At 38.0% G+C, this 72089-nt stretch overlaps 1 protein-coding gene across 2 annotated transcripts; it reads left to right on the top strand.

Moving 5' to 3' along the window:
- Positions 1-22878: 22878 nt before the first annotated feature.
- On the top strand, positions 22879-47596 carry LOC131560431 (desmocollin-2-like). 2 transcript variants are annotated; one of them, XM_058809148.1, is made up of 17 exons: positions 22879-23101; positions 25541-25625; positions 28146-28348; positions 28824-28943; positions 30129-30284; positions 31177-31321; positions 31591-31757; positions 33993-34127; positions 34981-35166; positions 36408-36667; positions 36874-37016; positions 38193-38408; positions 39854-40087; positions 42293-42414; positions 43516-43752; positions 44375-44420; positions 44506-47596. In XM_058809148.1, the coding sequence occupies exons 1-16, from the start codon at positions 23063-23065 to the stop codon at positions 44411-44413; spliced, it is 2487 nt and encodes an 828-aa protein (XP_058665131.1). In that variant the 5' UTR covers positions 22879-23062; the 3' UTR covers positions 44414-44420; positions 44506-47596. The 2 variants fall into 2 exon arrangements, with proteins under 2 accessions (XP_058665131.1, XP_058665123.1); XM_058809140.1 differs by lacking the exon at positions 44375-44420.
- The last annotated feature ends 24493 nt before the right edge of the window (positions 47597-72089 follow it).

Genomic DNA, 72089 nt, shown 5'->3' with positions numbered 1-72089 from the left:
TTCCTCTTGGAATGATGGCTTTGGGCATCTCTAGAAAAGAACAAGCTCAGTGTTCCTCAGAATAGCAAAAAGTGGTATTTAAATATGTTATAAATCAACATTAATATTTCAAATGCTCCATGGCAAATAATTGTAGTATTTTTGATACAAGAGTGGAAAACATTGCCTTGTAAAAATTAAAGTTGCATATCACCCTTGAAGGCTAGAGTGTGACTTCAGAGGGCTATTTGTTTATACACAGCCATGTATTTATCACATAGCCAGCAACTTTAGCTGTGGCTTGTTATGAATGTTTTGAACTGGTGACTGTGCCCAATTATAGAAATTCATCATTTTGTTTTCAGAAAATACTCAATATAAGAAACAGTATTAAAAAAAAAAAAAAAGTATTTTGTACAAATAGAAAAGTCTCCTAAGGGCATACATAAGTACCAATTTCGTACTCATATAAATTATTTTCAAGACACTAATATTAATGGTACATCACCTAATTTACAGGCATAAATGGAAGCTGATACTGAACTATCTATTAATGCAATAAAAAACAAGTTAGAAGTATGCATTAAGTGTTGAAATAATATAAACTGATGTATTTTTTCTCATCTCCCCTTTAATCATGCAATATTACAGCACACAGGTTTCTGTGCAGATGTATAATCTTTATTACCATATTTACAACATAATTTTAAAATTATGCACATCTCATAAGAGACAATAACAAGAATGATAATGTTGGCTTTTCTTTATTTGTGAAAAAACCCGATACTAAATGTGTTTAATATGCTTTTCTGCTTTATTACTCTGACAATATAAATGCACAATTTAAAAACTGAACACTTCCAAATGACTTCATTTCTCCTAAGGAAAGTGTGGTTTTCAAAGGGTGCTATTGTTATTATTCTGATCTTCAGGCATTTGCATATACCTGCAATTAGAACCATGGCAATAATCCATTATTTTGAAGTGACATTTGAGATTCTTCTGTGTAACTGTACTCAAACAGTTTGTGTTTTTAACTCATGTAACAATACTATGAGACTCAATATTGCTCATGTTAGAAAGGCCTTGAAATGAACCTATATTGAGCAGTTTCACCCTTCACAGGAATTTGATTTATTTTAAGTCTTAAGGAATGTTTCTCATTGCATAGAATGAATTTATTTTCAGACATATATGTCTTAATAACACTTTTTGACATGGAAAACATGAAAGAAAAGATGATGACCCAAAGATGTGAAAAATGATCCAAAAAAAAGAGAAATTTTAGAGAGTTTTGTAAATTAAATATGCACTGAGACAAATCTTCTAATTCTGTCCACTCTTCTTAATTATAGAATTTTAAATCATAACTTATGTGCTCTTCTTTTTCTTATTACCATTGCTTGACTACTTTGTTGGTGCTGACCTGTAAATACTTCTCCACATGGCTGCTCTGGCAGAGCCAAGTATGTTACAGGTGTTTAGGCATTTCTCACAAAAATTCTGGCTGCACCTGGAAGGAGGAACTTAGATCATAGTAGGTAATAACTCAGTTGTTAATCACTGGAAACGTGGCAGGCCTCAAAGATATGTTTTTGTCACATTATTCTGCCTTTGCAGAAAGTCTCTGCTGAAAGTTACTTCTAAGTGCCATAAACACTAGCACTGGAAGTTTCATCTTTTCCTCTGAAGGACTCCTTTACCAGCGGATTGCATCAGAGTCAGCCTTGAAAACAGGGAAACTTGGCAGCTCTGCCTTCTCACTGCTTTTGTAGAAGTCTAGCTCTTAAAGCTGAGTGGTGCAGACTTTTACATGCAGGATAGGATCTCTTGTAAGCAGTTGGTGCTGTTCTTGCACCTGGGTTGTGTTTGTCTCCACTTGCCACAAGCCAGGCTGGCCTCCCCTGCTGCCCCCAGCCCCTCTTGCAGACCCATGCGAAGGCTGGGCATGTTTCATGTACACAGAAATAACTCGTTCTGGGTAAAAAAATAACCACAACACCTAAGCTAACTTTAGGCAGATTGCTTTTTCACCCTGACCAAGTATTTTGCTGCTTTAGATACAATGACTGCCCACATTCAAGCATAATTGCTCATGATGCTTTGAGGTTCTAGTGCAAAATCTCACAGCTGGGTGAGGTTCAGCTTTCTCACCAAGCTGGCATGACTGAGCTTGCCTTGCTGAACTCATCAGAAATTATATCTCTTGCTGCAACTCTCTTAAATTTGTTCAAAACATCTCTTCATCAACTGAATGTGTTTGTTTTAAAACTATATATTTTAGATTTTATTAGAATAAATAATACCATACACTTATAAAATCTCACCGTGTTCTGTTAATGGTTAGACTATTCAGATGTGATATATCACATTCAAAAAGAAAATAAGCTTGTGGGAACCACCTATGCATTTGTCCAGTTCTAGTAAGTGTGAGATAGTTTCACTTGCATACACATGCCTGAGGTACATGGGGAGTTTGACAGTCTTTGACTAAACATGTTCACATGAAGAACAAGCAAAGAAAAAGAGAAAACCCTTATAGTATCATGTTGCTTGTTTGTTTGTTTTTGTGCTTTTTGGTTTTTTTTTACCTAATCAAAGTCATAAGAATATATGCACATGCTAATGAGGGTACAGACCCTTGAATTTCCCTTCTGTAGACAAGACAAGTTTAACCTGAACATTGTTTTCCTTACAGTCTACTTGCCTGCTTACAGACTGGAAACTACTTAAACTAAATTGGTTGGACTGCTGAATAATGCACAAACCACTGTGTTGGCCTAGCTCTGCAGTGCCCTGTAAGGCAACAGAGGGCATTAATAGAGGTGAAAATGCAGTTGCTACCACGAAGCCATTGGTTTTATACCACTGAAAATAGCACAGGTGATGAAGAAAACTGGTCCTCCCCATCCCATCTATAAAAACGCTTCAGGGGTCTACATTATCAAACACAGGGGAGAAGTGCTGAGAGCTTTTTGAACTCTACCACCCACACTAAGCCACCTTCTTTTTCTTCTATTTAGAGGAGGGGGGCAAGAATTTTGGTATGGAGGTGTTCACCTCTCCTTGCTGGCATGTGCTGGGATTCTCCTGCAGTCTCTTTCGAGCCTGTGAACATCACTCCTGAAATGGGGAGAGGTACTTGCTACCAGGTGAGCTGAGGCACTCCTATCTGCCCTGGGGCTGAGATTCCATTAGGCAAACACTCCCTGCTCATTACTAAGGAAAGGAGGCAGAACAAACATGAAAAAGGCCTTCACTACTCCTCCTCTACCTTCCATTCTTACCTTGCTATTTTTTCCCTTATCAACTTTCCGTCTTGTTTTTTTTTTGCAACTTTCCTCCTTGTTTTCATATCTCAGTTTTTGTGACTCATACCCCTAGCTTATGCTGAGATACTCAAAGGAGTATTTATTTCTTCTCCACTACTGAAAAGTATTTTTTTTGAAGCTGGCTTTTCAATGGAGCTTTATGTTACTTTGGTACAACTTTTCTTGCTTCCTAATTATTTTCATATTTCCATATTCTTTGATTCATCTATTTTATTTTGTTTCTTGTCCAATCTTGTTACCTCACTTTCTCTAGTCATTCATTCCTTTTGTCTTTCTGAATATCTTCCCCACCTGTTCATTCAGCTCTCCTCTCATATTCCCCTTTTATCCTTATCCCTCCTCTAATTTCTCTGTAGTTATTTTTTTCATAATTTTCAAGCAGTGTCCTGTATGGCTTGCTCAGCCTTTCAGTCCCCGGGGATGGGAAGGGAGAGAACTGTGAGGAGAGAAAATGAGGAAGGAATTTGACTTGAGCACACTGTTGTCCTACAGGAAAAAGAAATGCTATCTTTGCAAAGTCCGTAAGCACAGTTTGACTGACTCACTGTACGCCATACTGAGCAGCAACATCCTTTCCTAGGATAATGAGAGCCTCGGAGGGATGGTGGTTCCCTGAAGTATGAAAACATGAAAGAGGACTTCCCCAAAGCCATTGGGTGGAGCACAAAGGATGTGGAAAGACTGGAGGGCTGGAGAGTAAAGATGATGATAGATAAAGGCGAGGAATTCAAGCACCATGAATATCAACAATTGAATAAGGTGGCACTATAAATGTTTTGGCTTCCATTGACCATCAGCTGGTGAGGCTGGGGGAGTTTTGTGTCTGTGAGTCTGAATAAGTCCAATGCTATGAATTCTGTCATGAATTCCTATATCAGTATACAATAACCAAGCAAAAAATGCGTATATTACAAACTCAGTTCATATACATTTAACTGGAAAAGAAAGGACATTTTTGTTTTTAAATGTCTGAGATATAAACTTCTTTACTGCAGGTACAGGCTTAGTTATTACAGATGCATAAACAATATTGTATCAAAATCCTTAGGAATACTGATGAGTCATTTCAGGGATCTCTACTTGTGTGTTTGAACATCACCAGTAATGTCAATAATATCTGATTTCTGTATCCATCCTTTTTTCTTCCTTTTTTTCCTTCCTGCATCCTGATTAGTACATTTTCATTGTAGTTCCCTGTAACAGAAAAATATGAAAAAATGTCTTTCCCCATAAAAACTTTTCCCTAATTTTTTATGTGAAAGAGACATGTGACATGAGTGTGTTCTTTTGCAACCATCTTCATGCTTTTACATTGTTTTCTAAAAAGTGAAGACAAAGTCTTAAAACAAGAACATCTAATTTGCATTTATTTTACAAAGATTTTAATTTCTATTAAAAGCTCCAAGAAGTGTCGGACCCATAAGGAGGACTGTCATCACCGTATCTCTGATACTGAAAACCAGCAAAACAGTGGTTTATGATATCACCTGAAATCTGAAGGATCGACACTTTGTTCTAATGCTCCGTTTAATTCTTCATGCAAAAATTCTACAACAAGTTTCAAGGTGGAAAATCCAAAAATACTTGTCCTGTAATGGACAGTTCATGCTGTCCATACAGTCGTGCACTCTCAAAATGCAGGTCTGCTGGATTTGTGTCGGTCAATTAGGAGAGTTACGAACAGACAGTATTATCAATAGTATATGATATTCTAATATAATTTGAACACAGGTCTGCTTAATTTTCTCATAATTAGCTAAAGCTCTTTTATTCTTTGGTAGTCAACAATGCAACAATGTAAAGATAAAAGCTTTTCAACATCCTTTGCTTGTAGCAACACAATGAAAAAGGAAATTAAAACAGTTTTATTTTTTTAATAAGATGTTCATTCTTTTGATTATCAGACAAAAGTAGAGATCAAATGAAAGAGAAAAAAGATACATAAACCAAAACGATTACAAGAAAGGGTATAAATTAATTAGACTGAAAAGTGTTTTGGTTTTGCAGCCATCTTTCTCTATAATCTCAAGAAACATCTAAAATAATAAATGTTAAATGTGTGCTGAAACTAACGCGCATGTATCAACTTGTCTGTGCTTACAAATGGAATAATTTAAACAGACCATGGCAAGGGAATTAGAGAAATAAAGGAACAACCACGCCTATCCTTGTAAAGCATGTAGAACTGAATAGCATGAAAGAGCGTGAGTGAGTGAAAGAAAATTGTATGTGCGTGTGTATAAGCTACTTAAGGTGATGATATTAAATTAATGTATCACTAATGCAGGGTGGATGAGGTGGACCTGGTCAGCTTCCTCTTTCCATGACAAAATAAGATCTGATCAACGCATTAATTAAAAAAGTGTTTCATCTGTTAATTACTCTGTTATTGTCAGAGTTTTAACAATTCTTGTGAATGTAAGCCACAATGCTGAGATTTGACAGGAGAGATCCATATGACATTAAACTGACATAGCTGCAAGATTTTAATATGGGATGGAGTCAGCATGAAGAAATAAGTGACTACTTCTGGAATTATAAATTTATCCAAGATGTATTCCACATAATGTAGAAGTCACAATGGATCTTTTGTGGTTCTTATAGCCACCAAACCAGAATATCATAACAAAATTCTATAGAACATGAAAATTATCACAGTAGGAAGAGTATCTCTTCATGAATGCCAAAGCATCGAGTAGAGACTGAGATATCTAATTCCATGTTCAAAGTTTTGCCCTAGTAAAGCAAGGCAATGTTGTTGCATTTTTTTAAGTTGGACACATAATTGGAGATTCTTTTTGTGCATTATGAAGCAGATGGGAAAAAAATTACCAAATATAAGTCATCTGGAAGTCATAGTCAATGTGAAACATGTGAAGTTATCAATAAGTATATACTTGTTATGCAATTTGAAAACAGATTTTCGAGTACAAAAATTCTATCTATATTCTAGCATATATAGTAAGACTTAAGAGTGCTCCAACATCAGAGAACCCCTATCATGTCCTGTGGAAAAAAAAAGAAATCATCCCACCTCTCCATCTCCTCTGTGTCCTGATTTCCACTGGATGAGAACTTGTGCATGTGGAAAGCCCTTTGTATGACAGTAGGTCACAATAGATTTCTCAGGACAAGAATAAGGTCAAGACTGCAGGAAGCACTGTGGACACCCAGGCTCACTATTTAAAACATAGAACCACAGAATGGCATCATTAAAGATCCTCTAGTTCTAAGCCTCCTGCCATGGAAAGGGACACCTTCACTAGACCTGGTTGCTCAGAGCCCCATCCAGCCTGACCTTGAACTCTTCCAGGGATGGAGCCATTCACAACTTCTCTGGACAACCTGTCAAGTGCCTCAGCACCTGCACAGTAAAGAAGTTTTTCCTAAAATTTAATCTAAACCTATTCTCTTTCAGATGGAAGCAATTTTCCCTTGTCCTGTCACTATGTGCCCTTGTAAAAAGTCTCTCTCCACCTTTCTTGTAGCCTCCCTTCAGGCACTGAAAGGATGCAATTAGGTCACCCCAAAGGCTTCTCTTTTTCAAGCTGAATATCCCAGAGAATGTATTGTTATCTAATACTAAAATTATGCCAAGCATAAGAATGTTTCTTCTTCAATTGTCATTAGACATTTCAGTGGGGGTCAATGTCTTGGGTTAGGGTTAATACACAGAATGTACACTAAAAATGCACATAATATACAGAATGTAACAGTTAATCTCCACTGGAAATTATGAGAACTTTAACAGAAAAAAATGCTTCCTGAGCTTTTGTCTTTTCCCACATTTGGGTCAACTCCTCTACCAATAGGCTCAGTAATTTGTGCTTGAGTAATACTTTAAGGCTTAGGAAGTAATTATTAAAGGTTTCTGGTCTTGGTTTAAGGTCTTCAGCAGCATGAGTCTCCAACTCCTTCGCCCCTCTTTTTTTAGCATGTTGAGCTTTTATAATCTCTCACCATACATAGTATCTACCAATTTTCAAATCCTAAGTGCAGCTTTTTAGATGTTGCTTTAAAATTCTTTACCATTAGTATTAGGTGCTTTGTTCTAGTAGTGTTCTTACCAGAATTGGATACAGATGTAAACTCTCCGTCTCTTTCTCCCAATCTCCATATCCTATCTGAGGGCCCTACTAACTCTGCTTTGTGGACTGCTAGCATCGGAAACTTGTGTTCAATTGTTGCTCCTGTATAATTCCTCTACTACAACGTGAAAAAGGCCAAGGTACGCCACACTTTGTCACTGTCTTTATTGGTAAGACCTGCCTTCAGCAATCCCATGTCCCTGAGACGAGAGGGAAAGTCTGGAGCCAGGAAGGCTTACCTTCAATGGAGGATCAGGTCAAGGAACATTTAAACGCACTGAACATAAAAAGATCCATGGCACCAAGTGCTGAGGGAGCTGGCTGATGACATTCCAAAGCCACTCTTGATAATCTTTGAAAGGTTGTGGGTATTGTGGGAGGTTTCCAAGGCTTGGAAGAAAGCAAATGTTATTCCTATCTTCAAGAAGGTCAAGCAGGAGGATTACAGGCTGGTAAGGCTCACCTTAATCCCATGGAAGGTGATTGACCATGTAATCCTGGAAGCCATACCCAAACATATTAAAGATAAGAATGTGACTGGAAGGAGTCAGCATGGATTTATGAGAGACATCCTGTCTGACCTACCTGATGAAGTGACTACCCTAGTGGACAGGAAAAAAAACCAGTGAAATATTTTTTGCTTTAACTTTAGCAAGGTTTTTGACACTGTTTGCCATAACATCGTTAGATGAAACATTGAAGTATGGGCTAGATAAGTAGACAGTGAGGTAGATTAAAAACTAGCTCAACTTCTGGGCTCAAAGGGATGCAATCAGGTGCCAAAGCCAGCTGAAGGCCAGGCAGTACTGGAATACCTCAGGCTGGCACTGAGGGATCTGGTACTGCTAAACATCTTCGTTAGTGACCTGGACAGTGGGACAAAGTCATAGGTAAGACAGAGTGTGGATTCTCTGAAAATTTACAGATGATCCAAAACAGATGAGGAGCTGATACACAAGAGAGTCCTGTCACCATCCAGATGGAATGTGGCCAGGGGCAGAGAGTCCAGCAAAGGGCTACAAAAGTGATTAATATCTGGGAGCGTCTGACTCTGACATGCACTCAGAGGGTGGGAGTTGTGGCTTCTAAGTCTGGAGGAGTCTCAAGTGGGATTTTGTCAATGTGCATAAACACCTAATGGTTGGAACAAAGGCAATGGGCCCAGGCTGTTCTCAGTGATACAAGGGACAATGAAACACAGGAAATTTCACTTAAGTGAAAGAAAAAGCTTTTTTACTTTGAGAGTACTCAAACACTGGCAGAGGTTGCCCAGAGAGTCGGTAGAGTCTCCTTCATTGGAAATATTCAAAATCCATCTGGCCACAGTCCTGCAAAACCTGCTCCAGCTGACCCTGCTCTGAATACAAGGTTTGGATAAAATGATCTCCAGAGGTATCTCCCAACCTCAGTCATTCTGTGATTTTGTGGTTCTGTAAATGACAGGATACAGGTTCAGTAATTGACATGATATAGCATTACACTGTTAGGTGCAGCCTAACGCTGCTTTTCCTACAAATAGGCACCTTTTATTTTAATGTGATTTTTTTTTTAATTATTTTCAAGATATTGTACATAAAGAAGAAAACTTGAAAAGCCTTCAGGGGTGATTTCCCTAGTCTTTATTAATTGAAAGTTGCTCTCAGATGCCACAACTAATTTTATAAAGGTATTCCATTCCTGGAAAAATTGATACAGAAATGCATGAAGCACTTAAAACCAAACATGTTAGGGCCAGGAAAAAACCCCAGGACAATAATAAAAATTGAAGTAGAAGGTTAAAGAATTTTAAAGCTGGGTACAAGATACTTTCCTGTAAAGTGACAGGGAAAGTAGGAGTGATAAATTACTAAAAAGGAAAAATAAAAGTTTATGTGTTCATTTTTTAAGACTCTATTATTTTATATACTGCCTCCCCCTCCCCCAAATAATAAAGGACTTATTTGCTTGATTTTACAGTTCTTAATATGGGACAATAAGCTGGGATCCCGAGACAAGTAGTGACTGAGAGTAGAGGTGAGCATCTCCCAGAGGTGAATCCCCCCCCAGCATCAACCATTTTTACAGAGGGACCATCTTACCCTACAGAGGAGCGAGGGAACTTATGAGAGTCTGTTCATGACCTGCAGTGAAATCAGTATCTAAACTTCACAAGAAAGACTCTTGGACAGTCTTTCAAACCAACACAGACCAGAGTTAAAAGCTTCTAATATTTTCAGTGAATTTCAATTTCAGGTGCCTGGGAACAAAATAAATGATTCATAGTTTTATGAAAGCTGTTTTGACATAATTATTTGTCTGAGTTATGGTAGGATAAAGACTGGGTAGCAAAGAGTTTCTGGGCATGTATATCTCAAAAATAATCTCAGAAGTGTCTTAAGGCACCTCAACAATGTAGGCAAAACTAGGTGGTGGCAAAGGGCATTTCTCATGCAGGTGAGTTGAGATGGAGGAATCTGGGAGCTGAAATAGGCAGTGTATATCTGCTGAGGTAGGAAGGTTTAGAGGGCTTCAGGAAACCCTAGGGAAGCAGCATAGGAGGAAACAGGAAAGGCCTGTGGGGATTACGGGGGCTGTGAGAGCTCAGCGACTTTCCAGGCTTTCCTCTCCCAGAAGAAGGGGAGAGGCCTTAGACAGGCCATGGATGTTTCAGAAGGCCATGGAGGTTTCACAAGGCCATAGTGTCAAAAGGGTCCAGAATTCATTTCCCACTTTTTTCCTTGAAAAAAATTCCACTTACAAGCTGATTTGATTTAATAATCACAGGGGCCAACACAACCTCCCATACAGAGTTTTATTGAAGGGTTAAAGGCATTATCCTCTCACACTGGCGCCATGCTGTGTCATGGGAAAGAGGAAAGGATGAAGCTGGGCTGGGGGCTCAGGGGCACAAAGGGGCTGCTGACCTTCAAATAAAGCCTGAGAGATGGGCAGAGCAAAATGCAACAGCTATTGCAAGAAGGAGCTAAAACCAGCTGCTAGAACCAGTTCATTGATTTGAGCTGCTTCTTTGGAGACAACAGCCACCAAATTTAGTGTAGGTAGACAGGCCTGTATAGTCATCCACTTCCTCTGGCTCTTGCAAAGAGTTTATCAGTGTCCCAGAAGATTGCCACCTTATGTACCGGCTTATTTTGCTCTATTCTAAAGCCAGCTGTGCAATAAACATTTGTAAAACTTAGGAATAAATGTAATTTGAAACAAAATCAGTGGAGTAAGAAGTGTGCTAGATGTATTCCTGTGTGTAGCAAAATTTGGCAGAACAATATTCCCTAACCACGAGTGAAGTCACCCACCCAATTGCAGGTATGTCAGTGAGGACATTACATGATTTTCAATGTAAGCTACAGAACACAATAAATCTTTACATAAATCTCTAAGAATGTACACTCAAGACTCCAGTTTATTGATTCTGAATACCAATGCCAGTGTTGTCTTAGCTTCTGAATAATCTATATTTCCTTAAACAATGTTTAAAACATATACATAAGGATAAAGAATTTTACATTTTGATAAAATTCAGCTAAACAGTTTTCAGTTTCCTGGTCTTCCTGAAGGATGATTTTGAATGGTCTTGCTTAAGGTTACATCTGGTCTTGCAGAATGCATGGTATGTGGAAGGTATACATCCATCTTGGTTTTTTTCAGACTGTACCCTTTGTCAGACTAGTGTTGATCACATATACGGGACTAGTACCAGTTCTGGCAAACCCTGCTTTGCAGTGCTGAAGTCAACTAAAGAGTTAGGTAAACATATAGAGAAATAACCTTAAAGAATTAAGCTAATTCTAAAAGTACAGATGTTACTGGTTAGAAGTAATCTCTCTAAATATTTTAATTGCTTTTGTTCGTTACTAGCCACAGAAAATTGAGAAGGATCCAAATGTAAACAAACTTACTGGCCACAGAGAACTGAGGAGAATCCAAATGTAAACAATCTAATTGGGAAATTTTCTTTTAGAAACATTAGCTAATCAGATATACAACTTTTTCGTATGTTGTGGATAGCGCAGTAGCATTAGCGAGATCACAGACTAAATTTTCTCTTAAAATGTTAATTTCAGAGCACAGAAAGAAACTATCCATAGCACCATTTAAAGAGGATATTTTTTAATATTATGGAGTTAAATTAAGAAGGTAATGAAGAAAAACTCTCTGAAGCACTTTCCACTTAAACTTGTCACACTGGTACATGAGTTTGATCAGGAGTGTATACTTTAGAACAGAAATAAAGAAATGAAGAGAGTGTTCATCTCATCTAGTCATCATCTAATTGATACTCCAGGAAAGCCCTCATTATTTCATCCCATATTTAGTGAAACAGCATCTTTTCTGCAAACCTTTTCCACTAATTTTGATAAAATTTCTAGATGCACAGAGAACAGTAACAGTAAGAATGTCAAAGTACTGCCTGTATTTTAACCTGTCACATGTATTGGTACCATTGTGTCTTTTAATTGTACTCACAGAAGCACCATTTGATTAAAACAAATATGTCATTGGCATTTCATCAACATTCCTATTTACACTAACTGAATTTGCCTTATGACAGTAACCCACATTTACAGAAGTTCACATGAGCTTAAAGAAAAAGAAAATTAATAAGGAAGGAACATTTTGCAATATGTCAAAACTGTGAAATAAAGGATCATTCTTTTTACTCCAGTAGCACAACACTGGAAACTGAGTTTTAAATTTTTCTGTTCCCTTCTTTTCTTCTCCTTGAGATTAACAATTACCTTTTCCTCATTCACAAGAGACATTATTGCCCTTTTGCAATTCCCATTGCCCTGCACAGAGGTTTATAAAATGTTGTAATTCTCAAAAATCATTCATATCTGCAAATTTTACCAATCCTCAGGGAAGGAAAAAAAAAAAGGGTAAGCCCTTGGGGTTTGAGTTGTTCTCAGAGAAGGCCACATTCAAGGACTCTTGGGAGATGTGTGCGAGGAAACTCTTTTAAATGCAATTATTTGTGTGAGAGGAAAATGAAGAAGTAAGTTAGAGCTGCACAAATTTCTGTGTCAAGAGAAGCCAAAAAAAGCACTTGGGCTTAGTTATTTTCTTATAAAAAAGGTGAAATGCTGTAAAACAATACCCTGCAAATATGTCAATTTTCTACCTTTATCTACATATGGGAAAGCAATACTCAACAGTTAATGAAATTGAATAAAAATGTCTATACACAGCTGTTAAAAGAGACCTTTTTGGCAAATGACTGTTTAAGATTCTCAAGGTTATTTAGATGCATGCCATTCATTAGCTGAAGATTACATTTCTGTACACATTTTTAATTTTCTTTATGCTATTTGCATATTTCCTCAAACCCTATTTCCTATTACCCTTGCCTAGGATATTTATATTCAGCAGAGCAAGGAAGCAGACCAGACACAGCAGTACTAGATGTAGCAGTAGAAGATGTGGTAACAGAATTACAAAACAATAAAGCTACAAAACTAGTATCAGCTGTAGTGATATTTACAAAACCTGTTTAGTCATTCTACTTTCCCCCTTGTGTCTCTAACATTATTTTTTTTTCTGACATGTACAATATATAAACATCACCAAAATACTGTTTTCTCTAGAGTATTAAAGATTTTCTTATTGATTATAAGAAAATTAAGGTTTGCAAGCATACCTACATTTTGTTGAATTCATACTTCTATTTGTTAAAATAACTATTTTTCTTAATTAGATGAACCTAAATAATAAATTTGTACAGAAAAAGAAAGGAAAGACATCCTTGGTCTATTCTGTGTTTTCACACAGAATCCAGAATTATTATGACTAATTTTTGTTCTGGCTTTTATTCTCATTGGCAATCCCTGAGTTTTTCCTTATGCTACTGTTTTATATAAAAATACACAAAATTGTCTCAAGGGGTTCCCCTTCTATGAAGATTCATCTTGCAGAAAAAGTTCTCATCTGACGCTGTAGGAAAGAGAGGAGAGAGAAGAGAGGAACATGTCTACAGTTCCATGAAGCGCACATAAACTACAGCTCTGTTTTCAACAGAAACCTGTCTAAATGATAGAGTAATGTATTAGGAACTTAGCCAAATCTTTCACCAGAAAAAAATAATAACATGCAATTTTGAACCGGTGTCCTCATTTGCCTTAACAAATAGTGTTTGATTCATTAATTGGAGCTAAAGAATAGTTATTTTGGCTAATTGGAGCTAAAGAATAGTTATTTTGGCCAGCATTCAACATCAGACTGTCACTTTTTCCTTTTGCTGTGTTCCAGCAAGGATACTTAATTACTTTTAAAATAGTTGTCACATATATTGTGATCAGAACTATTAAAATAGATGCTTATATTTAGATTCTTCATATTATATCCTCTTAAAATGTAACTACATGGTCTTAGGCTCTGCCACAGCAAAAATTGCTTAGCAAATACCTGGGTATCTCAAAATTACTCCTGCAAAACTCAAATGACTTTTAGAAACAGTATTCATGAGGAAGTTGCAGTACAGAACTGAGATTAAGACTCCTTTTGTAAACTCTAGCTAGCTCTCAGTATCACAGTAGAGAATGGCATTAGGGTCTATAATCAACGTTAATTCCAGAAGCATCCATTAGAAAATCTTGTTCATTTACATATCCTTTGTACATTAACTCCAGATTGTGACTGAGACTTCTTGGCTTTTACTAAAAAAAGGTTTAGATCTTTAATAAAAATCTCTATCTTGGGGCATGCTCTCTCTCCCTGGGGAGAGAAGGAATGTTGCTTCAGTCTGTGTCACCAAAAAAATTGAGAGTGCAAAATATTATTAAATAATCTGATCCAAAGAATTAAAATATCAGGCATTCTAGAGAAAACAAAGCCAAAAAACAAAAAACAAAACAAAAAAAAAGGAAGGGCTTTCCAAAACAAGGGCTTATGATACTTGGATCTGAGGAGAAGTTACTTTCTGATTCTAAGTCCGTGATTGATGATATCTTATCCCTTGCTGTTGCCTGTCTTTGATACATTCCAATCTTGGAGGAAAAGGAATTAAAATTTCCCTAGAGTCTATGCTGTGCATCAAAACTTGTAAAAATTCTTTCCTGGCTTATATACAAACAAAGTGAATCCATTATCCATGGGATAAGCTGAATTCAATAAAAGACACTGCAATAAATATTTCCCACATTTTAAAAGCAAGTATGAGTCTGTAAAACTCTCATAAACTTCACAGGTATAATTTTCAAACAGTGAGGATTTCTTGCCTACCATTTCGTTTGAAAAGCACATACAGGGTTTCCCTCTTTAAATAGTTACAGACTTTAAATATACAATGCCTTTTGTAAGATCATTATGCCTAAAAAAACTACACTTCTTTATCTACCTTGATAGCTTAAATAGCCTTCTAAACTTTCTAAAATACCTCTTTCTATTATTATATTAGTATTTCTTTATTTTGATCCAAATTTATATTATTTTATAAACACGGAACATCTTGCTAATACTGTGCACTGTAATGCTAAAATTCCTCAATTTTACTTCTCTTCAGCTACCACATTAATCATTCCATAGTCCTTGTTTTAACTTCCACTTTCATTTCCTTTCCTTTGATATCAATTTTGATTCCTTTGAGTCACTGCTTAAATGAAACATAAATTATTGAATTGAATTCATTGATCCCACCTGAAGGATATAAAAGAAAGATGCACTATAACATGACACAACCTACTTTTGCCAAAACCATATTGAATTTATCTTATTTAAACTTCATGTTCTTGGTTACTCTTCCATATAAAATCTGCATATTTTATTAAATATAAATGAGAATTCTTTTGGATATTTCACTCTTCCTTATCAGATACATGTATCACACTTACTTGCTTCTAATGGGAAGCAATAAAGTACCGTGACCAAAACTGCAGCTTCTTTTAAAACAACTCACTGGACATTATCCAGGCTGTTCAGATTTCACACAATACCTGCTTATTTTTGAATTCACCATGGATGTTATCATTTCCATTTCCTATTCCTGCATAATCTTTTCTTAGTCATTTATATAATTTTTTCAATTAAAACTGGGGCAAAGTATTAAGATGTGTGACATTCAATGTCCCCTAATCTCCGTCTGATTCTCAGGATATGATGCCACTTGTGCTTTTCATATTATTTCTATAGTACTGTGGTTAGAAACCTTACACTTTTACACTTTTGTTTTGTTTCTTTGAAGGATCTAGCTCAGATAGATATTTTGACCTTTTGACTCTATTTTTCAGACCTACACACTGATAGACAATCTCATTTCAGTAAATTCCCTGATCACCTACTATGTCCAGTTTGAGGTGTTTAGTGGTCCAGACAGGCCCATAGTTCTTTCTTTTCTACATACTGCTGCTTAAAACTCAACCCCAGATTACTGAAATTTTCTCTTCATGTGATTCCATGGGTCATTTGTATTTTAGTCCATGAGTGCCTCTTTGTTGCCTTTATTGCCTCAAAACGTGGAAGTTTTAACTATTACTAATCTTTGCCTAACCTGTGCTTGAGCCTATTGTGGGAGTTTTGAACCTATTTGTGCTTGCTCATTCCAAGAATACTGTCTCAAACTACATTTCTCTAAGCTCAGTCCCAACTCTTGAATTAAGATTCATGGCTTTTAAAGTAAATGTAACATGGTAGTTATAATTCTTTTCTTATTAAAGAAATTTGTCTGGTATTTTCTCCAAGAACATCTAAGCTGCTGTCACGGTATAATTAATACTGTAATATATTAGCTATTTCTTTTTTGTCAAAACCATTTCTAGGAAAACTATGTATTTCTCTCATAGTTTCGAAGAGTCTTCTAGCACATATAAAACTCTTTTTTGCAGATTATAAAATGTGTTAGGGAATGCTCTTGGCTCCTTTAAGGACAACATCTTCTTTCAGTTCATTCTCTAATTTTTCTCTTACATGCTCGGAGTATGACTATGGGAAGTTTCAGCTTTGACACCTGTCGTGAGTAAAAAGGAGTCATAGGACTAATAAAGATAGTACATGAAAAGAAGCATGATGAGTAACACTCAAGCAACTCCTGTATCAGCCCCTCCTATGCAATTTTATTATGCATCTTTGATGTGAGAAAAAATAAAGCTGTGCAGAACAAACACATCCGGTTTCAAAGTATTTGACAAGCTGCTGTCATTCTGTTCTTGATTTATATGTATGTAACTAGAAAAAATTGAGATGAAAGTGTGATACAGAACTAATTCAAGATTTTAAATGTACCGAATGTGTTTTATAAGAGGCACAAAAGCATTTGTCTCATAACACTTAATGCCCTCCCCTCTGCTAGATGTCTAGGAAAATACAACAGGCAGACATTATGAGAGAAAAATAAAATTAACCTGCTTTACCACCCTTTTGAAGGTCCATTACATTCATACTATCACAGAATAAAAGTAGAAAACTGATAGTATAAGAAACAAAGCATGTGTGCATTGTCTTTTCCCAGTATACTCTTCAACTCTGCCAATCAGTGTTTAGGGATTTCCAAAGTCAAGACACACTCAGGAATGTGTCTCTAGCAATCACTGATGAGCACACCTTGTGCTATTTTTTGTGATCCTTTTTCTGACATATTTATGCTTCTTTCCTCTATAACAAGATAGTACTAAGGTGCACCATATGATTATTTACTATAAAGATAAACATGCCTGCTTTTACTTGTTTTTATCTTATTGCCCTGGCATTCCCGTTGAGATCTTTAAATTCTCAGCTTGCAAGAAACTGTGATTAAATATTCCCTATTATTGTCCACATGTCATTTGTTACATTGCAATTCCCTGTCATAGTCCTTTTCCTCACCTATCTAACCTACTACCCACTGCCTTCCATAGTTGATTCTGGATCTAGTTTCCTTGTAAGAAAACCACTTTTTAGTTCTTTTCTTGGTAGATTCTCTGCCTCCTGTAGGTGCTTTCTGAGATACCTGGACTAGCATGCAGAATTTTCAGTGTATATTTCTTCATTCACACAGTGGCGGGATTCTGCTTTCAATTATGCATCCCCCTTCTTCCTTTTCTAATAAGTTTTGATATTCCAGTTGCTTTTCAAATGCCCCTGAGTAATGACCTGAGGTTTTCTGAGAAACAAAAACTCCTTTACCATGAGGGGTTTCTGCAATGGAAAGCTGTTCATGCTTTTTCCTGCAACTCAGGACCAAGTGTGTACACTTGCAGAAAACAATCACTTATATTTTGGTAATCGTGAAGATCAGTTGGCTAAATACTTGTTAGACACAGAAAAAAAGCTGCCCTACTTTCTTACCTATAAGACATATTTTGCCTTCTACTGCTCAATTTTTTTAATTAGTTGAGCTTATGACATTTCACCACCAACCACTTCCTTTTAAAATCTCTTGATTTGGACAAAGTTTTTGAACTAGTTTTGAAAAAAATTGGTTTTAAATGAGCTTTTTACTTCCTTTTGCTCTTGGTTTTGGCAAAGTCCCTTCCCTATAATACTTCCTTCACTGTCACTTGGAGGTAGAAAATTCTGGATCTTCACTTCCAGCTAAACTGATATAGCAGCAACAATTTTCCTGGATTTTTACTGGGAGACACAGTTTTCAACCAAGTGTTAAAAATGCCCATGCAGTTTTAAATAAACTATTTCAGTCTAATTTAAAGATTCATTATCTGTATTTCAAATTATTTTATTAAAACAAGAACTATTTAATAAAATAAAAATGTTTAAATTCATAAAAGTTTTTTATATAAAGATCTGGAGGTATATATACTTAAATGGCAAAGAAAGAAATTACCTAGCATTTGTTTGAAATTACTCTATGAAATACCTGATTATTTCCCCTTTGAAAAAAGCACATGAAAATCAAGATCTGCTGTGACAACAGGTATACTCAGATCATGAAAAGTACACCTTTTGCTAGACAAATAGTGGTTTTCATATAAGAATAGTAATGAGAATGAATAAGTGCAAACAAGAAAAGCTGGCTTAAGCACAGAGAGTGCATTTTATTAGTCTGTAATGTAAAACTGATATAAATAAAAATTTGGATAAGCATTTAAATGAAAACAGCTTCAAAATTGGGGATTTTATCTTAAATTTCAGAGTATGCTTGTATTTTAATATGAGAAAAACAGAAGTGCAAAAGTATGAGGCTATAGGCTCCAGTGCCTTATTCAATCCAACCCCCTATATGGGAATGAGTAATGTGGAAAGCTTCAGACCACTGATAATAATTATTCTCTAAATTAAAGATGAGCTTTAACCCATCTTCTTTGATGATTAAGAAAGCCAAATTTTCAAAGCTAATTAGTTTCTCAGTAAGGGTCATTGTTGTTTATTGTTCAGGAACTCTTAAGGTAATTAGTATGCCTGACCTAAATTAGGCACATTTTGCACATTTTATTAACAATGCACAGTAGAAGACACCCGTGACCAAAATATATGCTGTGCCTCTCTCTTCTGAGGTGGCCTACCAAGGAAGCAAATTTCACATCCAAGGATGTGATCCAACATAAACATCTGGCTGCAGGTTCTTGGTTACTCGACCAACAAAGGTTGCACCATCCTGCTGCTCAGGGAAAAGTGGCTTCCATGTTTTCCAAACTTTTTATTGGTGCTATGTTGCTTCATGTGTAGTGAGCACAGCCAGACAGAAAAGCACTCTGAGCTATCAAAGGAAGCAGTAAGGACTGGTTTGCCATTCTATCTCAATAGCTTGCTATCTCAGCAGTAGAAAGTAGCTGATTTTACAGAAAAAGAGTAGAAATAGAAATAATAAATTATTGAATTATCCCTCCTACCTATAAAAAATATACATAATCTCTTCCAGCTTCCAACCATTAGCATTTTAGAACTTTCTGAATGAAAGGTGAAACTGCTTTTAATATCCAAGATCTAATTATTCTGATATTTAGACTATGAGAAAGTATGCAGTCCTTCCCAGCTTGTCTTCTCTATTGTTACCAATTGTGTATCCCTCTAACACACTCCTTCTTTTTTCCAAGCTTGAGAATCCAGTCCACTTGGTCTTCACAGCTACAATCTTTTCTTGTTGCTTTTCTTGGTACTGTTTTTGTTTCTACTACCCCTTTTATGAAATAGCTTAACAGAATTGCAAATATATACTTTTCAATATATGGAGGTACCTGTGGCTACAGAGAATATAACATTAAACATTAAGAGGTTCATGTTGTTTCTTTCAAAAGAATTATGCTGGTTTATTTCCCTTTGATTGACATTAGCCACTGAGCTCAAGATATTTGCAGAGAAACTGTTCTCAGCAAAGTAGCAGCAAGGCTAGAGTCTGCCATTCTATTCACATTCCATTAAGTCCATTACTATATTAACTTGAAATTTCAGTTATCAATTTAGCAACTTTATCTCCCCTTTGATGAAACATGGTAACATTTTTGTTTTACTTTGGGTAGCCAGCCTTAAATATGGCTGCCATGAATACAACAAATTCTCCATTGTTGCTGTGTTAATACTAATCTCCATTCACACATCCTTTATGAAAAGATGGTCATGTCCAGCTGCCAACCTCCCCTACAACACAACTTACATAATTCTTCTTTTCCCTATTTAAAACCATTTATGATCACAGAAAAACCTCTAGTCCTATTGCAATTTTAATTTAGGATCGTTTTTGGTGATAGGCTTTATCAAGCTCTTGGATAAAACTACTGCACTGAACAGGTGAAACTTAGCAATTTATGTATTGAGTCCAGTCTTACACTCTGGTTGATTTTTGAGATGAAACAGCCCTCTATGACAGTAATGCTAACTCTTCTCCAATATTTCATATGACTTCATATGCTTACCAAGCCCACCCTTTGAAAATTCCTTATATTAACTGGTCTCCAAGATAATCAAATTACAAGTAAATTTTTTTTTGTCAAAGATTTTCCCCCAAGACTATCACATGTAGCAGTGATGTCAAAGTTTTAAATAAAACTGCTGGAGGATTTATTCTGCAATTATGTGATTCTGTTGTGGAAATTGGTAGGGGGTCTATGCCCAAAGTAGCATGGAAATAAAGGGATGTTTCCCCCCCACATTCTTGTTGCTTGACTAGACCTAAGAAAGCACTCGCAGGAACTTAAAACATAAATATATCCATGCACACTTATGGTCAAAAGCATGGTGTGGGAAGAAGGTTAATTCAGAGCTCCAGCTATGAGAGATTGCTCATGATCAAACCAAAGCCTTGAAATCGGTGTATAAGCTCACGGACACACAGCTCATAGGGCAGGGATTTACTACAGTTACACAATACTGCTCTTCCTATGGGCAGGACAGCCCATTGTCAAATACCTCTCTGCTGTACAAATGCTTCCTGGTGATGAGGAAGGCGTGAATGACTCTAAAAAAGTGCTGTGACTAAAAGGCATTTGCTCAGGTGGAACTTCCAACTGTATTTTTGAACAGCTGAGTGACTTTGATGCAACTGACATTAAGGAAGATTCAAGATTTTCTGTGAGGAACTCATGGTAGCACAGGAGCACATGACAGACCAGCCAAGCTGTGTCAAAGTCAATGGCCTCTCTAGCCCAGTGTGCTTTCTCCAGCTCTGGCTGTAAGCCAACAGCCAGAAAAAGGCAGCCTTGGGCTGAGGGTACCACAATCCCATCTCATTACTATTCCTATCTACATCTTTCCTTCCAGCATTTGCCCTGTCTTCTCTTAATTCCTGCTTTCTCAAACACAGCAGCAGCATCACATGCAGTGTAGGGGTCCAGTCTGTTACTGCAAGTACAAAACAGCATGTAGGAGGAGGAAAACACTAGTGGTACGAGGCCAGGCCAGAATTTTAAGATTGTTAATTAAGGCTTTGGAATAGACAGTCTGGGTCAACCCAATCTAGGCACCTATTCTGACAGATGTGGGTTTGCCCCACACTGACACTAAGCAAAGAATTCAAAAGCTCAAAAATGAAGTTTTGACCACAAGGTAAATATTCTGAGTTATTAGGTTTGGATGGAAATTATTGCAGGTCCAGACAATTCATTCCCTTTCTATGTCCACAAGTGCTTGAATGGAGCATAATGAATTAAAATAGAAATTTGGCTCTGCGCTTCCCACCAGGCTGGAAACCTCACTAAGGCAAAGAGGAGAGTCTGATGCAGCTGCAGGGGGCTGCAGGGGACTGAGGGCTCTTATTTTGTGCTTACCTGAACACTTCAAGTGGGACAGCCACTGTGAGTTGCTTCTTAAGACAAATCATGCTTTACCCGTTCAAACAAAAAAAAAGCAAAAAAAAAAAGCAAAAGAAGTGATACAGCCTTTTTTTGTCTGCTCCCTCTGAGTCTGCATGATGTTATTCGGTGCAATGTTTAGGCTGCAACCATCGGCAGAGCCATCCTACAACACCAACATGCCATGGAGTACTGCAGCACATAGTTGTGACTGTTATCATAGGTTTTCACAGGTTACCACAGGTTACCCACAGAGTGCCCCGTGCCCACAGTGCACTGCTATGTAACCAGCTGCTCACACACCTCTGTGAATGACTAGAGGGGGGCACATGGCCATGCTTTTGGGCATTCCAGCATTCTCATGCCCATACAAACATGCACATCCTACTGCCACTGCCCGATGGTTTTACCCTTCCCTACCTTCTTGCCACCTACAGTCACTACTGGTGACCTCCAGCAGTGAAAGTCTCATGCTGACAGATTCAACTGATCTGTCCTTATTAGCAAAAAATTGTACAAAACAGGTTTATTTTTCAGAATTTTTGCTCCTGAACTGTGAATTTCAATGTACACGAATGTAAACAAATAGTGCAATCTACTTGGTCTCCTTTTTGGCGTGCTTTGGGACTGGCTACAATAATTGACTGGCTACAGTACTAATTGTTTCTAAAGCAAAACGTGGATAAAGTGTAGCCGGCAATAGAAACACCATTCCTTGCTTCAGGCTGAAAGGTCATTTGAGCTCAGGCCGTTCCCATGGGAAGCCCACCTCCTGCGTGCGCAGCCCGCGTCTCCGGGTTTGTCACTGTCATTTCGGCTTTTATTCACCTGAAGCCACTTCGAAACTCAGAAGCCACAGGCGAGCACGCGCGGCCTCACACAGATCAGCACAATCCTCCCGAAAAGAAGAAACCCGGCCGAAAATCCCAAACTTTGAGCGCAGGGCACCATGTCCCGCCATGGCGGCCGCCGGCCGGCACCGCCCCGACGGGACGGGACGGGACGGGACCCGCCCGTGCGGAACCTGCGCCCCGCGGAGCGCGGCCCGCAGGGAAAGGGAAGGCGAGGGAAGGGCAGGGAGAAGGGAGGGGAGGCAGGCGAGGGAGCCGCGCCCGGGAGCGGCACGCCGGGGCGGGGGCAGCGCTGTCCCGGGCGCGGCTCCGCTCGGCTCTGCGCGCAGCCGGCGCCGCGGCGGGGCGGGGCAGCGCAGGGAGGGCGCGGGCAGCGCCCGGCCGCGGAGGTGGGCGGCGAACGGGCGGGGTGTTCCAGCGCCGGGCCCGGGACGGGCATTACCCAAAAGGCGGAAAAAAAAAAAGGCAGTAATTAAAGTCGCCGCTGCTGCGCGCGGTCCCACCCTCCCACCGGCCGGCTCCCGTGGCAGACGGGAGGGGACAGCAGAGCCGCGCTCCCGCCGAGTCGCGCCGCCACCTCCGCCGCCACTTCGCGCTCGCTCCCTCGCCCGCCGTGGCAGCACCGACGGCGGCGGCTCCCCCCTTCCCGCCCGGCCCCGCGCACCATGGCCCCCGCAGCCCCCCGCCTGGTCCTCGGCCTCCTGGTGAGTGAGGGAGGGGGCGAGCGGGATCGCTGGCATGAGTGGGATGAGTGGGTGGGCGCCGGCGCCGAGGGGAGCGCACCTGGCCGCGCCTTTCCGCCGCGCTGTTCCTGCTGCTCCGCGGGTGCGCAGCGCTCAGGGGAGGCATCCGAGCGGTGATCTCTGCCTGGCTCTTGGCTCCAAGTCGGGTTCCTGCTCGGCGGGGCCCTTGCGAGGGGCGCGGAGGCTGCGCGGCCGCGGGGCGCTCTCGGGGGGCTTCGGCGCGGGCAGGAACCCAGCGGGATGCGCGGCTCGCCTTGGGACAGGCGGTCCGGTGGCTTTTGGGGCCTCCCGCGAGGTTACGGGACGGGCACACGCTCGGGTCGCTGATGCTGCTGCTGGATATTCATAGGAAAAAAAATACCGCAGTTGATTTTATTTAAATCTCGCACTCTGCCTCTCCCCACCTGGTTCACCTTTTTCCGTGGGAAGGATTGTTACACAGTGTGGAGCGTGTTGAGCTGCCCTAAAAGAGTTGGTTGTGCATGAAACACTTTTCAGCGATTTTCTTTGCATTCAGTTTCTTGTATTTGTACATAATTATCAGCTCCAGAAAGGCCTTTGGCAGGCAGAGCAGGGTAGTTCTCTCTCACGTTTTTATTTTTTTCAATTTATAGTAGACGAGTAAAAGTGATTTTTCTATTGTTTCCTAGCCCCTTTCCTCTCTATTAACATTGCATTCACAAAAAGAGGGCAGATGGTCGGTTGAGCCTGTGAAAGAAAAATACTTGGTGGTGTTGAAGCACTGAATTTATTATTTTAGTATTAATTATATATGCACATTTTAATGATAATGTTACTATTTCAGACACTGTGTGCCTGCCTTTGCCAAGATATTAAAGTAAAACTGAAAGAAATGCAAGCACCTTTATTCATATATCTAATTAAAAAAAAAGAAAGAATTCTTCTGTCAAGCAGAAAAAACCAAAGCACTCAAAGGAAAAAAATCCTGAGGTCTCTTCTTTGTGTAAAGTGAAAGGACATTGCAACTTTTTTTTACCTGATGTCTTGATGTCCATGAATAACTACCACTTACTTTTGTTTAACTCCTCAATAGTTTTTTGTGCTGACATCAGACTGGGCTTGGCATTACTATTTTAAAATTAGATGTCACATTGACTCTTAAAATATTTCAGAACGGTGTAAAAATATGTTGTGATTCCAATAACTTAAAAAAATTAGTGCAATGACTTTCAGGAGAGAGTTTTTTATTGTCTGTTAATAAGGAAAGCCTACTAATACATAAGCAGGGATGTTTAAATTATTTGTATATAAGCAATTTTTATAGCTGCATGTATATATATATAAGGAACTATATGAAGAACTTTTATGATGCAGACACAGCATTTTTTTTCTAAAGGGTCCTAATGTCTTTCAGAGTTTAAAGTATTTTTATTTAAATATTTTCTTAATAAGCATCAGAAGTAATTTTCAGGATTTCCATTAGCTATTTACTTCGTTATGCCTTTAATCCTTAAGGTATGTGCAAAATAAAAATGCTTTTCCTTTTTTGCTAGACTTTCATCCTGAAAGAGTAAATGCACATAAAAGGGTGGATAGATTTGTTTACATTTTTCTATGGCTTTGTTTAATTGTCTGTGTGATTTTTGGATTACAATTTTAAACACAGAGATAGAAACTAGGCAAAAACACATACATGTAATCTGAGATCAGGATTCACTCTCTTGTGCTGAGGAAAATCTTTGTACCTCTATGTAATTCTTTTTAGAAAAAGGTCTGGTTATCTACTACTCATCTGAATTTTAGGAGGACCCTATTTTGTAACTGGTTATATGGGAGTGGACTGCTGTGATGCACGACGTTTTATTTATGTCATATCTAATTGCTGAAGCTATGTTTAATTAGTTTGTTGAGAATGCACTTTTAAGATGCAAAGTGATACATAAGTGCAAGTGTCGTCATGTGATTTAAGGAGACACTTGTCCCTTTAATGTTCAGCATCGCCACAATTCTCATAAACTGAGTGTTGGTGCATTAAACCCTAATACTTAGAGACCTGGGATCTAAACTGGCCAGGAATGCTGTTAGAGGGAGTGCGCAGCGAAGTTGTATTTTATCGAATCTCTACTGAAGTAGGACTGTAGGCAAAATCCTCTAGTCAAAGGGAAATCTTACTGTTAATGCCAGTGATTTTAGAAAAAAAAACCTAAACACGACCCTTGGACAAATACAGGAGCCCTAGTCAGATCTTGTTTCCAGTTTGAAACTTTGTATGCTGTGCTGCCCAGTACCTGAATTTTTAGGGAGGAGTTCTCTCAGTGCTGTTTCACTTGCTTGTCATAACAAACAAACAAACCAACCAAAGTCAGCATCAGTGTCTAGTTCAAAATACCATGTAATTATGCGGGGTTTTTTTTCCTGATTTCTTCATTTGTTTTCTAGGTGCTGAGTTTGTGCTGTGAAGCTTGCAAGAAAGTAATTTTTCACGTTCCTTCTGAGCTAGAAGCTGACAAGTTAGTTGGCAGAGGTGAGAGAAACTATGAAATTCCCAGCTTAGCAACACAGCATTGCACCTTTGCTGGAGATGCTGTTAACAGTGGAGGAGACTTTATTTTTAATGGAATGAATGGATGACTGGAGAGCCAGCTAAACAGCTGGATCAGCTTTTTGTGGAGGATACGCCCTGTGTTTGTTACGGATTTGAACACCAGCTCCATGCATCTCTTCACCTTTTGCATAAAGAGCTATTGTCAGATTACAGGATTTAATTTAAAACTAAAATTCCAGAATTTAATATTTTCAAAATTTGGAGTCTAAGGCTTACTATTTAAATAAATGCTTGATATTCCAAACTGCACCCATAACCCATGGTCATATGAAGAAGAGAATAAGTCATTTGGACGAAGGAAATGATTTAAAAAAAGAAGACAAAACCTGCTTAACCAGGCAGCAAGAGGCTGCTTCTGTGTGAAACACGGATGTGACTGCTCAGCAGTGCTGGGGCATTCAGAGCACACGAGGGGATGTGGTGCAGAGGTGTCCTGCATGCACATTCTCTTGGGAGAGTGCTCCTGTCTGACTGGACAGTCTGCCTCGCTTCAGGGCACCTTGCAGGTGACTGGGAGGAATAGAGGAGACCAGAAAACATCCCACTCCTATTTTTTTTTCAGACCAGTCTTTCAAAGGCAGCTTTGAAAGGTGTGGCATAGGAGGTGCTGAAGGATTCTGTGCTGCCTCAGACTGAATTTGAGATTCAGGGGTGCCCTTTGTGAGTCCTGTGACAACAGAGAATTGTGCTCCAAGTCTGGTCTGCAGTCCTAACCCATATTTCTGTAGAAAGAACTAATAAAGTGAATTGGTAGTTTATCACAATTGCTCAGAAAATCTAGCTTTATAGTGAAAATTCCTTGATCTTACATTTAAATTTTAAAACAAAGAAAGCTGCTACAGCTGTGTGAGTTTTCATAGACTTTAATATTTCTCTATGTAAATAAGCTTCATTTATATAAAAATAGAACTTCATGTTATTGCAGTGCTTTGGAAGAACTTGTATAATACGGAACTCAAATTTTTTTCCCCCCAAAACTTTAAACAAAACCATTATAGCTCAAAAGACATTACTTAAGCATTTATGGAGAAATATTTTGAATTGATAAAAGGACCATACCTTGACAGTGAAATTAGTCATGATTTTCCTGCTTATCATTAGGGTGCTTTATATCTTATACTACAGTTTTTAAAGAAAAATGCCCCACAAAACTGTAACTAATGGACCATAGAGCTGACTCATATAACCATCAGAAACAATATCTCCAGTCTGGTATTTTTGGAAATGCAGTGCTGTAATAGGCAGCAGTATAAGGCACATTTAAGTGAGGCAGTGATATTCTTTTCAATACTCTGTTTGCACTGTACAGATGAAAAAAGGATAAGCGTCACTGCTGCAGTACCATAGAAAGTCTAGGAAATCTTCATTTGTGCATTTAAAGGACAGACTTAAGAGGAAGAAGAAATCACATAGCATTTTAAATTATGGTTCCCATCTGTTTTTGCAGTTTTGAAAGCGGAATGAAATTTAGTTTATTGGAAATGTCATTTACATATACAGGATGTAATTCTGAGTCTTCATGAATTGTGCAATCAGCTTTCATACAGCAGTGTCCCACCCACTATGATACCATTGAAAGAGTATTGAAAAGTTTTGGTTTTGAGACCATGACACACCTCTTGTGCTCTGCAATGATCATTTGTATGGGGTTTGAGTCTCGGACCTTCATCCTTTTCAGCGTGCCAAATCATCCTCTTTTAGGGCTGATTTTGCTTTTTCTCCAGGTGTGGTACTAAACTACTTGCTGGTGAACTGAGTTTATTGAAGTCAAAAAATAAGTGACAGCAAATACAATGAAAAATACCTGGGAAGTATGCTGAAATTGCCTGTATGGGATTCTATTACATGCATATTAAAAAATGGCTAATTGTTTGTTCTAGGGTTACTCTTTATCTCTTCCATCTGTCTGCCTCATAATTTAAAGGCCTTTGTCCTCCCAAGAGTATGAAATCACATAGTACCAGTCAGTGCTTTCCTCCTGAGGGCAAAACTTCCAAGATGTAACATCTCCATTGGGCATTTGCATTAATTAATCGTCTTCACCGATATTGTAGGGCATGGAGCACGAGGCAAATGCAATAGCTACTGCTCCAATAATGGGCATGTCTGCAAGGATTTTTGTATTTAAATGTACATAATTGCATCTCTGATGCTTCAATAATTTTACCAGTGTAATAGTGTTTTGTTGAACGATATCCTTATAGCACCCATGTTGTTTAGGAAGCACTAATGAATACAAGAGTGGAAATTAATGAAAACATCAAATTTAAGTGCATAAGTGGGTTTTAAAATCAATATTGGTGTTGCTTAAATACTGAGTGACAAGCTGTTGAAGATTCTGTCTGTCAGTAAATACAATTTTTACTTGGGGTTTAGGGTTTGTTTTATGAGGGATATTGGTTTTTGCTGTTTGAGTTATTGTTTTAATATTTTTTACAGTTGATTTGAAAGAATGCCTTCAGTCTGCAGACTTTATCAGTTCCAGTGATGGGAACTTCAAGGTTCTAGAGGATGGTTCTGTGTATACAACATCTGCTCTTTCTTTGTCTGCTGAGAAAAAGACTTTTACCATAATACTTAAGGACATTCAAGAACAAGTTGAAAAGAAAATACATGTTGACTTGGTGGAAGAAGAAAAAAAGGTTAGGTTCTAATTTCAAGATATCTTACTTATTTGAAATACTTTTTCACAGAATACAGCTTTATACTAAGTATCTGTAGTTAAGTTTTAGAATTGAAATAATCAGGCAAAATACTGGTGTAGTGTGTATTTTTATTTAGCAATTTTTGATTACTGTGTTGCTTTAGTCAGCAGATTTCCTTTCTCAGATGGGAGATGCTAGCAAGTAGCATAATCAGGAATATCAAGAATCTTAAAAGCCATGTTTGAGGAATTAAAGCAGATCTTATTCATGCAAAGTATCACAAGAAATGAAAAAGCTTGGAATATTATCACAGATATAATCAGAAATGAAGACCTTGGAAAAACAAATTGTCAGTAGGAAGACTGGAATGGGGAGTAAAAGATGGAAATGCAGGATGGCATTTAAGCAAAAATATATGCAGTTAAGAATATATGGATGTATTCTCATCTGTCTTTCTGTCTTCTTGACCCAGACACCGAATACCAGGCATGCTAGGGATACAGTTCTGAAGAGAACCAAAAGAAGGTGGGGCCCTATTCCATCTGTCATGATAGAGAACTCACTGGGACCTTTTCCACTGCAAATACAGCAGGTACATTTTATATAAACCTTAATTTTATGACCCATGCTAGTTTTTATGTGACTTTTATGATAAATAAGATGAGCTGTCTTGTATTATGTACCAGTGACATTCCTGCTATTATTCCTCTGTCTTGTTCTGTCCTGTTCATTGTATATCTCGTGATCTTGTACCTGAAATAACTTGTGATCTTAGTTGTCGGAGTGAAATGGCATTGTGCAAAAGTTGAAAAAAGAAAGGAGACATACTATCAAAGAGAGCTCTTTGGCCTGGAAATCAGTATGTGTAATTAAAAGAAAAGCAGCAGCAAATAACCATCCACTAAACATTGCTTAGAAAAGGATTTTGTAAACACAGACTGGAGTAAATTTTGCCCGCTTGTCTACATCCTTTCTGGAGCTCGAGGTGTGCACCTTCAGCCTTGAAGACTGAGTATGGCCTGTGTTATTCAGAAAAGTAGTTAGTGGGAGAAAACAAGTAGGCGTGAAAAAGAAATGCAAGAATTAAAGTTATCATAGATCCATCTAGCCTTCACTAGATTACAGACTAGCTGGTAGCAGATGTGTAGAGACAAGTGTAATAACAGAGTCTGTGCAGAGCAATCCTTCTTCTACTAATCTTACCCTCCTAACTTCTGGCATTCAGTAAATAAGGAAAGTATTTTGGGAGATAAGTGTTTATAAATAGATAAGTCTAATGTTGCCTCCTTGGTGCTTGTAATGAGATGCGGATGCTATCTGAATTGGCATATCTCTGAACTGTACTCTATGTGGTCTTTATTCCTTCTTGCCTTCCTTCACTTCTTCTTTAGGTGCAAACCACATTCTCAGTGAATGCACTAAAACTAAAGTCTCTTGAACAGGTCCAGAAATAAGCCATGTCTATTTGAATATGCCTTGTGTGTGTGAGATATTCTACAGATTGGATTTCAAATTTTTTTTCCCTTATAAAGTCATCTCTCTAATTTGATAATTCTAAATATTTATGAGTTGAACTAACTCCCCTTCTCATGTACACACATTATAAAGGAAGGCAGTCACATGTCAGGCTGTTCTCCTACTGTTCTGTGAACAGTAAATCAAGTTTGGTTTTTTCATTTTAGGAGTTTTTGTTTGTGCTAAGTATGATCATGAAAAGGTAGAAATGTATTGACATCTGTTGATGTTTTTCCTTGGGCTTAAAAATGTCTTCTTATAGGTCCAGTCAGACACAGCTCAGAACTACACTATTTATTATTCTGCAAGTGGACCAGGAATTGATCAAGATCCAAAGGGTTTGTTTTACATAGAAAGAGAAACTGGAAATATCTTTGCTACTCGTGCGGTAGACCGTGAACAGTATCCAAGTTTTCAGGTACAGGCCTATGTTGTGTAAATATAATTAAATATATATATATATATATATATATATATATATAATTTTAAATCTCTCAGTTGGGTTGCAGGGGGAATGGTAGCAAACAAGATCTGAAATCACCTGTCTATTCTGAGTAATATCCTTGGTGCTGAAGAGATAAAATCAGCAGCAAATAAATAAATAGCTGGCCATCTAGATCTTGAGAGTAGTTTTGCTTTTCACTGCTTAATCTCTAATTGCAGCATAAATATATTGAGCTATTGGATTTGCATCACTTCTAGAAAGAAATTTTTAGAGAAGGTTGAAAAGATCTGCAGAAAACAGAAGTAATGGTAAAGTCTAGATGACTATGGTTTTTTGAGTCTCTCAAGTTGTTCAGATCTGTTAACAAGGTACACTGCTCTCTCTACTGGCTGAGAAGTGTAAGAAGTCAGCCAGTAGAAACAGTTTCTAAAACGTAATTATCAGTACCTATTGCTGCATTTTATTAGGTTATGTTATAATGGGGCAAATAGTTTTGCTCTCGTTCTTGTTTTGTTCTAAATAACAATATATGCATCTACATTTTGAGAGCTGAGGTGCTTTGTGAACACCTGAAAAAAAGTGTTCAGGAAACTTGAAAAAAATGATAGAGTTGGAGGAGGGGTCAGGGAGAAAGTGATTAAAGTACTTAGAGTGTGTGAGGAATGGAAGGGGGAAAGATTGGAAAGCATTCAGAGGTTGTGTTCTGCTTTCACTCCCAAGATAGCATAACATCCCGGTCCATGTGCCTGAAGAGCCTGGTCTTGAGAAGGATGTCATTTGCATGCTGTATTTAATTCTGTTTTATGGACTCCTCCATTGAACTAAAAGTTCTGCATGTTGCTTAAGCACTGAATTTTTCTTCCAGATCATCTGCTTTGCAACTACTCCAGATGGTTATTCACCAGAAGTACCACTTGTGCATACAATCAGGATAGAGGACGACAATGATAATGCTCCATATTTTACACAAGATCTTTTTGAATTTTGTGTCCCTGAAAATTCCAGACCTGGTAAGAATTGTTTTTAGTCTCTGAACATACTTACCACTACTCAGCTTTGTTACACACCAGTATGACTAGGTGTGATCCTGCCTTTTAAGACATTTCAGTGAGGTTCCCTGGGGAGTATTATATTACAGCAAAGACTGAATTTGCAAAGAGCAGCAGTAAATGTTCAAGTAGCTCTCTTCACATGTTTAAAACAGAAATACCTTTTCAAATATTTTTTTTACTATTTGCAGATTTCTCTGGAACTAAAAATTGCCGTATTGTGTTCACAGGTGTTGTTGTTGGGAAAGTGATAGCAGAGGACAGAGATGAGCCTTATACTCTGCATACCACGCTGAAATACCGCATTGTGTCACAAACCCCACCGATTACACCCGCGTTCTCTTTACATGGGGACACCGGTGTCATCTCTGTGTTGCTGCCACAGCTGGACAGAGAGGTGATCTTTCCTGAAGCATTCTCAGATGTCATTTAGTGCACACAGATAGCTTAACACTGCTCTGCTCTGCCCTTGTGAGACCCCACCTGCAGGGCTGCACCCAGTGCTGGGCTCCTCAGTGCAGAAAGGACATGGTTCTATTAGTGCAGGTCCAGAGGAGGGATGTGAAGAAGTTCAAATCCAAAAGGTGGAGCACCTCTTCTATGAAGAGAGGCTGAGAGAGTTGGAGTTGTTCAGCCTAGAGAAGAGAAGACTCATTACAGCCTTTTAGTTGTTAAATGGGACTTATAAAAAAAGGAAAGTGACTTTTTTTTTAACATAGACAGATAGTGATAGGGCAATGGGAAGTGGTTTTAAACTAAAAGAGGAGATATTTAGGTTAGATGTTGAGAAGAAATTTTTTACTCAGAGGTAGTGAGACACTGGAGCAGGTTGCCCAGAGAGGTTGTGGATGCCCCAATCCTGGAAATGCTCGGGGCCAGGTTGTACCATGCCCTGAGCAAACTGATTTCGGGGGTGGAAGTTCATGGGGGTGAAATCCTGTGGTGTGGGCAGTTTGGAACTAGATGATTTTTAGAATCCCTTCCAATCCAATCTTTTCGATGAGCCTATGAAGTGTTGGCATGTGGATCAACAGACAGCTTCTTTTTTCATTTTTTTGTTAATGTGTCTAAGGCTTCTTCTGAAGCTTTTCAGAACCCTGTAACTAGTCCAGAGAGTTTCTGCATAGATTACCATATTCTAGCTAACCTTGGCAGAGAAATTGTTACTGCTCAGCTGTTCAACCTATGGATTTTTCACTTTTTTAGTGAACACTTTCTGTGTTCAGGAATCCCATGACCCACTGTTTCCTCCTGTTTAAGCTCAATTTGTGGTGCTTCTTGCTTCTTCACAGAGAAGATGAACCGGTTTCTCTGGAAGTAGTCAGTCATCCTATACTAACCAGAAATATCTCCAATAGTTGAAACCTAAACAGTAACATACCATTTCTTAAAATAATGTTCCACCCATTTATTTTTATCAGCTAGCTTTCAAACAAATAGGATACAGGATTTCTTTTTTTTTGATAGAATGTCATGTGAGATAGTTTGCACTAGGAAAAAAATGACACGTGCATGTAATTCAAAATAATAATTCTAGCATAGGACAGTCATTTTAGGAGACATTGCAGCAGGCACAACTTTTCTGAAGATAAAAGGAGCTATATTATGGCATACTTGTGTTGTTTCATGGCTGAAAATCCATGTAAAACATCATGTTGCAAAACTTTGCGCTTGCAGTTAGAGCGCTTAGCTTTATTAGCAGGAGAAAATTGCAGTGATTGTGAGCATCACTGTGACTGCTGAGGAAGCTGTCACAGTGACTACTTGAAGGAAGGAGGGATTGAAAAGCTAGTCCACTGCCTATCTTTTAAGATAAACTTATGAAGTAGAACAGGAGATTTCATCTCTGCACCAGAGAAACCAGTGCTACTTCCAGGCATTCAGAACTAGAGTTATTGTCTTGATTTACAAACTTTCTCTTTTTGTGCCTAATCCATCTGTACTGTTGCGTGTTCTCTCCCCTCTGCCCACACCTTTTTTCCACTTGGTCCCCCTTTCCTTGGTTGCTCAAATTAAAAAAGAAAGCTTTCTGCTGTTCTGTTAGGGATTTAGGTGGGCTGCTGCCTATTGGGGATCCCCTTGGAACTGATAAGGATGGTGACTCCTTCAGTGCCAGACCCTGCCAAATGACAGGCATTGCCTTAACCTGTGTTGCCCAGACAGAAGCTGATTGCAGCACAGTTTTCTTCATCCTCAGTGAAATAAGAGACATGCATTGAAACACTTCACCTATTGACAACCTGAGGGAATACTCTGTTGCTCCAAAGGGGAGGCAAATAGCAGATGAGAGTATGTCATCTGTATCTTCCAAAACTTCAGGTTCTGGAAAATAACACTGACATTGTGAGAAGCTTTATTTGATACAGGATATAGCATGCATGTTACTATCAAATGCTGGCTGAACTCAGTACTGCTTAGCCACTGAGAATTATTTTGCTCCTTTTCATTTTGAGCAATAGGGCAAAAAACCCCAAAGCCAATTGTCTCATTTTGTTGGAAAACACTGAATTTAGAGCAGAGTTGTGGAACAGGAATGAAATATTTAGTTCTACTCCTGTGTAACTATGTGTTACTATGAAGTTAAAAAAAGTGAGTATGAAAAACATCTTTATGCTTTTATTCTTCTTTTTAGCTTGTGCCCAGTTACACTTTGTTAGTTGAAGTGAGAGATATGGCAGGTCAGCCTTTTGGTTTGTGCACTACAGGAACAGTTGTCGTCAAAATCGAGGATACGAATGACAATGCACCAACCTTTAAACAGTTACAAGTAAGTCTGCATAAGTAAAATGTTTGTATAAAGATTTAAAAAATGTATTTTCATCTCCTTTCTAATTTCCTGATGGACAGTCCCTCAAATATGAAGTCTAATGCCCTGAGACAGTTAATGCCAATATAAATGTCTTTGCTTATTCCAGCCATAAGTATGATTCAGGGCAAAAAGTATGTATCAACAACTGTGTATACATCTCAAATACCACAGGAGATTTTGTAATATGAAATATATGAAAAAAGAATTCATTATTCATAAGGAATACATGTAATTTACCCTTTCTGGTCACTACTGTACCATGTCATCAGTAATATAATTGAGAATACTCTTATCTGCTCTTCTTCAACTTGTAGAGAATAACACAAAAATACAAAAATCCTTTTATCTTTTGCCATCAAAGCAGAGATGTATTTAATCCATTTTGGATTTTTGCAAGTTATTGTTGGTTTATTTATATATTTTTTAACATTTACCCCAATGCCGATTCTAATTCTCAGCTTGATCATGTTGAATGCAAATTACAATCTATGGCTGATGTAACTGAGGGAAACTGCTAATTTACCTTTCCTGTAAGGAGAATTCCAGAATTAATTGTGTCAGTGATAGTTTGAGTGTATGAAGAAGCTGAGATTTCAGTTGTGCTGTCAGGAAAGGTTTCTTCTTTGACTCAAGGTATAAGGGAGGAATGGGGAAAATACGCTAATGCACGAAAACAAAATAAATAATTACATCAACCTGGTAAATTAACTCCTTAGGTTGAAGTAGTCTTATTTAAATATGATGTTCTTCAGTCTTGCCTTGTGGAACACTATTCTCTGATTTAAATTAATTTTTTTTTGGGTACTCCAAGTATGAAACACGAGTGGAAGAAAACAGAGTGAATGTAGAAGTACTGAGAATCTCTGTTGTTGATCTTGATGAACCGGGTTCACCTGGCTCGGGAGCAGTATATGAAATTATAAGAGGAAATGATGATCAGGCCTTTGAAATTACAACAGACAAAAACACAAATGAAGGAATACTGTGTGTTACTAAGGTAAGTAAAAATTGAATGGCTAGGGGAAAATTTATGGATTTTCAAGTTTTGGTTTTAAAACATAACACATAAAGTTCACCTTCCAGACTGCTCCTCAATTTCAGTGTTCAGAATCCAAAGAATTTGTTTTTTCAGTTCAGAAGAGCTTGGTGCTTTGGCCTGGTTCTACAGTTGCAGTTGTTTAGACTTAGGGGTGTAACTGAGAAATGATTCATGGTTTTTAACCGAAATGAGAGAGTGGCAAAGCAGGGAAAGTTTGAGCACCTTCTTCAGTCTTGTTCTCTCTGGGAGTTAAATAGACTTCCTCATTCAGAATAAAGCCCTCCAGGTTTTATTTTGCAGTGCACTGACTTCAGGTTTGCTTTTCTGGCATGTGAGGAAGTCCATATGCATAAAAGAATTTGTGTCAGTTTAATTATTTTTTATAAGTGTTTTACAGATGTGAGGTAAAAGGCCCATTGCATCTGTCCTTCAGCAGATCCCTTTGCCTCTTTTTCATTATCATTTATAACTGCGATAAGCAATAACTTTTAAGGAGCAGAAAAGATTAGTATTAAAACTTGAACATGTAAATTGTAGAAGTAGAGATGCTAGTAATTTTTTAAATTAATATTATTTATTATGAGTTTTTTGTTCCTAGTAATGATTAGGACTTTTTCAAAAGCTCTGTCCCTGGTATATGAACATAGTTGAAATTTCTTACATTTATTGTAATGCTGTAGTAGACTAGAGAATATTATGACTTTAGGATAATATTAGCTCTACTAAAGGCATAAAATGACTTTGGAGAACATGTCTGAAGAATAAATGGTTACTACTTACTGTCAACTCCATAAACTCTCAGGTGCATTTGTAGCTTTAGAGAGAAGTGTGATTGACCTTTGGTGAAAAGGAAATATGTGTAAGTTAAAATAATGACTAACTAAATTAGAAGAAGAAAATCCCCCACTACATTTAATTGCTTTTTGTTCTTTTAGTAACTAATTTTCAGAATATTTATCCAAAATTTTGCAGTGATATTTCTTGCTTGGGTATTTTTTAGGCCTTTTTCACTGACTAACTTAAAACTTTACATTAAAAAAATATCATGTCCTTTTACTCTGTCTCAATGGCTTATTTGAGGACAGTTGACTTCTTTTGTAAATGTGGTACAGTTTCAGCTGTAATAATTGCATGGTGAAAAGAATGTTAGGGTTTGTATTAGTTTGAAGGGAAAAAATACCACCTCACCTTTGTTACAGGGACTGGACTATGAAGCTGCCAAGCAAAGGATCCTGGTGATTGGAGTCAACAATGAGGCACCCTACCTGCTGGCTCCCCATTCCCAACAACTTTCCCAGAGCACTTGCTCTGTTACTGTGCATGTCCTGGATGTGGACGAGGGACCGGTGTTTAAACCCTGTCTGTTGCGCTTAGACGTTAAAGAGTGCGAAGATATTGGGACAGCTATTGGGAGATATGTAGCAGAAGATCCAGAAACTGGAAATAGTGAGGGCATAAGGTATGAAACTATGTTATTTACTAGGTTTTTTTTTAATACAGCATGGGTGGGATACAGGAAGGGGGAAATAGTTGTTGAGGTTGTATGTATGTGTGTGCACCTGCACACCTATCAGTGTATATGAATACATGTATCTAAATATGTTTGTGTATACACACACGTGTGCTATGTTTGGGATCTTTAACAAGACAAATTATTCTTCACAGATACCGGATACCACCTGGCCAGTGTAATTGGGTCAACATAGATGACAAATCAGGTGAAATCAGAACTGTTAGGGTCTTGGACCGAGACATAGGAGAAATGAGACGAGGTCAATGCAATATCACAGTCCTTGCAATAGACAGAAGTGAGTACTAAATGTTGTTGGAGTCTCTGTGGTGTGTAACAGATGTTTATGTGCAAATGTAGTGTGGGCACAACTGTAGTGGTTCAGACCAGTGGCACACCTGGTCCATTGTCTTGTCTTTGTGATAACTCTGTCAAATGCTTACAGAATATTATTTAGCAGGGAGAGCCTTTATAAATCAGGCATGATCGCAATGTTTTGAGAAGTTATCTGCTCCATTTAAAAGGCTTTAGTAATTTTAAATTGAGATATTTTTCTCTGGAGTATATTTCTTCTATTTCTTGACAATTCTTTTTTAAGTAATAGCTCCTGGCAGTTGTGAGCTAGACAACAGAGAAAGTAGAGAGGACTTTTTGAAAAGAAGTCATTGAACTTGCAGCAAACAATTCTAACTCTGTCAAAGTTTGCATTTTAAAGTCAAATGTAAATAATACAAATTTAAATTGTTTAAAATTCTATTGTCTATGTAGTAAGCATGATAGGCATCTGCAATCAGCTATTTCTAGAAAAAGGATTAAAAAGTAGACTTGATGTAATTTCACTGGGATGTATATGAAAAGCATTGACTATTTGTGTATTGGAAAAACTGTAATAGGAAGGAAGACTTCATTTATTTCTTGCGTGTTGACTTTGATGACGTGGTACATGCCACTGATGAATGCATGGTAAATTAAAGGGTAGAGGACAGAAATAAGTGCTCTGTTCCCTTAGTGTTTTTGGTCCCACAAAAGAGAGGTGAAGGTAGGGAAAGTGTAGTTAATTTTCTCCTTCTGGAAGTTAGAAGGCTGGAAATCTTCACTTTCTGCTTTTTTTCTCTGCTTGTCATAGTATCCTTTACTCCTAGTTTATGAGCTCTTCCTCCTCTTACCCCTCCTACCTGTTAGAGTAGTATATGTTTCCACACAGGCACACACACTCAGCAAAATACAGTCTGCACATGCAGAATATGGAGATGTGGAGCTGCTGATGCATCTGCAACCGCCAAGCAAAGAGAAGCAGCCAGGAAGGACCTGTGAGAACGCCCCCTCTCTCTCTGGCTAAATCAGCAGTTGCTTTCTAGCTTACTTCTAAACATGAATATTACAGTTGATGATATTTAATTGTGAAAGTTCAGACCAGAAACTAGTGTGTCAATGTTAGAAGTAAGCACTAAACCCAGTTATTTTTATCTCATAGATGGTAAAACAGGCACTGGAACAATTCAGGTTTGCATCGTGCCTGGCAACAAGAATTTCCCCCGGATCACTCAAACTGACTACATCATGTGCAGAGACAGAAACCCGATTTCCCTCACGGCGCAGGACGGCGATGAGGCTCCGTACAGCGCACCCTTCGAGTATCGCATAAACGACCGCAGGCTGGCTTCCATGTGGAAGCTAACTCCGCATGATGGTATGTGGAAACTTCCTCCTCCTCACTCAGCTGCAGGCTGCCAGAGGAGGCTTTGCTGTCTCTCACTTGGGTGTTCTGAAAGAATAGATTGGATGAATCTCTGCTTGGAATTGGTGTAGTCAGTGGAGGTACTTTGGGGCTTGGTGATGATCTCTAGTGGTTCCTCTAGTTCTCATCCAGTGATGACACTGTTGGCATCCCAAAGGCAAGGAGAAAGATCTGTCTCTTAAACCATAAAGAAGAAGAATCTGTCCCAAGCATCCTTGGGTCAGAAATCAGCTGCCGTCTGAAATTATGATGTAAGAAGATCAGGAGAAGGAACAAAACCTGATGTAATGCATTGCATCAACACCTGAAAAATGAACTATAGATTCATAATTCATAAGGAATTTAAGAATGAAATGGCTAGTATTCCAAAGAGAAATAGAACTTTTCTTAGTCTGTTATTATGGTGGAGGACTGGGAAACTGAAACTTAACCTAAAATTGATTATAGGCTGACAAAAAAAAAAAGTTCTGGAAGTTTTATGTTACTACTACTGTTACCCGGCACACTTTTTGTAAAGCTGACCTGAGCAGTAGATAAACAATTTATTAGCAAAGGAATCACTGTTTCCTGAAACTTGATATAAAAAGTTAAAGCTGATCATGGTTTCCTGGTGGTTGCCGGATGAGGGCAACAAGAGCAGCACATACATTTGCTACTATGGTGACACGAATTAGTTGCAAATATGATTCTGTAACATTCCATCTCACTAAGAAAGGCAAAAGACAGAAAAGTCTGAAAGCAAAGACATCTAATAGTTTCAAGTTTTATATCAGGTAAATTGAAAATCACATTTTGGATGATACATGTTTCATATAGCTCATCATAAAACAACCATTATGTACATCAGTGTCAGTCTTTTACATTTTTGTACAAATTACTTCTTTTGGTCCTCAAAGAATATGGTCATTAATCATTGCCTCTGAACAGGGCAGCAGATTAAATGGATTTTTTCCCCCACTGGAAATAGTCATTCACCCTGAATACAGCAATATAACTAAAGAGTAAGAGAGGTATAAAATAAGTTCATAATTAATTATTCCAATCACATTACCAAAAGCCTTTTTAATACCTGTTAATTTAGATCTTTACTAGTAAGCCGAAGTAGTGTCATTTCCTATAATGAACTAAATCAACTTCAGAGTTTCAAATCATATGTTTTCAGAGGGCTGTGTAAGGTATGCTTTGTCAGTTCTAATACTTAAAAGGTGCTGAAAGTATAAACCCATTCAAGATCTAGTTTTGTATCAACACATTTAATCTAACTTGAAACTAATTACTGTGGATCTGGTAGCAGTATAGCTGTAACAGAAGGAAAAATTGTAATTATGGTCACATTTGTGACAACTGAGTTCCAAGCATCGTTGACCCTAGATTTGTTTTTGTCTTTTTCTTTACAGATAGTTCTTGGTATCTTTCACCAAAGGGTGATATTCCATATGGAATTTATGAAATTCCTGTAAGTGTGATTGATAATGGAGGAAAGATAGGAGAGAACATAGTGAGAGTTAATCTCTGTGACTGTGTTACTCCAACTGAATGCGATGGCAGAACTCGTCAGCTTGCTGGTGGAAATGTTACCCTTGGTCTCTGGGCCATCCTTGCAATGATCTTAGGATCATTGTTATTGCTGCGTAAGTACATTTTTTTTTAAACACAAAGTACAAGTCACTTAATTATAAAATTAGCTGAGAGAACTGCATTCAAACTCGATTCATTTTTTATTTTGGCTGTTATATAGCTATCATCACTGACTTAATGTACCTGCTCTGTTCATATCAGTATCACAGGCTTCCTGCTCTCAGCTTGTGTTGTAGTTACTGTGTGTGGATTTCTGTTTATTTGTTTAAGTATATTTTGTGTGAGCGGTTCTGTATGTTCAGGTAAGTGAGGCCAAAAACGCCTGCATTTAGCACTTGAACCAAAAGACTTCAAAAAAGTTTATGAGTTCTAGAAACATTTCTGTTTCTAGGAGTGCCGAATCAATTTCCCAGAATATTTTGTGATTTCTCTTGTGCTGTGGATTAAAACATGGGGTATCTGAGACACTGGATTTCACAAAGGATTTTACAAGACCCCATATAATCATGGAACAATTGAATATACTGAGTTGAAAAGGACTCATCAGGATCAGTGCCTCCAAATCCTGGCCTTGCACATGGCACCAATAATCACACCATGTGCCTGAGAACATTGTTTAAACACTTCCTGAATTCTGCCAGGCTTGGTGCTCTGACAACTTCCCTCCAGAGCCATGGACCAGGACCCCCAGATCCCTTTCTGCAGATTTGTTCTCCAGCATCTCTTTCCCCAGTTTACAAACACATCCAGGGTTGCCTCATCTGAGGTGCAGAAACATTAAAGGACAGGGTGAATAGTTCACAACAGACCAAAACCTTGAATATTTGTTGTGCTGCTGGAGCTATCCAAAACAGATTCTGAGAAGAGTAATATTGCTGTTAAGCAGTGCGACAATGATGGTGATACAGAAAAACAAAAGGAAGATTATTTTTTTTTTTTTACCACAATCAGTCATGTTATTCTGACTAGTAACATCTTTAAAAGCTACAGAGGACATGCAGTATCTAGTATTTCAGAATCTGGGTTTTTGGGTTTTTTTCCTTCTTTCTTATCCATTTTTTCTGGTCATAGGAAAACTGTCTTGCTCCAGTTGAATCTCAGCTAGCTGTTCATACTTAAGTAGCTAGAACACTGGGACACAGACATGTTTTGAAGGCTAGCTAGATCAATGTTTTATCTCAGTGGGGCAGGTACCCAAATTTGGAATATATCCTGAAGATGAATTTTCAGATGTGGGAACCTGCAGTAGAGGAACTGTGTGAAATGTCACCTACCTCTTTTTCACTGCCTCTTGATTGCATCCCTTACAAATAGATCCTTTATTTTACTGTGGATAGGTTTTACCCTGTGCATCCTCTGCTCAGTGCTGTCATGGATGTCTTCTTCCCATCTGTCAGCATCAGGAGGCAACCTGCTAGAATCATTGATGCAGATCTCTCTGACAGCTGATGCTAGAGAAGCTAAATTAGCTTGAAAGTGGCTCTTAGCCAATTTTTACAGAAGTTTATATGTTCAGAGATCAAATTTCTTAGTGGGCAGTTAGGCAGAACTCTCCCTCATGGGCTTCTTTATTTTTAAGCTAGCAATTTGAAAAGTGCAGAAAACAGAATGGTTCTCTCAATGAAAGGTTTAGTCATTTGTTTAGGAAAGGTATTTATTAATCATGATTCTGTTATTCAAAGTCATTTTTGGGTGAGTTTCTGACAACAAAAAGTAGTATTATTAAGAGGAATATAATGAATACAAGGGATTAAATAAGATTTTTCTATAGCATAATCCTGGAAGTCCTCCAGGATTCTGCTGACCTTTCCTATGAAGTAGAAATTTCTGGTATTAGGACATTTAGCTTGCCCATTAGTGCCTTATGATATAATTTGACATTTGCATATTCAGACATGAAAAATAATCTCCTGTACAACCTAATTTTAGGCATAAAACATGATTTTTCACCTGGGTTTGGACTAAATTTTTCATTACTGTGAAATTGAGTAAGTCACAATGCTTTCATAAAGGATGCTTGCATTTCTTTTATATAACCAGATGTGTTTTAGAAGAATGAAATAATTCAACAATGCAGTGATTACTCCCTATACTGTTTGGAAAAAAAAAGTGAATATGTAAAGCTTTAAGTATGGGCATTTTTGGAAATGAATTTCTTTTTAAACCATTCTTGATGCTTAGGCCCTTAAAATTTGTTATCCAACATAAGTAGATACCACTGTGAGATAAAATTCATGGTATTATTTCCTTTTCCATAGTAATCCTGATCACAATTTGTGGCTGCTGTGGCACTGGGGTAATGAACAGGCAGGTGACTGATGATTGTGCCAATCACAATTTAATCATTTCAAACACAGAAGCTCCAGGAGAAGAAGTGATGGTAAGTTGTCTGTTTCAACATAGAAACCTGCAATTGTGGTATCCATAGCATTGCAATTTGAGAACAGAACCACCTGAAAGTAAGTGTTTTGATAAAGGAAATAGGCAAACAATGAAGGGATCATTAGAGGTACTTTGCTATTTAATAAGAATTTGAAAATTTTTACTTTAGGTAGAGGAGGTAGTACCATATACATTTAAACATACTTTGTAGTTGTTAGGCTGGCTACTTGTAATTCTTCCAGATTTTAATGATTTGATTGACAGCTTCAGGTGAACATTTTAATAGCCTTGCAGTCATTTTTAACATTGACATTAGATTGAAATTTATTATTTTGCCTCTGTTGAAAATGTGTTAATGGAAAAACATTCTTTTTCCTTGGAGAAGGATTTTTATATTTAGCAGATAGCTGTGTAAATTGCCGGTGCAATTTCTGCCCTTCCCCTGAAAAATGACCTCAGGTGTAGTTGATTTCATGAACAGGTGTTCATGAAATTTTTCTTGCTTTTTGCATCTAAGCTTCTTTCAGTCTACCATGAGCACAGTTCAGTCCAGGACTGCATTCATGAATAACTTAGTTCTTTAGACTACCTCTTTTCTGTCATCCTCCACCCCCTGACATTGTCTTCCCCAAGAAAAGGAGATGAGTTGAAAAACAATATTTCATGTTGAAAAGCAAGAAACCAAAAACTCATGGTGGCAAGAGTCAAATTTCTTGTTGCCTATGAAGAATAATGTAATGCCATTATAATCTCAAAATACGGATTGTACATATTTTACTGGGATAAAACTTCCATTCTTTGATACCATATCGTCATATCATATTTAAATGCAGATATCCTCTCTTCTCTCATCATAGCATCCTTTCCAGGATTTACTGATCTTTAGACATTAAGGATAGCACTTTGTTCAAAATATCACAGTGCCAAGAAAGAGACTTCTCAAATTTCAGTTGTGAAAGTTTCTGATTGCTGTTTCTTCTTTTTGAATTAAAAAGGAAAAGGAAATGAGGAGAAAAAAGATGTCCTCACTACTGCTTTTTTCTTTTTTTTTCTTTTTTTTTTTTCTTTTTTTTTTTTTTTTTTTTTTTTTTTTGTTTAGGATCACAATATAATTCCTCTACAAAGTACATGCGATCAAGGAGGGTATGGAGTAAAAACAGGGGAGCAGCAAACATTTGAAATGGTAAAAGGAAGAGGGCATACCTTGGAATCAGTCAAGGGAGGTGGACATCAGACTCTGGGATCAGTTAAAGAAGGAGGAGGACAGACTATGATGGATACTTGTAGATACTCCTACTCAGAGTGGCATAATTTCACACATCCTCGTTTAGGCGAAGTAAGTATTCTGAAACTTATTTTCTTTGAAGTGTAGTGGTTGTGGTCATAATATACAGGCTTTTGAAGGAAGACATGTAAATGTGCTAGAAAGGTGGCTTTCTGGTTTTGGTTTAATTTCATTTTTCCTCTCTGTGCTCCTCTGCATCCCCTTTGGAATATTGCTCTTTCAAGGAGTAATCCTTGACATATTTCAGGCGTAAGTGTAAATTACTTTCTTCTCTTGGCTTAAGCTATAGGCAGTGTGCTGTTTTTCATTTTGAATAATTACTGAAGCTTTTGTGAGTTTTTCTGAGGATGTCTGTTTGCTTTTAGTCTAACTGCATACTTCATGCTAATTTAAACCTCATACTTTAATTAGCAATGGAGCAGGAATGAATGTACAGCATTAAAAATGTAGTCCATTTCTTGGAGATCAAAAAACTCTCACTACTTGTCTAACTAGTTATGTATAAATCAGTCTTTTAATTTTCAGTGAATTTTAGTTGCTTGACAGGTTATTTAAACAGGTTCTTCCTCTTTTATTGTTACATATGTAATTAGTAGAAATTATTTCTTTATTAAATACTTATATTTTGTAGTCATAATGATATAGACCAATCATGTGCATTTTTTGTATGTAGGAATCCATTAGAGGACACACTGTGATTAAAAATAATTGAATGAAAGGTAAATCAAAAAGAAATTTTTTTTTTGCAATATGTTCATGATAACAATTTAAGAAAATGATAAGATCTGTTCTGTTCCTATCCAGAAGGTGCACCTATGCAGACAGGATGAAGAACAGAAGCATTCTGAAGATTATCTCCTTTCATATAACTATGAAGGAAAAGGATCTTTGGCTGGCTCTGTAGGCTGCTGCAGTGATCAGCATGAAGAAGAGGCACTTGACTTCTTAGATCAGTTGGAACCCAAGTTTAGGACATTAGCAGAAACATGCATAAAAAGATAAATGTGCCTTTCAGAGTGCTGAAAAAACCTGTAAATAAGTGGCTGTCATCCTTTGTGATATTAGGTAATTTGGAATTGGGAGGGCTAGAGGTTTATCAAAATTAAGATAGACTGGTAAGAGTGTAAATGACTCTTGCTTTAAATTTACATTTTCTTACACTGGACACATTCTGTCAGAACAAAGGGATTCTTTTCGTTAGGTTAATATAGTAATGCTAGTTTCTACTTAGATTACATTTTGCATTCTTTGTGATTGCTCACAATGCAAAACTTTGTGTTCTTTTAATTAATTTTCCAGCTTCAAAATTTTATTGTATTTGGCTTTGGAGAAGGAAAGCTTTATAACTCACTGTTTCTTTGTTTTCTTTTAATTTTGTAGAAATGAAGCAAATCATGTTGTTGGTGCATATCAAATACCTTGTAAACTTATAGAGCTGAGATACGAAATATTTTTTCATTTTGGACATAAAAATACTCATGAATATATTAGAAAACTTTACATTTTGATTGAAAATTAAATATATATATATATATTGTATATATGTAAAATAATATTCAAAAGTATATTTTTCTCCTAATGGGTTACCACCCATCAAACTTGCTATCCTAAGGGATTTATGGCATCACCACATAGGGTATCAGCATTGTATGCGAGGATGTATTTTTCTTTTAAGGAAATAAGAGATAAAAAAAAATAATCATGCAATAGAGGAAACTATCATACTTCAAATGAATGCAATATAAATCTCATGTTTACTTCACACAAGTTTGTACCTCAGTTTCTTGTGAGTTTTGACATAGTATCATTGCAGAAATTCTGACCATTGCCAAGAGTTTTGTCCAGTGTAGCTACCACTACCTTTTCTACTTGCCCTGCTGTGGACTTCATTAAACTGTTTCTTTTTGGAAGTAGAGCTTGACAGAAGATAGGCTCAAATGGATTGAGAACAGTGTTAATAATGTGCTTTTGAGATACATTTTTATTGAGATGCAGAAATACAGTGGGAGAAACTGGTTTGTTTTGAGTGTAGTTTGGGGTAGTTGTAGAGGTCAGCGTTTACACACATCTCTGGCAGAAACCATCTGAATCCCATTTGTTACTGTACTAGATTAAGCATACATATACACTATATATATATATATACACAAACACACAAAAGTCTGAAATACCTTTGGCAGACGACAGTAGAGTGACTTGAATGCTGCCATAAGCAGCAGGTGGTATTACACCTCTGCTTCCCAGGATTTAGGTGTTTTTTTAATATTTGCACTCCTAGTTAAGTAATATGTCTTCTGCTCTCTGGGAATTCTCTTGTGCCTTAAAAGAACATCTCAGTGCCTATGAGAAACTTGTGCAATTACTTATTTCTGTAGCTATAAGTCTGTTTTTAGGATTTGCTCTGTAAACATACGCCTTAGAGATATTTTAAAAAATTTACTATAGCTAATGATCTGTAATAGGAATAATTGCTAACAACCAAGAGTCATGCTGCTCTAAATTTCAGTCACTGCTGACTTCCAGTGGTTGCAGTTAATTCCATAAGAATTAAGGTCAATGAAAACCCATAACAGTATAGAAACTTAGCAACATTATAAAATACTACTTTTAAAACTTTATGTTTTACACTGCAAATGGGCTTTAGAGTATTTCAGGTAAGAACTAGCTGTGGTTAAGAACTTCATAGACCAATGTTAAATATATTTCCTGTATCATTTGAAAGTGATAATGAATTCATCCTGAAGTAAATACACTGCCCGTGGCAAGAATGACAGTCATCAGCAGCAAATACTAGGTGAGAAGCAAGGTGTTACAAACTCGCTTCTTTTAAAAAATGTGTGCTAACACTTCTCTTCTGAACACTGCTCATCTTTATCACTAACATAAACAAAATTTACCGTACATGGGCGGTCAGATCTGTGACTGATGGGAGTCAAAATTTCTCTGCTGATGCCAGTGGAGCTATGCTGACTTTACGTCAGGTGAAGATCTGTTCCCTAGTAATTTTCTTGCTGCTTTGTCTTGCATTTTATGTTTAGTTATTGGCTATACACTTTTAAAGGTAATAGTAATGTCTCCCTTTCCCTCTCTTAATGTTTGGTGGTGTTTTTGTTTGTTTGTATTTTAAATTATATAAAAAATCCTGTGGTTCAGAAGGACCTAGGATAAATAATGACTGCACACTTTTGAAAATTACTTGGAGGGTGGTGTAGAGAAAACCCTGCAAGTATGGTTTCTTTCCTCATGAAATACAGTAGTAGTACTTTTCTAAAAGAATAGACCAAATTTGTATGAGCTTAAATTGAATTGGCTGTTTTAAACAGATGGTTGTCAACTTACCATCCTAGAGTTAAAATAATACATTACTTAAATCAAAGTAATATTTTACTAGTCTAATTTACCTTAAAAATGTTTTATTTGGTTTTGGTTTTTTGGTTATTTTTTTTTTTACCTTTCAGAAAACATAGATAATTATTTTTTTCCATTTTAAACAAACTAGAAATCTGGAATCACTTCTAGTCCTTCGCATCTTTTAAAAACTAAAATTCTGAGTTGAACCAGCTGGTTTTGTAAAACCAAGACTAGAAGTGAGATACTTTAAAAAAAGAACTGCAAAAATATTATTTTCATTATATCTTCTAATTATGTGAACGAAAAATTTGTATAAAGCATTAAAGTTTACAAATACCAAGTACCAGGTAACATTTGTGTAAATCTTACAAAAGGAATATTTCAAAATGTATAATTCACTTGTTGTTACTGTCTTGAATTGCCTTAAAAATTGTGAAGATTTCTTCCCTGCAACTAGGTTATCTGTAATCTACCTAGCTGTGTCAAAATTATCATATTTTTAGGTTTATTTTGTACAACAGTGAGTAATAAATTTTTTGCAAAATAAAAGGATGTTCTATAAAAACTATTCATTTTTTGTACATGGATCAGTTAATGAAGAAGATAAGTATGCCTATTTCTGATGGGGATTGAATTTTTAAATTTTAATGCAGTGCTTTTGTGCGACTATACTGCTGTAATGCAAGTAGTAGTTGTCCTTGCAGCATGAGCTGAGCGGGGATCTCACTGAAGTTTTTACTTGGCAAATTCAGGATATTAAGAGTACAAAGGCATTACTCTGTCATCTTACTGATAATTTGTAAAAAATACACAGTGCCTGCTTTGCAAACCTCATAAAAACCATTTGAAAACCAGTAGCAACAGATAACCCAATGTTAATTTGTTTGGCATGTAAAGCTGCAAAATATCAGTATAGTGGGGGTTATGTTATTATGGTCAACAGACAAGTGGAATTGTAAGTAAATTTGGTTATCCAGCTTCAAGGAGAGGGAAATTCACAGAATGGCTGTCAATTAGATTAGATGGGACCTCTGGAGGTCCTCTGGTCCAACCTCTTTGCTCAAGCATGGCCTCTTAACAGCTGTTGTTCTGGACCATGTGGATTTTGAGCATCTCCAAGGATGGAGACTACAGCCTCTCTGGGAAACCTGTTCCAGTGCTCAGTCACCTCCTTCAAAGTAAAAGTGTTCTTCCTGGCCTTCAGATGGTCCTGCCTGTGTTCTGGGCACCCCTGAAAAGAGCCTGGCTCTGCCACCTATGCACCTTTGCTTCAGGTACAGGCATAAATTAGTAAGATCAGCCCTGAACCTTCTCCAGGCGGAACAGTTCACATTCCTCAGCCTTTTCTCATCAGAGAGAGGCTCCAATCCCTTCACCATTTTTTGTGCCTTCTTTGGACTGTTTGCAGTATGTCCATGTCTCTTGTACTGAGGAACCCAGAGCTAGACATGACAGTCCAGGTGTCACCAGTGCTGACAAGAAGGGAAGGATCACTTTGACCAGGAGGCAACACTCCACATGCAGCTCAAAATGTCATTGGCCTCCTTTGTGGGGAAAACACATTGACTCATGGTATCCCCCCAGGAGCTCCAGGTCCTATGCTGCTGCTTATGCCATTCCAGCAGGTATCAGGGTGGTAAAAATGCCCCATGAGGACCAGAGTCTGTAGATGGGAGGCTGCTTCTGGCTGCCCATGGAAAGCCTGAAGTACTTGTCCTTCCTGGTCAGGGGATGCATAGCAGATACTCACTACCTTGTCACCCACATTGTCTACTCCTTAATCCTCTCTGATAAGTTCTCAGTGAGCAAAGAGCAAAATTGTCTAGAGAGCAGTCAGACTGACAGCTGGGTCTAGCTGTCCCTTAAAGCGGAGAGCCACCCACTGCTGTCACCCACTTGCTGTTTCCTCTGCATGGCTCATGGTCAGTGGGCACAGATGCTTCTCTTGAGAGCACACCTTGTTCCTCCTTAGCTTTGAGAGCAGTGAACCTGCCTCAATAGTCACTCCTTGTCAATATTTATGCCATTGGTGTTTTTCAGTTCATACAGAGGGTGCCCCTCTTTCCAGTCCTGTATTTTTTGGTGCTGTGGGACAGTAAGAGGAGGAGGAGGAGTGAGTCACACAGACAGCATGGAGAGGGTCCGTGACACTCCATGCTGCCTCATCGAACAGCCAGCAGCAGAGGACTGAGCTCAGCATTTATGTCCTAGCCATATTCATGAGATGGAGGGTGGATATATCCACTACGCTGGGGTGACTGAGCTGTGGAGAAACTGGTGGGAGGGGAAAGAAAAAAAGACCTGAAACTGAGTCACCTCAACCTCAGTCAGCCTCAAGCTGGAGTTATACTTAAGCATAACAATGAAAATGTGATTCAGAGTCTCTCACTGATTTTGCATTTTTCCTGGTTCTATGTATTTTCCTAGGGGGAGAGTAAGGGGGCAAAGCGTTCTTTTATCAGGAGACTGTTACACAACACTCTGTTCTTACTCTTCAGAGCCTTCTGAATGAAAATAAGACAAGTGTTTTAGGTTAAAAGCACTATCTTATTAGAACAAAAATGTACTTGAGAAGAGAAGGGCACCAAGTTTGTCTAACAGAAAATAGACTACCATTAAATTTATCATTTTTTGCAATGGTTTTTGTTTTGGCTTTACAACTTTTGTGATTTATCCTTATTTTAGGGTACAGTGTGTGTTTTCACATGGATTATTGTTGATTTCCACTGAAATATTTATTGATTATTACCCTCCAGTATATAATCAAGTGGAACAATGGGAATATTCATTCAAATGTCTATAATATCTTCAGATAAATCTGTGACAATAACACAAAGGGGTTATGTATAAAAATCAGATTTGCTGGATTTAAAGTTGCCCAGGTGATATTGATGATCACTAAAGTTAAACAAGGAGATCTACAGAAGCAGTACATTGTTTTGAACAGTTTTCAAATGCCTAGAGTATTGTTTTGGCTGAGGCATGTTGAAAACTCTGTGTGCAATGCTTTCCATCAGCAAATACCTTGAAGAAATCTGCAACTCCAAAGTACTAGCTTCAAATGTTATGGAGAGATGACATTATTTATTTTCAAGCAACTCTCCAAGCAATTTGTTCTGTTCTCTGATCCCAGCCTCATACTATTTTGGGACTTTTCCTCTTTAGCTCTAGCCTCCAGATCCCTTTCTTATCCTAGTTTTCTCTTCCCCTTTGTTTTTGTTCTCAGCCTTGGCCTCAGGACATGTCTCAGTGTGAATGCTGGTATAATTTCTTAACTCTCAAAGGATATGTTTTGTCTTTTTTCTGTTTTTTTCATTTGTCAAACACCTCTTTTGCAATTTGCCCTCTCTTCTTGCAGTCCAGCTTCTGTGTAATCTGAATCTGAGAGGGCTGTTTGCACACCAGTACAGGGTCTGTGAGGAAAAGGCAAATAACTTACATAACTTACATTTTAAAAATGTAGACATCTACAAATGAGGTAGTCATCACACAGTGAATTTGTAGTTAGCAGAGATTTAGATAATGGAGTTTTGGATCATGATTCATTCAATCTGAAGATAAAGGTTTCTATTTGGTCAAATTAACCCTACCTCTGTATCTAATTTCAGTTAGAAAATTATGGTTACAGTGGCAATTGAAAGGAAAGCCTTAGTCAACTTTGAAGATCCCTAGACAAAGGGTGTTTCAGAAAGGTCATTCTTTGCATATGAGCCAACAGACACTCAAAGGCTGTCTGCAAATTGCAAATCAGACTCCTAATTTGATCAAGGGGGACAGGCATGGTACCAATACACATGTAACTGAAAATACACATATAACTAAGGAGAATAACCCCATGGAAATAGTCAAACTTCTATTAGAAAAACTAGAGACGCTGAAACTTTTGAACAGGAAGGTTGCATATGTGCACATGATTATTTTTTTCACTCTCTAAGAAAGCATTAGATTTTTGAGCTAAAGTTAAATATGCTGTTGAGAAAAAAGTCAGCCTCCACCTAATGCCAAACAACTTAGATTTTCAATGCAAATGATCTTTATCACTTGAAATTATTAGACTGAAAGTAGTCTTGGGCAAACACAGCTGCATTACGCAACTCTTTAAATACGGGTAACTTTGCTGGATCAACCTATAATTAAGCCATTCTATAACTACAACCAAACCATGACAAACTTTTCACATAAATAGTAAAAATGAAATAAGCTCATAAAGTCCCAACTCTTTCCTCCCACTCTAAGGAGGCTGTAATTTGACCAGATCAAAGAGTATATGATGAGGTTTTATGATCCCCCTGTGCTCTAGAACACAAAAGCCATTGGCACCTTTTCCTTGCCTTCCTAACGCATGGTTTTGAGATCACTTTATATCTTGGTTTTGTTTTGTACACAGCTCAATCAGTCACTACATCAGTAACAAAACTAAAGGGAAGAAGTTATGTATATCACACTAACATAAAGCAAATACAGGAAGCCTTTAGGTAGTAATCAAAGGATACATGATTTTCTCATGCTACTGATAAATTCTGTACTTACATAAAAAACCTTTTCTGATGACCAGTGGATGCCTGTTACTGAAGCTAGAGTTTTAGTTGTTTTCTCTGAAATTACCCAGATGTCTAGAACTCCAGACTTACAGTGTTAGTAAGAGCCAGCAAAAATTTACACAACAGATAATCTTTTATTAACAGATAATTATTTTTAATAATTATGAAGGAAATACTATAAAAAGGAAAATTTAAAGATCATATCATTTTGTGGGGTAGTACTACAAAAACAATCATAACCTTTGCAGTGTTAGCTTAATTAGTTTTTATCTAACAGAAATTGTATGGGGGAAAATTTTTTCATAAAATATTAACCCTATTTTGTTCTAGTTTAGGACAAAAAAAATCTTTTTTTTTTTTTCCTAACCAGTGATGTCTTATATAATTTTTTTCCTAGGATAGCTGTTTCCTTTGTTTGAGTACTGGTGACAGTTTAGCATCGATCACACTGGTCTGCAACATGAATATCAGGAAAAAAATGGAAAAAAGCATGGTTTGCTCTTACCAGAGAAATGGTGTCAGGAAGATGTTACAAGTGGTGTCAGGAAGATGTTAGAAATAGCTATGCTCACTTTATTCACTGTAAAACTCCCTTGTCTTTGGGTCAAATCAGGTGTAAACCCTGAGAAGATGAAACCTTATTTTCCTCATCATTATTATTAAAAGTATATATTTTTTCCAAAAACTGCTCTGCTTTCTGTTAGTCTGATACATGAGTATTGAGATAGGGTGTCAATGCAAACACCCGAGATATAATACTCAATGCGAAGATCTCTGAGCCATCACTTTTGGAGGAGAATGCATTTCTTTCTAAGTACCCTACAGAGTGTTTAAAAAACCCACTTCACCAGCTCCCAGCACTTTTGCGGTATTCACCCCTTCAATTAGGAACATGAAAGAGGACAGGTCTACGGAAATGCATACTAAAGGATGATTTGTTGGCAGGAATGAGAGTTCTGGCAGCAGTATCTGCCTCCATTTGTCCATCCCTCCCTGCAGTGGGGGTGCACATCTCTACACCCTTCCCAGCCCGCGCCCCAGCTACGCAGCCCTTGCTGCTGAGCCACGGGCAGGCATCGAAGGAGCTGCCAAGCCTGGGAGAACAGGCCAGCTCTGCTCTGTATAATGTTTCTGAAAATGGGTTTGCAGGGAAGAGCAGAGTGCAGCCAGCAATGTAATACATGATTGCCAAGAATGCAGCACTATATATTTTCTCAAGCTCGATACAGTTATGGAAAAGCTGGAGCTCCTAATATTAGAGCCTAATGTCACCTATGACAGTTTGCTGCTGATAAATACAAAGTTTGGAACTAATTTTCTGGACCATTAAATGCTCTATATATTTTTCTGGGGACATATACATGCACACAATAATATACAAAAAAAAAAGGAAAATATGTAGTTGGGGTGAAGAGTGGCTTTGATGTAATTTTAAAAGGGAGGATAAACCTTGAAAGCTGTTGTGCAGTTAAACACTTGCAAAGCAATTAATTCTGCTTGAAAGATTAAGAAATGGTTTAATTGGTCAAAAAAAAAAAAAGTAGGGCAGGTGTTGTAATAAAATAAACTCCTGATTTGTTGTTATTGCAGCTGAAACACAAGGTTTGATTTAAGCACGAGATAACCTGAGCAACCAGCTGATCCTGGAAGGTGAAGTTGTGTTTTCAAACGTGGACTTATAGCCAGGTGTGGGACAGTGGCCATCAGTTTGACATAAATTTATGTACATAAAATCCTCTGAGTACAGAGTCTGACAGACCCGACTGATGGAAAACTCCCTTTCCTGACATCTCTGCATGAAGCTCTTCATGCTGCACTGTCAGTGTTAACAGGGACCACAACTATGAGTGAAAGTTGTTTCCATTAAGGATGGGAACAAGGCAGAAACAGGAACTGCAGAAGACAGCAAACAGAATATTATTCAGCTATTGGTATGATAGAGTATAAATGCACTATGATGTATGTGAATTCAGATAAAAAATGCAAATAATTAATTGACATTTTGACATTAGGAGAACAGACGCATACTCATCACATCCATCACAGGATATGCAGAGCATAGATTTCCTCTCTATGGTGCATTGCAACAAAATATAGGCAAAAATTTCAACATTTATGACCTAATAAGCATCTTCGTACAATGTGTCTTAGAATGAAAACAGACCTAAATTTGCAACCTTGCTCAACCCTTTTACTGAAAGTAAACTGAAGCATTTTAGCACAAGTTAATAATTGTAAGACAAGACTGAAATGGAGTAAAAACAGAATTTGTAAATGACTTGTTCTTTGCATAGATCTGCTCGGTTAAAAGGGAGCAATCACTTCCTTTTAAAATATTGTTTAAATTCTAACAGCTAGACCATTATGTGATGGTGCTCAAAACTGCTGGCATGAGGGGAGTTTTCCAGAACCATGCTGCACACTCCATGACTGAGTGGCCAGAACCCCGGAGGCTGATCCTACAGGGGCTGTAGGCGTTCCAGATTAATTTCACATTACCAAACAATCTGTCACACTGGATCAGTAGGTTAGAGTGCTTGGTGCCAAGGCTTCTACTTACACATTGAGGATGATTAGGGCAATTTCAGGTGACCTCAGCCAACATTTAACCTGGCTCCCTGACAGGAACATCCCCTTCCTGTGATTAAAGGCACTCTGAGGGCTGCTCACTGGTTGAAGCTTTGTATCATCATTAGGAGTGATGAGTGTATTTAATGCACACACAGAGCAGAGATTTTGGTTGAGTTTCCTCCTAAACAAATTCAGTTTGTTGCTACCAGAACTGGTCTAAGAACTGCACCAGCGTGGAGTAAGTGGGGGTGACTTGGACATTTATGTCAAAGTACTCTAGAGAGAAATGTCAGTGTAGAAACTGCTTTGATGACTGGGGCACTCTTGCCCAATGCAAGCTATGTACAAGCCAGCAGTTTGTCAAAAGCATGTGAGACCTGGCATCTGCTATAAAGCTCTCTTCTGTCTGACACTGTAAGAAGTCATCCCTAAATTCATATTGCATGACGTTCATCAAGGACTTCTTATCATATTTCACTAAATTTAGAGATATATGAGGATACAATATTTTTCTGGTTGCCTTCAGCAACAGCTACCACATTTATTTGGGTCACTCCACTTGGAAAGACAGGTTCATTGCAATAAAAGAAGAAAGGAGACAGGTTAAATATTTTAAAATCATCAAGTGACAAATTTGTTGATATAATTTGAGTTAAGGTCATATTCACCCTAGGCTGTGAAACTCAAATGCACAAGGAAAACAGGATTTGTTTGGCTGGATCAACTTGTAAGTCTGTAGCTGTGCAGAAACTGGTGAACATCTTGCTAGTGAAGCACAGGAAACTTTTGATGACATAGTAGGTGCAGAATCTGGGACAACTGATAGCATCATACTAAGAATGAAGAGAATATTAAAAGTAGTTAAGATCAAGGCAGAAGGCACATATCAAAACTAGTTAGATTAAATGTAGATAATGACTGTGTGAATATGAGTTGCTCAAAACAATTTTCAAGCCAAGTTTAAAAAAAGTTTAAGTAATGCATCAGCTACATCTTTGAGCTTATATAAAAATCATTAGCATTTTATTGAACTGAGAAATTATTCATATTTACTGGAATAATACTGTCTCCTCATATTCTGAAATCAACATTTTCTATTTCTCAAAATGGTATTTCCTATGGATTTGTCTTTGTGATTTATATAAAATACTCCTTTACCTTTCAGGTACACACAGGAAATAAATGTGAGCACAGAAAACATATGAAATGAGCAGAGAAAACATACTCCAGCAACCTTTTCAAAATATTAAAATTATTAGTTGCCCAATTAATAAAATTGATGAAAAGAAAAGAAATGAGGAGAGAAGGGAGAAGTGAGATGAGCAATGAGAAAGAAAAGTGAAATACATTTGAAAGCATTGCATCCATTGATAGAGGTACAAATATCTAGTTTACATTGACTTGCTTACTAGCCTCTATTTTGGTCATGCAACCTGCTTTAAAAAGCAAGCTGAAATTCATATATTTATTCATGAAGTTTGCTGCTTGATTTGATTTGACACTCTTACTGAGTACTGTTCTGCTGCTACAAAGCAGTTTCCTTTTACTGTCCAAACATGTTTTACCAACGTGGTTTAATTGGCTCCCAACAAAATTGCTATGATAATAAAAATTCTCAAAGAACAGTGATTGCAAAATTTCTCTCAACAGTGACTCAATTGTGAACAAGATCAAACATAAATGCAATACAAGAAGAGAAATGTTGAGCAACTAAATCTGACTCTTGCCACATGAGACACCCAGTAAAGCTAATTTTGCCAAAAGACATGTCTTGAATTTACTCTTCTGGAAAGGAACATTAGAATACAATGTCCTGTGAGGCAACTGGGCCAACACAATCATCAGAAAATCATATATGAAAGGAAGATTAAACTCTAAGGAAGATTAAGCTCTTCAAAGTGAATAACCTGTTGCAGAACACCAAACCACAAACGTGATTGGTGAGTGCCTGGAAGCAAGAGTTCAGAAGCTGAAGGGTGGATCTTTAGTTTAGCTTGCTTAGGTACATGTCATCAACATAATCTCTGTTTCTTGCTTGTTGAAGTTCTTGGTTTCTCCTCTGTATTTTCTTTTTCATTGTCCTGGCTTTTGGCCTTCACCTTGGGCAGTGAAACACAAAGGGACACACAGCCTGTGGGATGAGAATAGCTGTAGCTGATCATGAATTCCCCTGTTCTGTAGTGTGGACATTCCCCTCCACAACAGGCAATTTGCTGTGCAGATCTGTTCCTATTCGTCTGCACTGTGCAGTGTAGTCAGAACTCCTCTATCACTTTTCTCCACTTTTGTTCCTAACAAGTGCATTCCCACATGCCTTATGATGTTCATATAAAAATAATAATATTGTGGTGTAGTAGCTATCAGAGGAAATGAAGACTAGAAGCAAAAGAAATTATGCCAAAAATCCCTCTTAGTGCTAAGGAGTAACTCCTGAGCTTTATGGGAAAAGTGAACCAGGATGGAGCGCATGAACTTCACTACTATCTAAGATGCAAATGCACGGAAGAACAAGTTGGGAGTTCTCTAAGTTTTGTGCTCTTTTAGATTTGCAGCATTCATCTCTTGGGCCAATTCCCAGAGAACATGAACCAGTTAGAACAGCAGTGGCTAAGACAAACTCTTTTGCCAAGATATTGGCATAAACTGTTCCAGTTGCTTGAAAAACACAAGGAAGTGAACTTACACCACTGAAACGAAGGCTGAGAGTAAAAATGTATAATGGTGTGACATGGTGGAGAAACATTATTTGTGCTTTTTGTATTGCTGCAAATTTTCTTTGCCTCAATCCTTCACTCCTGTAGGAGGGCTGGTAACTGCTTTGTAGCCAAAGACTGCACTGTCTGTAGTCCAGCTAATAGCAAGGCTCGTAGGTCAGAGATTTACTGTGCTTACCCTGTACAAGTTGAAAACAAAAAAGAAGAGACTACCCTTCAGAGTAGGTGCACTCTAAATAAGATATATGCACTCTAAATAGGTTGCATTGCTTTTGGCTGGAGTATAGTAGCTTGAATGGTGCTGTGGTAAGGGTTTGGGATGAAATTAGCATGGATAAGTTTGGGGTATTTTTCTTGTTGTTGAGCAGCACTTACATTGAATCAAGGCCTTTTCTGCTCCTCACCCCACCAAACCAGTGAGGAGGGTGGGAGAGCACAAGGAGCTGGGAGAGGGCACAGTTAGGACAGCTGACCCCAGCTGACCAGAAATGGGGTAAGAAGGGAGAAGGAGGGAAATTTGGAATTATAGAATCTGTCTTCCCAAGTAACTCTGATGTGTGATAGAGCTGTTTTCCTGAAGATGGCAGAGCACCTTCCTGCCAATGGGAAGTGGTGAATTAATTCCTTATTTTGCTTTGCATTGCTGTGTGCACAGCCTTTGCTTTCCCTTTTAAACTGTCCTTATCTCAACCCATGGCTTTTCACACTTTTGCTCTTCTTATTTTCTCCCCTGCCCCTCTGCAGGGGAGTGAGCAAGCAGCTATTTTAGCTGCCTGTTGAGGTTAAACCACGACAGAAGTGAATCAAAGAACTTTGATTGAAAGGCAAAGGACAGCATTATCAGATGTACAATACTGCCTAACACAGTTGGGTGCTTCTCCAGTCAACAGATGTAGCAGCCCCTCAGTATTCCACCTGGATTTTATCATATGGTGCTGCTTTTTACACTGTTCCTCTCATGTACTCATAGGAGTATAAATATTTTCATTCATCTTACAACAGGAAACATGACTTTTTTCCCCTCAGAATGATAATTATAGTTTATGTAAAACACTTATTCACACACTTCATGTTTCTCTATCTCATGTTACTACAAAGGAAAAGATTTGCTCTCTATTTCAGCTGAGGTAATATGGGCTTCTCCTCTTATCCTAATATTCATATATGACAACTGAGTGTCTCTACTGCATTGATTTTCATAATTATCCAAGTTTCAACAAGCCATGAATATTTTAATTATAATATTCTCACTAATGTGTTACGAGCTGATTTTCTCCAAGCTCCCTTCTCAATTTATTACCTAAGAAATCTTCTATAGGCAAGAATTAAATAATTTCACAAGTTTGCTGTAAAGAAAACAAACAAACAAACAAACCATGAAAATTAATGCAAATCTAGCCACGTGTACTTACATAGATAAGAAATGCTTGTACCAATTCATGCTTAAAGGGGATGTAATAGTTCCAGAACTGACTTCCACTAGATCTAGCACTTCAAGTTTTCCCAAAGAAACCCCTGCAGAAAAGAACATTATAATTCCATATTTAATGTATTTTTGTTTGTAGAAGTTTCAGAAATGGCATTTAGCTGCAGGCTGTATGCATTCATTGTTTAACTTAGGATCACAGGATAAAGATCCTGAATCAGTTTTACAGCTTAATGTACTCCACAACAGTAAGTTGAGAAACAGAGAGCCTGAAAGTTCTCTTTCTCCTGTCCTACAACTTTCTACTGCTACATTTCCATTTCTTCTGCTGTCAGATGCCCAGAAAGAAGTTTATCTGAGTTTTTTTCAGTATTTTTTGAGGATCCTGATGGCAGTTATTGATTGAAAGAGAACCTGGGGAACTTGGATCATCCAAGCTCCATCCTGTGCTTCTTGTCAGTAAAGCTCCATCCTGAACAAATCCACTGATCCTAAATAGAAAAATATTTAAAATTAAATATTGCAGTGAGCCATATGGAGACAGGCTATCTTTTATGAAATTAGTTCTAAAGAATAAATGTTTTACACAAAGAAGGAAACAATGCAGCTACATTGGGGAGGATGTCAGAGACAACAGTTAAAGGAACTGAGTTTCATTTTAGAAGATCAACACTAGTTGAAACAAACAATTTTATTACTAATAACTAACTAGTTTTATGGTTCATCTGCAATTGATTTTAGAGACACAATATAGGACTACATTAACTACTAGTCCACTCTATAACAGGACTCATTTTACATTTTGACACTCATTCTTCCTACTGGGACCAAAGCAGATGATTTCCCTGGCACAGAGGAATCCACAGTTGAACTAAAGAACAAATGTCGCTTTGAGCACAGTCTTTTTACCCATTTTGTCATTGTGAGTTGTAATAGAAACTTGTGGAGCTCATTTGTCAAGGAAATTTCCCAGTCTGACCATTCACAAGCCTCTCCAGCATTTGCACTCCCAAGGCCAGAGATTTTCACTGCTGGGACAGAAGCCCTTTCACAGCAGGAGGCTCCAGTGACCCAATAGATCCCCACCTGACTCATCACACATCCCACTCACACAGTCAGACCAGGTTTCCTCACCAGTTTGACCCCAGGTTCCCTATGGCAATGTCCCAGATGTCTCACTCCATAAAGCCATTTATTCATGGTGCAGTAACACAGAACAGCTTGAGTTGGTGCATCTGAGGAGGATCCCCAGCCAAGGAGCCCCTGGGCTTTTATACCCTCACAGTCTCCCCCTCTGCCAGTCGTGCAACAGTCTCACTCTTGCTCCTGAGTCTTTGTCTCCTGCCTCTTTCTCCATGCCCACCCACATGGCTGGCATCACGACCTTTGTTATCCCAATGGTCACAGTTCCCAGTTCCTGCTGCCTCACTCATCTTCATGTGTGTTATCCCAAAGCTTGGCAACATCCAGTTTCATTTCAAGGCTTTTTCCTTTGATCAAAAGATATACTAGAAACAGTGTGCAGCCATGAGGGTGACATACTCATCCTCCCAAATTCTAGGACAGCATTTAGGACCCAAAGATAACCAGTCATGAGTTATACACCACTTACACACAGAATCACAGAATGACTAGGGCGGAAGAGACCTTCATGATCATCCAACTCATGCCTTAAATACCTTAACTAAACCACAGCACCAAGTGCCATATCAAGTCTTTTTTTGAGCACATGCAGGCACGGTGACTCCACCACCTCCCCAGGCAGGCCATTTCAGTATTTTATCACTCTTTCTGTGAAAAACTTCTTCCTTATATCCAACCTATATTTCCCCTGACGCAGCTTGAGACTGTGTCCTCTTGTTTCTGACATTTGTTGCTTGGAGAAAGAGACCAACCCCCACTTGGCTACAAACACCCTTCTGGAAGTTGTAGAGAGTGATAAGGTCACCTCTGAGTCTCCTTTTCTCCAAGCTAAACACCCCCAGCTCCCTCAGTCGTTCCTCACAGGGCTTGTGTTCCAAGCCCCTTGTTGTCTCCTCTGGATGTGCTCCAGCATCTCAGTGTCCTTCCCAAACTGAGGGGCCAGACCCGGACACAGCACTCAAGGTGTGGCCTCACCAGTGCCGAGTACAGGGGCAGGATGACCTCCCTGCTCCTGCTGGCCACACCATTCCTGGTACAGGCCAGCAGCCCTTGGCTTTCTTGGCCACCAAGGCACACTGCTGGCTCATGTTCAGCTGGATGTGGACCAACACCCCCAGGTCCCTTTCTGCCTGGGCACTGTCCAGCCACACCATCCCCAGCCTATAGTACTTCAGGGAGTTATTGTGGCCAAGACAATAGAGGCAGATAATCTATGATCCAGAAAAGGCAAAGAATGATTGTGCCTGGCAAAATTATATTAATCAAGTGAAAAACTACACCAATTTAACTTTCAGTTGTAAAAATACTAATTGCACGGTTTCAGACTAAAAAATACAAACTCAAGATAAACTTGAGTGCTTACTAAAAGCAAAATTTAATTTAACTGCTTGGAGTGAAAATAAAAAATTATCTTGAGCTACCTCTGAAGCTGCGATGGTTCTCAAAAGACTCAAACTTTGATCTGGGGTGGTCTCTCAGCAGGCAGGGATGCACGGCGCTTGTGCATTCTGACACAGCCAGCCCGCAGTGAGCCCGGCTCCCGGCACTGCAGGAACTGGCCTCAGGATGGCAGCATGCGATGGCAGAAAAGAGAGTGCTTCTAATAATCACTTCCAACCCAAACTGCATCCTGGGCTGCTGCAAACGAGTAAAATGCAGACTAAAGGTTGCAGCAACACACCGCAAAATCATGTTAGGGTGAAATTGAATTAAAAGGTATCATAATCCCACATCCAGACAAAGTGGTGCATTCAATTTTCTTTCTAGATGGCAGTTTCTTTTCTGTAAGTGCTATGATTTTTGTATTTTCATTTGATGTGTGTTTGTGTGCTAGAAACCACTTAATCACCAACAGATGAAAAAGGAGCACAAAGTCAGACGTCCAGGATTTCTGGGACAGAAAGGAATTAAAAAAAAAATCAAAGGGGAAGTTAAAAAGGCAGCAGAGAAGGGCACCTTGTTCAGCTTTCAAACCCAGTCCTTCTTCATCACAGCTCCCAAGCCTGCCTTCAATCAGTTTTCAAAATTGCAACGTATTTTCCTTCCTGAGGTTCATTTTGCCTTTCCTTTTGAAACATGAAATCTTTGAAATGGTGCCAGAGATGTATGTTAAAAGCAAAGATTTCTGCTAGAACCACTCTCCACCTTCAAGTATGTCCTGTCCTGCTAAGCTGTAACCTTCACCTTGTGCAGGTGGAGCAGGTCACAGAGTGCAGCAGTGCATCCTGAGATGAAGGCATTACTTCTGTTTAAAGAAAGCACAGAAAATTTGGGGCAGTGGGAAAGTAAAAGGTCACTAGGGACAGTAAAGTCCTTATAATTCTGAGAAGAAATACCTATACCATCTCAAAAAGACAGTCTTTGCTGGAAAAGTGATCTCCACAGATGTGACTTGTGTACAGGAAAGCCTCACTTTGCAGCCAGTAATTTTCAGTGATACCCTACCCCTCAGAAGCCTCTGCAAGACAGGAGCTTCAACATTAAATCGTCTGCTTGTCCCTTTTTCTGTGTACAGCAACTGGTCTGCATTTTGCAGCCTGTGCTGCCATCGTGTGGCATGTTACGTGTTCATGCATTGAAAATTAATAGAAAAAACAAAGGCGTGTTTTCCATTGTTTCTCTCTTTCATTTGCTACTAGCCTGGCGCTGACTGTCAGGAGAGAGATGGAAGATTTGAAACCCCAGCAGCACTCCAGAGTTTTTTTTCTTCTGATTCTTTCCTGTTTTTGTCCTTTGTTCTCAAAAACATCAGGAAATCCAGCCTGTCACAAAAGTAAAGTCTTCCCAAACAGTAAAAGGCACAGATGCTGCTGAGCCTTTGATATTGTGGGTCATTTTCAGCTTCACTGGAAAGCCTTACCTAGTAGCAGTCAGAAGCTGGTGAATAGAAGGTTTCAGACTTCTACTAAACCTTCTTTTTTATTTTTTTATCTACTTTTTTTATCCATGATGAAGTAAAATTATGTCTTTATTCGGTAATGGGTTTCATTTTCCACCTCAATTTACATAAATAGTGTGTCTTTTTCTCTATTATCATAAAAGTAACTGAAGAAAGGTTTCCTCTTGACCATCTCTTCCCATCCAAAACCCAGGAGGATTGCTTGCAGTATTTTGTTTTATTCCTCAGTAGTACCATTGAAAGGACTTAATATTTGTCGAAAAATTGCCACCTAAAAAGAAATTTCTAAAGGATTTTAGTAATTAATTCTATCTCTGACCACCTAAACTAACACATTTCCACCATCTGTTTGCATCCTACCACGTTCCGTGCATATTGCTAAGTGCAAAATTTAATGCAAATCCTACTAAATGCAGGGAGAAGATCACATAAATTACAGTAAGCTTTGGATCATATCTCTGGTGGTCAGGAAGTTTCTTTGCTGGTTAGACAGCAGAAGTTGCTACAATGAATTCCTAAAGAGGAAAAAGAGAAAACTCAAATCATACAAGGAGCATAGTCTGTGATCAAAATGCCAAAAGTCATATAAACAAACAGCTTTTTCCTTTCTGCTGAAGCAATGATTAAATAGACAAAATTAAACAGCCAAACACTGTTCATTAAACCCACCAAATTTCTAAGTAGCAACAAGAACCCAGCCACAGAACAAAACCCTGCTTTATTTTGTACAGTTTAATATATATGATGACATATTGGTTCCACTTTACATCGAGAGCCTGCAGCCTTCCAAGTGCTCAGTGAACTGGCTCTTCTGGCATTCTGGTTAGAAGTATGCAATATTTTCACTCACATATTTTCCTTTCACCTAACATACATAAAGGAACATATCTTTTCCATGGAAGGAAAAAAAGCAAAACAAATAATCTAAAATATACTACTGTCAGAGAATCATTTAAAGGAGCTGTTGGTATTTTATTTTTTTTTTTCTTCTCAGATATGAATTATCAGGTAAGTGATACTTGGCTCCAGTGAACTGTATCTCTCCAGGTAAACTTTGCTTTTGCTGTTAACAAGGCTACTTGCTACTTCACCTAAAACCACTTTCATGTCATATTTTAATGAAAATTAATTTTATCAACTGGCAACTAGCTTCTCTAAAAAACTAAGTTGCCTTTGAGAGCAGAAATTACAGTGAACTTCTATCTGCCTTATTTACAGAACAACTAATTGGCCAAAAGAAAACAAAAAAGTTTTTAGATAATACCTTCATTGTCTTTATTAAGGAATTATGGGAAATTCTCATGTATATCTTAATGGATGTCAGCAAGAAGAAAATTTGGTCCCAGAAATTATTTGCTACTTGTTAGAAAATTTCAGCTGAGCAGAAGTGACTATCTATGTTGTACACTGGAACAGGTGAATTGGCTCTGTCAAGGTCTTTCTTGACTTTGCATATTATCTCTTGACAAATTTTCTCAACTTTCCAGTAGGTGCTGGAAGTAGTAAAAATCATGTCAACAGCTTGAGTGTTAAACTGTGCTGACCCTCTCAATTACAAATATTTAGTTAGCAGCATCATTACAAAATGTGTTTCATTTCCTTCTGCAGGAAAACTATACTATCTGCATAACAAAATCAATATGAAATGAAAGGAGTAAACAACAGCTTGCAAAATAAATATCATGAAGCATCCTCCACCAAAGCTTCAGTAATTACTCCATGGAATAGACTGCCCTTAATACAACAATTAATTAATTTTTCCAAATGAATTATGCAAGCCAATATTTTTTCTTCATTAATGTTTTGTTGGAGTCATTAAGTTCCATTAATGAATAACAAAGAAGCAATTCTAGCTGATGTGTGCTAATGTGCTTAACTAGAACTAAATGTGTTTCCAGTATGTAATCAAATTTGAATCAATCAAATCAATTTACCACTTAAAATCCTTTTGGAGCTGCAGCTGTTTTATATGGATGTCTCTTCTCAGAGAAGAATACAGACAAAACCCAAAAGACTACATGACTGGAACATATAACATTGCAATTAGGAACCAATCTGTCTGAGTTTTGTTAGGAGGGTACTGTTTTCCCTGCTCCAAGCTCCATTATAAATCAAAGTAGCTAAATTTTTTCCTAGGAATAAATTATCTAATGAATCTAGATTTCATAAAGCTTTGGAAGCTTTATGAATTCTAGCTGATTTCTTACTCTTTTAAAATTAATTTTTCACAAAACAGAGTGAATAAATAAGCTAATGGAATAATTGGAACTTATGCAGACTATATATTTTTGTCTACACATAATTGTTTTCAGTGATAGTCAATTAATAAAACTGTTGAACAATGAACAGTGCATATAATTGTTACTGACAATTTTTATGAAAACCTTTCTTCATGCAGCACTAAGGAAAGATATTATAATTACATAATAAGAGCACACAGATGAGGTTTCCAGACTTTTATTGGAGATGCACAGTGATAAAACAGTGATGAAATGGGAACAAACTAGAAAATAGGAAATTCAGATTATTTTTTTATTATTATTGCTCTTAGCAAAATAAACTTAGCAAAAAACCCTCAACGAATAAAACAGCTCTTGAATGTGGTTGAATATAAGGATACCCAGAGAGGCTGGGAATCTTAGAGGTGCCTAAGATGCAACTGGACATCACTTCTAAACAACATGTCCTGATTCGACCAGCTTTGAACATGGTTTGAAACAGATGGCTTTCAGAGATTCTATCCTACTTAATTATTCAGTGATTATGAAATTTGTTTAAACAAACATGTATTCACCAGCAATGTAATGCAAACAAGGCAGAACTGATAATATTGATACTGCAGATTTGTCTTTGCCAATAGTAAGCTAATTTGACAACCCTGTAGACTAGAAGTTTAAAGAGTATGAAAATACCTGGTCTTTATAACCTCTTCTGAGATACCATATTTTTACTAAAGGGACTCCTATAGATAAAGCAAAAATATGATGTTTGTTAGACATCTCTGAAGAAAAGGTGAAAAATCTTCTCAAAAGCTGTCATACTATATTTTTGACTTATGGACATTCTTATAATTACTGTTGTAGGGAAAAAAGTGTCTCCATCTTTCTCTACATTTTCTTGGGACCAAGCTTCATAATAGGAGTCTATCTGAGGTCTTCAGTTATACCTCCAAAACATAAAGGAAACTTACATTGGTACCAAACATTATTTGAATAAACTTGTCACAGTCATACTGGTTCTGTAAAAAGATTTCCAATAAACCTTGTTAAAGGGTACACTGTACTCTACGTGCAGGACAAGAAGACATAGCCCCAGGGTCTGCTGGAGGAAGTTCAGGCTGGACATCAGGAAGAATTTCTTTATGGAAAGGGTGATCAGGCGTTTGAACAGATTGTCCAGAGAGGTAATGGAATCACCCTCTCTGAAGGTGTTCAGAAAATGACTGGATGTGGTACTTAGTGCCATGATCTGGTTGACAAAGTGGTGTTGAGAGGTTGAACTCAGTGATCTTGGAAGTCTTTTCCAGCCTTAATGATTCTGTGATTCTGTAAGTGTTTCTACTCACAAAACATATAAAACCACCCAAACACACTTGATAAATAATTGATTTGAAACTAGCCTGTGTACTTTTGAATTTCAATAAATAAATAAATAAATAAATAAATAAGCCTAAATAAAATGGCTTTTGAGTTCTTCCCTCTTGTTTGGTAAGAAATATTATAATAAACTTTAAAAAGCACCCCAAAAATGTTTATCTCCAGTGTTGTAATATACTATGTGAGTGTAGAAGATTATACTGTTAATGGTGTATAGCATTCCTTCACTGGCTGTGTTGGACTGTTATGGGGAGCTGAGACAAAGGTCTTTGCAGGCATGTCCTAAAACAGCTTGTGAAGAAACCTTGCAAAATCCTTTGGTATATATGTATGAAGATAGAAAAAAGAAAACCCTGTTTCAGAATTGCTGCACTGCATCAGAGCACTGTCAGTGTTTGCAGGCTTTTAGAGAGACATATGAAGAGAACCAAACATAGTCAGTTGTTTAGCTTCTCATAACAATTCCAGGCATAATCGGGTTAAAAGGAAAGACTAGGGAATACGGTAAAAATGAAAGTGCTTTTTCTTTTTTTTTTTTCTGTGCCTGAAAGTATTGGTGTTGTCTTTTCCACAATCTGATGCTATTTATTTATAGCACTCAGAAGGATAAAGTATCACATTTCTTTCCCCTGGAGTTGTAAGAAGATCCTAACCAATTGATTGTATCTATGTCTTGAAAGGAAGAAAACAATTATATAGAGCAGAGCTTTACAGATTAATGGCAGACTGGCAAACGAGAAAAGAAAAAAATAACTGAGAGCAGAAATAGTGCACTGAAGAACACTATAAATAACATCCTTTTTTCCCTTGAATTTTCCTCATGTTCAGAAACAAGGTATTAGCACTGCATGCTATTAAAAGTCTTAATATTAAGAAAAACAGTTTATATTCTCAGATCCTTATGAGATTTTACCTTAAACCAAGCTGTGTGTTAAAAAGCTTTTTTCACTTACTTCACATACTTCAGACTAATCAAGCAGAATTTTTGCATTTATTGTTGCATAATTATGACTATAGATGCCAGATATACTTCTATAATATCTATTGCTAATAGTTATATGTCAGATTTTGAAATTAGTTCTAGTTCTAAAGCAGTGATAAGGAAAATGAGGTTTTCTATAAAATTATTCCTTGTTATGTTTGTGAATTATTACTAGGCAGTGATCATAACAAATAATCTGAAATTTGAATTTCTGTTTGAGATAGAATTTGACCAACCAAGTTCCATCAGCGTAAGTGGACTTTCAAGGTAGTCTGGACTGACCAGGGTCTGGCAAACCTGCCAATCAGTCATTTGATTGATTCAAAGAATGGAGAGAAAAATCTCTATTCTTCCTGCTGAAATATTTTCAAGCATTAACAAAAGCTTTGTGGTGCCTTGGATGAAGTACAGTGCACAGAGAGTATAAAGTACAATATACTCACCATATGCAAAAGTAATTGATGTTCTAAGAAAATTTCTGCCCCAACTCAGTCCCATATGTTAGGATATAACACTTGAGTGTAGTTTTCATAAATAGGAATAGTTTCTTGCCATTAAGTGGGAAAGTATCCCCAAGAGATATAAAGTGGTTTGAATTCCCTTTCTCTGTCAGCAGGAACTCCATTACTGAACCTGTAGACAGAGTCCCCTTCAAAGTCTACAGTTTCCCCACTGTCAGCAAGACCTAGAGCAAACTGAATATAATTTATTTTCTTTTTTGCCTGTCTCATGTACCTTTTGGGGTCACTTCTCTCACCCAAGTCCATTAGATACAAGTCAAAAGATGCCATATGTAAGCACTTTTTCTTTTTGAAATTTCATGACTGCAACTCTCTGATCTTAGTGGAAAAGTAACCAGTACTGTGCAAAGTAAAGGTGTTGTGTTTGAAACTGTGAACGGAACTCTCATTAGTGCACTGGAAAGAAACCAAATGGTGACTCAAGTGCTACTCTAGGGTTGCTGCAAGAGTGTGAAGAGTAGATAAAATGGATAAGAGAGTGAGCATTTTCCCAGTTTTATCCATTGCCTGTCTCTACCTGAAGCAAAAGATCATCAATTCTGACAAGTGATCATTTTGCTGTTCAAACTGAAAGAAGAACTTTATTCAAAATTCTTTATTGATTTACTGATAGCTTGAAAGTCTCCCTCTTTTTGAAGGTAACATTACAGGGAAATAAAAAGGAATTTAAACTTACACACAGATTTGCATTGAAAATATGATTGTGGCAAACAAGGCTATTTGTAAGCCTGTTAAGGTAGAGAACTAAAAAAAAAAACAGGTCTCTTATATGCTTCCCAAACCAACAGTCCACAAAGCAATGTGAGTAGGAAAGAGTTCAGGTGAATCTCAATGAGTTGGTGTAGGTCCCAGGAAGAGATGATTCATTATAGAAATGTCTGAGAGTAATGAGGAAAATATAACTTCAAGTCAAAAAGTCAACTGTTTTTTCATTATGGGGGGGGGACCATCCAAATCAAATGAAGTACATGAAGTAAATGAAAGTTTGAGGGAGTATAAGTAAACAAAGTTTCCTTGTATCATTCCATCACACACCAATTACTTTGGGAATCTCCTTTCAGAGAGGCTGCAAAAGCACAGAGAAAGTCACATAATTTCTCAGGCTTTCCAAAGCAATATTTGCTGTTTCGCATAGATGTGAAGCTCTCACTATGCAGCCAATTTGGACATCACTTCTTACATGAGGGAGAAGCTTGTACAAGAACCAAGAACTAACTGCAGTACCTTTTCAAAATTGACTAAGAGAATGCCTTCCTAAGGCAAGAAAAATACAAACATAAATGATTTGTTGATTGAATATTTCCACTTACCACTTACTCAGACGCTGAAAATTGAATGGACCAGGGAAGTATTTTAACAATTAGAAACATCAAAAAACCAAAAAACTCAAAAAACCAACAAAACTCAATGAAGAAAGGATGATTTTGCAGGAGAAAAATAACTTCTTTCACTGGATTCCAATTAACTACTCACTATGTGTAAAGGGACTGTATAGTCTTTACAATACTACGTCAGATTGCTTATAAATACCTGATTAATCTTTGCACTATCCAGATGAGACTCAAGCAAACAGACACTGACAACATGCAAAAAGTTGGCTATGAATAGATGACCTGCTGGATGGTAAGATCACTTGGGCCTTTGGGATTCTGATTTGACACCAGCTCGTGCCCTGGGAGGCAATCACACTTTTGAAAGTGGCCTAGATTTGGAAATTAGTCTTCTACTCAATAAAGACAGAGAGTTCCAGAGGACAACTCAGAGTGGGATTTCACCTCTGGTGCTCTATAAAAGCCTCTCTCTTCACAGAGAACAGAAAAGCTTGGGTCAGCTTAAGATACCTGTAGTTTCCCTTGTGAGAACTGCTACCTTTTCTTGTGACCTACCCCGCGCTATGCAAAAGCACATCAAGGAAAGAAGGCCCAGGGAAGAATGAGAGCAGAAACACAGCAGGTGAGTTTGAGGCCATGGCTTGCATTTTACACCTGTATTTTAAAGTAGCAGTTGATCAAAACCCTCAAGAAGCTTGTGAATAAAATGTACTGATTCCTCAGGACTATGAGAGAAACAAACAAAAAAAAAAAATAAACAAAGCCATATGTAACTCTTTTTCACTGTCTTGCCAAGACTTACTTTGAATTATGCTTGGAATGAGCAGCCTGATGGAAGTTAATAGTTGTCCCTGCTCTGACTGAAGGTCCCTTCCAATTTTTCTGTGATTTCAATTAAAATGTTAGTTTCATAGTTCAGGATACTTCTTCCTTTTTATCACATGCTATTAGTGCTGAATCCTGTGGTACATCCCCTTTCACCGTTTCTACAGCCTATTAAACAAATGGCTACCTAGACTTCTCTCCATCTGTTCCATTTGAAAATACAGCACTGCTAACATTACATTTAAGAAGATTGGCTTAATTAGGGAACAAGGTGCTGGGTAGAAACAAGCTTTAATCTTCAGGAAGGCTGAAGTCTCCTGCACTTCGTTTACTGACTAGAGTCAGCATATGGACTCAAGCTGTGGTGAATCATTGAACCTGTTCTGATGGTGACAAGTGTTTCAACTGCTGCAAACCCACTGTGGTGCTCCCATTTACTACTAGGACCTTATTTGATCTCATTGCTCTTCATATAGCAAGGTAAATCACAGTGAAGGATAATCCTATTTTTCAGATTTTAGCTCACTGGGAATATAAAAATCTGTTCAGTCACTCAAAATTTCTGAGTTCTGCTGTATAACCAAAGAGACATATCACACATTCAGCCATCAGTTATCCATCTGATACAGAATGCATGCAATTCTCTGTACTCTGTTTTGTAGCTCCTCTCCCACTGCTGCTGGTGAAGTTAAACAACAGCAATAAGAGCCCTAGAAAATAATAATGCCTTGCCTTGAAATATATGGTTTTTTTTATGGCTAGCCTCTTCCTTCCACCTTCTCAGACACAAGAAAACAAAACCTTTGTCCATGTCCTACTTTTCAATAGAATTTTAAAGCTGTCTGACAGCTTCCCCTCTGGATTAAATTTGTGAGTTACTTGAAGAAAAACTTCGGAGAAAAGCAGAATTTCTGGAGTACTTCGCGGCGGAGCGTACACGGCCACTAGGGTGAAGTCCGGCTAGCGGTGGATCTGTGGCCAACACCCAGCTGCATAAACAGCCAGCCCCCCTTGGCAGCTATAGGCCTCGGGCTGGGCTGGCTTGCGGACTGGTCTCACGACGGAAGGGATGAGAATAAGGAGTAGCACGCGTGCTGGGGGTGAAGGTCGGTTTATTGATGGCACTGGAGCACCAACCAGAGGATGGCACCAACCGGCAAATGTTTCCGAGGGGTGGGAGAAGTAGGGTTTTAAAGAAAGGGGGTGTACAAGGGAGGGATCCACAGTGAGCCAATGGGGAAAGGTGAAGGGAGGAACTTAACATAACTGACATACAGAGGAACCCAATAAATACAAAGTAAAGGAGGGGCCCCAGGACCACAGCCAACCACAACCCCCAGAGAGAAGAAGGTTCTCGAAAGCTAGGAGGAGTGGGGGGGATTGACTGGGCCCAGGGAGGAGGAAAAGTTTACTTATAAGGAGAAAAAGGGGGAGGAGGAATTATATAACTTAAGTAACTGACAGAACCGAGGGCAGGGGTAACCACGGTAACATAACTGACAGTAAGGCTATGGCGGGAAAACTGGGGAGGGCAGAACCATTTACATGGAACAGGGGGAACAATACATAAAATGGGGGAGTAATACACAAAATGGGGGAACAATTAAATAAACTAACCGAACGCACTACAACATCATGTCTTTAATGGCTTTAATTGTAAGAGCATCTATATATTTTAAAAAGCAAACCCAGAAAATATTAATTATATTGATATTGTGCTCCTCCTATTATGTAGTCTCATAGTACAAAAAAAGTATTTAATCTTGGCTCTGTACCTCAAGGATTGCCAAATGCTTTTAGGAAAAAAAGACATCTGGACCATTAGATTGTTTTATACCCAGGAGTCAAGGAATTGCACTTTGTAGCATTTTGAGTGTTTGGATGGCCCACCCTCTGGATACATGTAACTTCTGAAAAATTTCCTCAAGGCTGAAGACAATCCCAGGAGGGAAAACTGGGTGTATAAATTGTTTTAAAGGCACTCCTCAGGTTCACTTCAAAGTTGAAAACTACATGTGATTAAAACTTTTGCAAACATACCCTAAAAAGATTCAGATCCACTTCTGCTAGAGACTTTTCTTATCACAGATAATTTCATGGGTGAAGGAAAGAGGGAAGAATCAAAAAGAGATACTACTCACATCCTTTGGAGTGCAGAGAATTTTTCAGTGAATATGTTTAAAATTCGAAGGGTCTGATTTTATTTGTATCATGTATTGTGACATACTGGAAAGACAGATAAACGTTGTGCTTTAGGAATGGCATTCCCCAATTTATTGTTCCCACTGAAATTGTGCCAACTAGCTTCCCTTCTCCCTCCAGCTGTAAGCACAAAAGGCAAAGATCACAGCCTGAGATAAGAGCAATTTACTGAAAACAGCAACAAAATGAGAAAACAGTAATAACTTTTCATGTACAGAGAGAAGGCATTTTACTGTGCACGGTGCTAACCAAGACTGGGACCATGAAAAACAATGGCAGACAGAAC

The sequence above is a fragment of the Ammospiza caudacuta genome, chromosome 1, assembly GCF_027887145.1.
Source record: "Ammospiza caudacuta isolate bAmmCau1 chromosome 1, bAmmCau1.pri, whole genome shotgun sequence".
Classification (NCBI taxonomy): Eukaryota; Metazoa; Chordata; class Aves; order Passeriformes; family Passerellidae; genus Ammospiza; species Ammospiza caudacuta.
Note: the sequence above shows the minus strand (reverse complement) of the source record. Positions and strands in the feature narration are given on the sequence as shown.

Coding starts and splice junctions, on each gene's coding strand:
- LOC131560431 (XM_058809140.1), top strand. CDS start 23,063: ATGGCCCCCGCAGCCCCCCGCCTGGTCCTCGGCCTCCTG. Junction 31,758..33,992: donor TGCCACAGCTGGACAGAGAG/GTGATCTTTCCT, acceptor TCTTCTTTTTAG/CTTGTGCCCAGTTACACTTT. Junction 35,167..36,407: donor GAATACTGTGTGTTACTAAG/GTAAGTAAAAAT, acceptor CCTTTGTTACAG/GGACTGGACTATGAAGCTGC.